This window comes from Hevea brasiliensis, unplaced genomic scaffold, assembly GCF_030052815.1.
Source record: "Hevea brasiliensis isolate MT/VB/25A 57/8 unplaced genomic scaffold, ASM3005281v1 Scaf106, whole genome shotgun sequence".
NCBI lineage: Eukaryota > Viridiplantae > Streptophyta > Magnoliopsida > Malpighiales > Euphorbiaceae > Hevea > Hevea brasiliensis.
In genome coordinates, this window is record NW_026614593.1 from 62,722 (window position 1) to 134,810 (window position 72,089).

Here is a 72,089-nt window from a genome sequence, read left to right on the forward strand (position 1 = left end):
TTAGACTTTAGCATGGTCTTTCACCCTTAGACTGATGGACTGTCAAAAATGATCATATAGACCTTGGAGAATATGCTAAGAATGTGTATACTTGACTTTAGAGGATTGTGAAAAAAGTACCTTCCCGTAGTTGAGTTTACATATAACAACTATCACTCTAGCATTAGAATGGCACCATATAAAGCTCTATATGGGAGAAAATGTAGGTCTTTGGTGTGTTAGGAAGAAGTGGATAAAGAGCCTTAGTAAGAATGGAGTTGGTGGAAGTCAGCAATCAAGCTATGCCCTTAATCATGGCAAGGTTGAAGACAGCAGCCAATAGACGAAAGAGCTATGTAGATCTCCAAAGAAGAAAAGTGGTTTTCCAAGAAGGAAACATGGTGCTTCTGAAGGTATCTCTAATGAAGGGTATCATCCGGTTTGGAAGGAAAGGCAAACTAGCCCCGAGGTACATTAGACCGTATGACGTACTGTAGAGGGTCGAAAACGTATCTTATAAGTTAGCTTTGCTGCTAGAAATAGAGAGAATCTATCCAGTGTTCCATGTTTCTATATTGTGGAAGTTTGTGTCAAATCCGAATGAGGTTATTAGTGAACCAAACATGAAAATTTCAAAAGATCTTTCTTATGCTGAACAACCTATCCAAATTATAGACATTCAAGTAAGGAAGCTGAGGAACAAGGAGATACCAATGGTCAAGTTGCTATGGAATCACTACAACATGGAAGAGTGCACATGGGAAACCCGTGATTCCATGATACAACAGTGTTCCTACCTATTCTAGGCATGTTACATATGTTATTTTTATTGTGTTATATTTTATGTGTTTGTTTTAACATTCGAGGATTAATGTTCTTAAAAGGGGGAGAATGTAATACCCACCATTTTCTAATATCAAAATATCTGTCCTTGATGGAATATTCTAGTGAAAAGTAAAACTTCACTAATAAAGGAGTGACATTAAGATGTAAAAGTATATTTATGTATGTAGGTTTGAGATGTTCAAAATATCTTTAAAAATGAAAAACACTTTAAAGGTTTTAGTTCCTAAAAGTTTTTAAGCAAGTGTTTCTGCCAGAAGGATTTTTGGCAGCTAAAGTGTGAACTTTTAGCAGCTGAAGCCTTTTTCTTACTCAAAAGCTATTTTGGACAAAATAGACTCCAACAGCTGAAAGCTAGATTTTTGACAGCTGAAAGTCCCTCGATAAAGAGGGTACAAAATTGGTCTAAAGCTTATTTTACTGCCAAAACACTTAGGGTTTTCTTCTCTCTCTCTCTCTCTCTCTCTCACACACACACACACACACACACATACACAAAACTTTGGGGCATACAAGGAGCTCTTGGAAGAGATTTCCTTGAGTTTTTTAAGATCTGAATGTGGATTTTTCTATTTAAAAGTGTCAAGAAGTACATTCAAGCTTTGAAGTTTTAGTTCTCTCACCTCTAAGCTTTAAAAAAAGAGGTTACTTTCTTTTCTCCTCGATCTAAGGGGTAGATCTAAGAAAGTTAATGAGGGATGAGGTTTTTATTACTTTAATTTCATGAAAAGCTATGTTAAGTTGAGTTTAGGGGAAATTTATGCATGTTAGGGCTAGGGTTTTGTGATTTATGAGGAAATCTCATGTTTTGTTGTTAGAATAGTTATATTTAAGTGTTATGGGCCTTAAATGGCTAGCTTTCCATGATGGATTTCATGAAATCCATGTGTATGCTATGTTAGGATTGTGGAAAACCTAGGATTTGAGTTTTGATTAATGTTATATAGGCTTCAAGCATAATTCTAAGTCATTTTAGGCCCTAAAGATGTGTATATGTGATAGGATTGTGTTTTGAAACTTTAAAATGAGTTTTAAGGCTTTTGGGAGAAGGAATTTATAGATTTTGGCTTGGGAATTTTATAAATTCCCAAGTTCAACTGTCGAAAGCCAAAGGTTTGGCAGCGAAGCGTGTAGTTTCTCAAAAAATCTAAAAAATTTCCAAGACTTTGGTAGTCGAGGTTTAGGACTTTGGCAGCTAAGGTCCAAGACTTTGGCCGCCGAAATCAGCATTGAATAAAAGTGGTGTCCGAACCCTAAGACTTCTTCAAGACTTCAATAGCTGAAGTGGGTCCTATTTGACTTTTTTCCCCTTCTTTTCTAAGATTTCAAAACATGGTTTCATAGTTTTTAAGGGCCTATAATAAGATATTTATGATATATATAGAGTTTTAGAACATTGTATAACATTCTATGGTCCAATTTATAGGATCAAGCTTGAGTGACTCGGAAGGTTAAGGATCTGAGGATAGCTTCCATTTGAGTAAGGTGGTTGATAGGCTTCTAGAGGTGAGTAACTCTAATCTTAATAATTAATGATCATCCTCATGCATCAAGCTATGTTTATTTAGAATGTATGCATCTAAAGCATGAAGATGTTGAATAACTGCATAATTTGTTGTTGGCACAATAATAGATGTTGGATGACCCACTGACTTCCCTCATGTTTATAACTATGTAACATTATGTATGTTATGGATCCATAAGTAAATTCCCCTAAGGAGATCTTTAAGTTGCCTTTCAAGGAAGATCTGTAAGTTATCCCTGGGCACATGACATAGGTCATGTTTTAAAAGGAAAGTTTAGGGAGTTACTGGTGATAAGTCTATCTTACGTGAAATGTCTGTGATGTAAAAATGCACTGCATATGTGTGAATGAATGGTATAATTAATATTGGTTAGTTTACTCACTAAACTTGTGTAAGCTTACCCTATTCCCCTAACCTCCAAATGTAGGGTTGCAAAACTAAAAGAGTTCTTTGAAGAGAGAGCATCAGGGTTAGCTTTAGCCCTTCTCTCTATGTATGATGTATAGGTAAATGGACATGTAATTTATTAATGGATTGTATTGTACTGGTGATCAAAGAAAATTAGAGTTATGTAATATTTTTTTTATGTATGATAATGTATATGTTATGTTACTTTTTGGGGGTGTACATGTCGAGCCATTACGCTTTAGAGTTTATGTATGTTAAGGTTTAAATTCTGAACCAAATTCATGTTATGAATGTCTAAGTATATATGAAAGGACTAAAGTGTAATGGTTTGGAATATGCTTAAATGTTAAGGTATAGGAATATGGGCATGTTTTATAGGCTTTAGGCTTGCTACTGGTTCCGGCAGCCTTATGCTGACTCAATCCCTAGCGCCGATAATAGTCCCTAGTTGGTCGTTACATAGATGATGTGTCAAAGCCTAAATTAGTTTGGGACTTCTCCAAATATGGTCTACCATCAGTCAAAGTTGTTTACTTTTATATCAAAAAGACTCAATTTCTCATGTAGCACTAAAATTCTCCTTCATCAATAGTTGTTTCCTTAGAATTTTCGAAGAAAATCTGGTCATTAAATGTGCCTCTCAAGCTCAGAAATTTTTTGTGGATAGCTTGTAAGAACTCTTTAGCCGTTAAAGTTAAACTTTTCAAATGAAAATTTTCCCCTTCCCCAATTTGCTCCTTATGTACTGTAAAGAAAGAGACTTTAGCGCAACTTTTTTTTTTTTTCCCTCATGCAAAGGCATCCTCGTTTGCTTCTCTTTTATGCTTCCTTCCAAGAATTAAAGGTTTTAAGTCTCTTATGGTTTGGTTGTATCGGCTAATGGAACTTGAAACTTCAAAAGATAGTTATGTGCTCCGTATGGCTACTTTCATTGCATGGCATATATGGAAAGCAAGAAATGCAACTATTTGCAATGGGATTAATCCAAATCCATTAAGGGTTGTTAGAAAGGCCCAAAATGATTTTGAGGAGGAGCATCTTCTTTCTCCTCCACAATAGCATTCTTCACTTGCTATTGAAGGATCTAACAGGAATCTTTAGGGTTGGTCTACTCCTCCAGATGGTATTCTTAAGCTAAATGTCAATGCTTCTTTTGACTATGAACTATCTATAATAGTGTATGGTGTTATTGTCCATAATTCTCATGGTAATCTAATGAATTGATGCTTTGCTTCTTTTGCGTGCCTTTCTCCCTTAGCTGTAGAAGGGGTGGCTTTAAGAGTTGTTGTGTAGTTTATGTTAGCTAGAGGTTTTCAGCAATGTTGGATTGAATTTGACTCTTTACATATTTGCAGTATTCTTTCTAATCCTCAGGCTCCCATGCCTTTGGAGCTCTAAGCTATCATTCATGATATTAAAATACTCTTATTGTCTAATCATGGCTTTAAAGTATTATACACTTACAGAGAAACCAATACATGTGCAGATTAGATAGTTGGTTGTGCTAGTAAAGGCTCTTTTGCCGATGGGTGGACTTTGAATCCCCTAGAGTAGTTGTTATCCCTGTTAAGGCAAGACTGTTCTCTTTTATTTCATGAATGATAGTTATCTTCCATTGTTTAAAAAAAATTGTGAATATTTTATTTTAAAAGCATATAACATAAAAAAATAATAATTATGAACATGTTAAATACACATATGCCAATCTTCTACTCTTCCTTTTTCTTTTCTGTTCTAGATGTCTTCTTTGAGCAACCCATCGATAGATACCACCAAATGAGTTTTTTTTTTTTTTAATGAACTCTTAATCTGTGTTCATTTTGAACAAATTTAGGATTATCTCCTTAAATCTGAAAAAAAATGGTTCTCTCCTTCAAATTGGGGTCCTACTTCCTTCATTACTAAGGTATTTTCTTCTCTACCTTAGCAAGATTTTGTTTGTTTTTTGCCATATTTAATGGGCTTTTTAGCACTTTGAAATACGACGTATATAATTGACTTATTTTGGCTAAAGACTTTGATTTTTCAAGTTTGGATAAAGATATTTTATCAAGGAGTCTGGTAGTGCAGTTATTTCTTTTATTGATATTTGGTTGCTTAAACACTTTTACAGGTTACATTAATAGCAAGTTTCTAAAAGAACAATATTACAAAAAGTTTTTTTAGTGATCCAAATTGAAAAATTACTTGTTACTACTTAAAAAATTATTTTCCTATGCCTAAATCATTTTTGAACAAAATTTTTTTAATTATCTACGTTGATATTTTATTCTCCTATATATGAAAAGGTTAGGCTATACTTATTTTATAATACTTATTAATAAATTGTGAAATTTTTTACATAAAAAAAAAAAAAAAAAAAAAAAAAAACATACACCACATCCCAAAAAAAGGAGAGCACATCATTAGAATCGATGAAGGTGAACATTCAACAAGATAAGAAATGTCATCTCCACTCATATCAATAATAATCCATAAATGATATATATGTCATTTTTCTTTAGAGCATGGTAATTTGTTCCTAAATTTTATATTGCTTTTATGAATTGCACTACACAAGGGAGCATTGTTTAATTTAGATCGAATTATTGAATTTTTTTTTTTTTATTAAAGATATCATTCCTTAAAAGGCCTTAAATGGCTAAGAGTATAGAATTTTACAGGGCCATGGCCTACAAAAGAAAGAAAGAAGAGAACTAGCTGCCAAAAGCTAGGCGCAATTTACATGAGCAAAGCCCACTGCAAATCCCAACAATTAGGCCTGAAAAAGAACCCTAGGCACCAAAATGGAGGGAACCCGATGGAGGATCCGGCTTCTCAAACTGGCAGCGCCTTCAAGCTGGCCGATGAAAGCAAGAATTAATGAATTTCACTAGGCTCATTTTCATTAGTAATTTCTTTTATTTGATTCGGTTTTACTTTTTATTTTAAAAAAGCAAATTATGTTTTAAATATTATGTATTCATATATTCAGTATATTTTTATTAAATTCAAATTCATAATATCCAATTGCTTTTGACCAAAAAGTTCATGCCCAATAAAATATCCAACATTGAATAAATCAACGAAATTGAACTGTTATCAGATTAGTTAATTCAATTTTAATGATTATTCTATTCAATTTCTCCTTTTTTTTTATTACAGCAGATGTAGTTATTATTGTTAATTTGGTTAGTTTGGCTTTAAAAATGCTTAGAAACAAACTGCAATATTATCTAACCTAATTTGATTTAATAATTAAAAAAATATTACTTAATAAAATTAATTTGAAATCTTCATTCTAATCTTTTATTAAAAAAAATTACACGTTTTTTTCACTTATCTACATAGCAAATTATTCAAATAAAATATCCACAATAATAAATTTTCTAACCTTTTTAAGAAAACATTTTTCAAGGATAAACAATGAGAACATAAGAAATAGTATAGTAAGGTCCACTTAGAAATTAGAACTAAATTAAATTTTCGGTATGATTTCAGTTTGATTTTTTATTATTTCAATTTTAATTCGGTATGGTTCTTAGTTTTTCGATTCTTTTAATTTGATATGATTTTAGTTCATTCTTGGTTTTTAAAATAATTTTATATAATTATTTTTTTAAAAATGTGATATTTAAATTAACATTTAAATTTAAATTAAATTATTAATATATAATATATCATACAATATATCTTCTAATTATTTATAAATTATATAATTCTTGACTATAAAATGGAAATATAATTTAGGATTAAGTATATTATATGATATAATAGTATAATATATAATTTTATTTTTTATTAATTATGTAATATTATTTATAAGATATAAATATAATTATAAATGAACATATATATAATATAAAAGTATATTTATAATTAAAAATTATAAGGTAATTTAATGTATTTATTGCTAAAATTATTAAAAAAATATAAAGAAATAAAATATAATATTAAGTTATATTTAGTTTATATATATATATATATATATATATATATATATATATAAATTTAATTCTCGATTTAAATTTAATTTGATACAATTTCAATTTGATTCTGGTTCAATTCTTAATAAAGAACCAAAACTGAACAAAAATTTAATTCAGTATGATTCTTCGAAACTCTTGAAAGCCATGCACAGCCCTAGTCAATACTACTTGACATCAATATTGTAACACCCAAATATAATTCCCCTAAATAATTTTCAGATTCAAACAAATTTACTCAAAATAATTAAACTATTTTAAATAGATGAGATTGTAATTTAAAAGCATATAAAGCCCCACAATCTCTCCATATCCCACATCAATGGGATATGATACTCTTTTCTATTTATACTCGCGACGCCCACATTACTCATATCACTTATGCTTACGATTATCATTAAGTTCTTTAATTTAGGTTTTATGATTTGTAATATTTCAGACAGCTCATCTCATCTCTAGTCACAGATAATTACTATTTCCTCATAGGCCTACAAGGTTTGTATAATTTTCTAACTCATTTATTTTTAATAATTGGGTAGGAAGTCTACAAACTCTCCTTATTACACATGGTGAGATGTGACAAATATGAAATTTAAATAAAAGTACATCTTATCAACGCCATGAATGTATGCATCCCACCAATCTAATAACCACACTTCTAAAATACTGACTCGAAATAATTTCATCATACATAACTGTTTCAATTTCAATCCATTTTGTCCATATGGTTGCTTCATATTGGTTTGTGTATGAAGTAGGGTCATACACCTTAAGCAAGAACATCTAAAATTAATCTAAAATGTTATACAACAAAAGTAAGCAATAGCTTAAGATTGAAGGGTTTCCGCCCAAAGGTCTACCATGCTTTCTTTCTAAATAGCCTTGGAGCTGGTTTCTTTCTAGGCTTGATCGTACATTTTTCTTGCTTGTCCTTCTCATCAACTGATTTTACCTCATCGGATTTTCCAACAGATTCATCCTTGTTATTGTGCTCTCGAGGAACAAAACCATTTTCCTGGACCGAGTTTAGATCATCTGATCTTCCTCCATTGATTGCTCTGTTTCGTGATTGGGGTTTTTGATCATCTGATAACTTATCATTCTTATCTGGCTTGGCTTTCTTGGACTTGCGTGTCTGTCTGGAATGCGAATCAGTCTTCTTCTGATCTTTTGATCCTTTCTTTGCCGCTGTAGATCCTTGTTTTTCTACAATATCTGAAGAATGTGCTTGACTAGACAACAGAAAGGATGATACTCTAAATGTGTAAATCTGCAGGATAATCAAAATTCATTAATTTGAATGTTTGTACCTGAAACAATATGAACAGGCTGCCATGGATTTTTTCATATCCATATACAAACACAAGAAACATTTTTAATTCATAAGATTTGACTTGATATATATGTTCACATCCATATAAATACTTCAATTAACACCATTTTTCAACTAATGAAAGCTGATATATTGTTGAGAAAACTTGACAGACTCCATTACTTTCATTCTTTGAGCATTCAAAGCTATTTATTGTGAATCAATTGGCAAATCAACTCTCTCTTCTTTATAACCAAAGTTCTCTTGTAATTGAGTGTGTGAGTTTAATTTGTCTATCAACCTACACCTATTTAAAGGTTCCCAAGCTTGTAATTAGATTGGTTTATGAGTGACAGTGAGAGTGAGTGACACTCTTGTAAGAGGTTTCAAGCACCTTGGAAGCTTGGGATTGGAGTAGAGGCTTGTCTCTTGCCCGGTTAAAAGAGCCATTAGTGGAGTGATAATCACAAGGGTAAATTAAGGAATGGATGTAGGCGAGTGAGAGGCAAACCACTATAAAATTGAAGTGTTCGATTTTCTTCTCCCTACACTCTTTACTTACAACACTTCATTACTTATTTTTGAATGAGATTGTGCTTTAAAGTTGCTGAACTTGCATTGATTGAGTTTATTGCTTGCTCTTGAGTTGGTTATCACACCTTTGCATTTTTAATTATAATTCAAAAGCACTTTAGTCACAATTTTCCACTTGGCCAAAAGCAAGGGGCTGAAAAATGGAAAAATGATCCAATTCACCCTCTTCTTGGACCTTAACTGGGGCAATAGCCACATGTGAGGTTACATGGTTAAACTAGCTTCTTTAGGAGTTAAAATGTGGAGGTGATTAACAAATGAAGTTGATTTGTGACAATCAAAAAGTACTACATCGCTTCTAATTCTGTGTTTCATAAGAAGATAAAGCACATAGAGATAGATTGTCACTTTGTTAGACAGAAGATTGAGTCTAAATGTATTGTTACTAACTTTGTCCGTTCAAATGATCAATTAACAAACATTCTTGCTAAATCTCTTAGAGAGTCTAGGATTAATTATATTTGTAACAAGCTAGTAGCACACGATATGTACACTCCAAATTGTCACCTCTTCGATTTTGGGGAATGCTGTACTTACTACCTATTATTTGATTAATTGTATGCACTTTACTGTTTTGCAGCATAAGAGTCCTCATTCAATTCTCCATCCAATTCAAAACCCATTTCCTCTTCCGCTGCATGTATTTGGTTGTTGTACTAGTTTTGTTCACAATCTCACTATTAGAAAAGACAAATTTCAATCAAAATCCACAAAATGTGTTTTCTTAGGATACTCGTCTTAAAAAAGTCTACAAGTGCTATGATACACTCACTAATAGATACTTTATTTCAGCAGATGTAACCTTTTTCGAGGCTTCTTTAAATTTTTTCACAAGTTACAATTAATCAAACTTCCATCTTCATAATTCTTACTATTCCTACTTTTCCTAACCAAAAGACTCCTCCACCAAGGGTTTACTCAAGATAACCTCAATCAAATCCTACTCCTTCTAACCCAATTGATGTTTATTCTCATAATATACAAGTCCACACACTGGTCCTGGTGACTCATTGCCTGCTTCAATATCATCTACTCCATTTGTCGAGCCCATCACAGACAATGCTACCCTTCCCATTGCCCTTTGAAAAGATACTCGATCCTCTTGCAATCCTCATCTTATTTATAATTTATAAAGTTATCACCATCTATCTCCTTCATACCATGCTTTTGGTACTCATTTATCCATTGTCCCAATACCTAAGACTGTGGCAGAGTTATAGCTGAGAAAATGATTGCTCTTTGTCGCAAGGGTTTTGCGGTCGCCGGACGACCCTCACCGAAGTGAAAAAAAGTGAGAAGTCACAACTTTAATTTTAAGGGAAATTAAAGAAAACCTTTTATTAAATTTATGAAAAGCACTTCTAAAACAGAGATCCTAGGTTCGGGTCCGTATGCAGTGGGAAGGTATTAGGCACCCCACCTCATCACTCAACGAGAGCAAGCAGATTTAACGATGTGCTCTTTATAATTTAAAATTGATAATTTTGAGGTTAGAATCATGATGTTAGTCCCTGTCATTGATAAGAAGGACATTCAATGTTTCACTATTTTGGGTTACCCCAAGAACATGAGTTAGTGGGATGACCCTTGTAACACCCCTATATGTATAGTCTGATATATTTCACTGTTCCGGTGATCGGTGTCAATCCGAATAATTAAGAGGATTAGAACCACATTTAAGATGCCTAGAAAAGCCCTGGATGAAAATAAATAGTGATTGCCAGATAGTTAAGTATAAGTAAGAAAAATAAAGCATAAAAAGTTAAATGAGCCAAGGGTTGCAGCGATGAGTGACCTTATCGGGAAGTGACTGCGAGGTCAGTCCTAACCCTACTTTTGAACCAGAAATTGTGACGCCGCAGACCTAAGGACTATTGCAAACCTAATGGAAAAGAGAAAATCACAGAAAAGAGTTGATAAGTAGGTCAAATAATTAGGTCAGGGATTCGAAATAAATATTAAATTACTTGCAAACCGGGTCAAACCGGCGATGGGCAATTTGGTCAAATCACCCCTAGAGGTGACTCCTGACCTAACTACCCAATAAAATCGGGAAAACAAAAATTTTGGAATTGAGAATTAAATTAAAGAAAAAGTAAGGAAAATTGAATTATTACCTCACTTTAGTGACATCATGAATAATGTCAAAATTAAATTTTAATTACCCAATTTTTTTGACCAGGTCAAATACACATAATAACACATAAATAGGAAAAAAAATTAAAAAGGAAATCACTTTCTTCTCTTCCCATCAACTTGGCCGAGACCCTCCTTCACCCCACCTCCATTGATAACCTTCCATTAAAGCTTGATTCAAGCTTTTGATCCCATCAATTAACTCTAAATTTCCCCAAAATTTTCCATAAAACCTTATTATCTCAACTAGAAAAGAAGATTGAAGAAGAAAAAGGAAGGAGAAATTGAAGAATTTGGAGAATTAGAAATCAAAGTTGAGGTTAGTAAGTAAACTTGAATTTTGTTGTTTAATTTCTATGTTTTTAGTTCACTTAACTTAGAATTTAACTTAAAATCAAACAAAAACCATTATGGGGGACTAAAGGAAAATTTTAGCTAGCAATAAAGGGAAAGGGAAATGGAATTGCAAGAATATGATGGAATTAAAGTGTTAATTTAGTTGAATTAAGCATGTAAACAAGATCTATGCACTTTAATTTCATTAGATTACACAATTGAGGAATTACGGTTCTTAAGCCTCTTGAAATTGAGAGAAAAATTTGAGGAAATAGTCAATTGATGCAAATGACCTTAATTGAGGTTAGAAATAGTCAATTGGGACCATTTGAGATGTGTTAGAATTGAAATGCAATTCGGATTGGTTAGGGGTCCCACTCTGGCAGCTTGACCTAGGTCTCTTTCAGGGATCAAAACTGAAATTTTACCAATCCAATTGATATAAGGCTAATTGAGAATGAAAATAAACACATAATGGCACAATTTTCATTTGGAAACTATGCCCAGAAAATGACATTAACATAGTGAACAATTCGGTCAAACTCGATTGTTGTGCACTGCTACTGTACTAAAATGACCAAATAAATAGTGTTTGTTCATTTAGCCATAACTTGATCTATACAAGTTCAAATGACCTGATTTTTATGGCATTTGAAAAGTATGACATAACACTACAACTTTCATGAAGAATACCAACTCAAATTTTGCTCATAATTAAGTGAAATTGTCACCCAAAGTTAGTGGTTCATAACTGCCAGAACCAATTAGGTGCCAAAAAATTCTGGGTAACATCAATCTGGCCAGCCTTATTCAAATGACCATATCTTGGGCTACAAAACTCCAAATTGAGTGATTCAAAAAGGGAATTAAAGATAAGACAATAAGGAACAACTTTAATGAAGGATACTTAGCCAAATTCTCACAGTAGCAAGCCAATGGAATAGTGTAATGCAGGGCACAAAAACTAAAAATTTGAAATTGTAATTAGGAGACCTAATGAATTGAAGGGGCAATCAAAACCAACAAATTAGGCGCCCAAAATGTGGTATGTGGATGTAATTGAAATTTCAATACCTATTAAGTATAAGAAAGTCAACATTTTGACATTGATAGTAACCCCAAAATATAAATTTTAAATAACGTTAATTTAAGCATATTAGGACTAAAAATAAGTAGATGTAAATTTATTATTGAATTAATTATAAGTTGTGATACTGAAACACTACAAATTGTGTATTTCAGTTGAAAAGAATATAGAGAAAAGAAAGAAAACATCGAGTCAAGGCCTAGAGGCGACTTGCACGAGGTTTGTGCACAACATAGAATTTTTCTGTAAATTTTCTTTGGCAAATTATTTGAATGAATAAATTGTAACTTATTTGTATTGGAAATTGTGATTTAATGGAACAATATGCTTTTGACCTAAATTATTGGAAAATTTAGTGGTATGTGATGAATTGCAAATAAATGTTTAGAAAATTGTTAAGATAGTTTTGAAACCACAGTGTCATGACCATACATCTGAATTTCTCACTAGCATAACTAGTGGGAGGAAATAGTTTTGAATTCCCTCTCTGGCTGAAATATTGAGGTGTGTGCCAGTAGAAGAAGAAATTTGAATGGGTACCCATAGTTTGAGCTAGCTAGCCTTGGTGTGTCTCATAAGCCTCTGGCTATTGAGATAAACACTATATTGATGGCATGATATGACTATGTGTTTTTATAAAATTTGTTTTGTGACTTTTGAAATGAAAATGCTTTGATTAAAATTTAAAATCATGTTTTGCATCTATTTATTGACTTCATCATTATAATTGGATATTTGTGATTTAATTATGCATAAAGGAGTATTTTTAGTATGTTGTGCACCACTGAGTCATTGTACTCAGTGATGACTTTTTATTGCTATCGCAGGTGGAGAGACTAGTAAAGTAGCTGAGTGAGCTGCTGAGGATCATAGTACTACCTTTGGATCTTTTGTCGGGTTTTACATTATACCCTTATTGTATATCTTTATTTTGATGTAAATGATTATATGTACATTGTAAATTGATCTTGAGCAATTTATACAGGAACTGTAATAATATTATTTTTGGATTTTCTGCTGTAAATTTATACTGATGGATGTAAATTAATTTTTCTTTAATGGAATATGAATGAAATTATTTAGCATTATTTTTGAAAATATTTGAGTTGAAAATTGACTTAAATTGTGGAGTTTGGGAAAAATTGTGATGAATTGAGCTATGATGGTAGTTGATTTTAGTGAAGTGCATAAATTGGAAGTGTTTTCTACAGGTGAAAATTTTTTGTTTTTCTCAATTACAGCCGGCACTCTGCCGAAATTTTTCCAAAATTTACGGAAAAATTAAAATGGACAAAAATTTTACATAACTTTTAAACTTCAATTAAATGTTTTTAATACCTGCTAGAAATGCTCACCACTTTCAAAAAGTAAGAAAATTATTTTAAAATCCCTTGTAGTGTATTTAATGGGTTATCGGTAGACGGAGTCAGTAATTTATTAGGCATACTACAGGGTCATGTTATGCCTTACAGAGGGGTAAGGTGTGACAACCCCAAAGTGAATTGATATCGTGTTTATTTTATTTGTTATGTATTTTTTAAGTTCCTCCCTCCTCGAATTAGGACTCTAATTCCGAAGAGTTGTTATTCGGTCCCTAAAGATTCATAACAAGTGAGGAGGACTCTTAGCTTACCCATTATGTACCTGATCATTAGCATTCAAATAACCGAGGGTGTAGTGTGTGTGATGGGTGTATAAGAACTGATATGAGTATAGATCCTCATACATCTTAATTAGGACTCTAATTCAAAAGGGATGCGTTAATGGAAACTTAGAGAGTTTCCTTCCTTAATGAGGACTCTCAGCTAATGAAGGGAGATCTCATCATCGGCATAAAATCTCTACTTATATCGTTTCCTATTAAAATTTTTTGATGTTTTATTTAACTAAGCAGAACTGAAGGGAGGATTCCCTTTTAATAATATAAGTATGAGGACCTCAAGAAGGACTCTCCACCGAGGCTTAATATAAGATTCAGGGTTTTTGGAGGGGCTCTCCTGCGAATCATTTATTAACACATGTAAAAATTTATCGGGGCTGACGAGGAAAGGACTCTTTCCTGATCTCCCCAATTTCATACAAAATGATTTTATTAGAATTCTAGATTGCAGGGTTTAAGGAAATGACTCTTCCGATCCCTCCAATTTGACATCAAACACTTTGTAAAATATAAAACTACAGGGGTTTCAGGAAAGGACTCTCTCCTGATCTCCTTATTTTGAAAAGTGAATCTAAAAGTTGTGAATATTGATCCGAACTCTTCGTCGATCTTCCGCATAATTCCTCAATCTCTTTGCTAACTGAACTCCTTTGTTTCCATCCCTATAGCTTATTGTCAGAACTTTTTCATTCCAGGTTTCGTGTCTTATGATCTGGGTTTGTCTTCATTGTCCGATCTTATAGCTTATCGTCCGAGCTTGCCTCTATTTTTGATCTCATAATTTACTTGTCCGAGCTAATCTCGATTTTCGACCTCACAACTCATCCGAACCTTTTACATCGATCTAGAATACATATATTTTCCTAATTATTTTCCTTATTTGGATCGGAATTTTCAAATCGTTACTTTTATCCATGCTCCTTACGGTATTTACAGGGTATTAGTGACTCGAACTTTCACTCTCATATGAAATAAAAAGAATTAAAAGTAATGATAACTATAAGACTTGCGAATGATAGGAGGCCAAAGATAATATTTATGACACAAGTCAAACTTGATACGACCCTATTCTGAAAACTCAGTGTGACAAGGCACCTTAAAAATACTTACGTCATGAACACAAACTAGCGATATTTAGAAAGTAACAAGTTAAACACTTACCTATAGAGAGCTGAAACAATGGATGAATCAATACCAATGCTCTGCGAACTCTGGAGCTCCTAAGGCTGAGATGACAGAGTGACTTTGAGCTGTCGAAGGAGATGACAATGAGGTCTTAGTGACGAACTACGATTGGACTTTCAAGATGGTGCACGATTGCTAAGGGTATGGAATGCAAGACCTGTAGCTTTAGTGACAAGATCCTTTAGAAAACTTATTTCTAAAGTCTCTAGGAATTTCAAGAGCTTCAGAATGAAGGGCAATAAAACTATATTGAAATTCAGAGGTTTCCTGACGATAATCATTATCCCCTCTACAGTATTGTATACAGGTATTTATAGAGAATGGGTACTCAAAATAGAGGGTCAGGATTGTAGCAGAAAGAGATGGAGGGCTCGAATTTAAAAGAACGTGATCCGATGTCTTAGAATTAAAGAGAATCAAGATTGAGGGTCGGGATTTGGTTCAGAATCTCTATCCTTTCATTCTTTAATCCAACGATTAGGGGTCTTGCCTTACAAAATAGATCCAAGGGCTGGAAACAAAAAGTGGCGAATCTATTATTTACTTTTGATCTGAGGGCCTCAAATCCATCCTTACAATTATGATCAACGGTGTAAGTTGAGATGTACTGGGCTACTTTAACCGTTCGAAATCCTTGCAAATGAAATGGGTGGTGAGAGCTAAATCGTACCCAAAATGCTTTAATCGACTTGGATCGACTTAGGGGAATTATTCTTATGAATTAAAAGTGATTTGACTCTCCGAGCTCTCCAATCTCTATAATTCATTCCTCGGTCTAACCGACCATTCATTGTGATTGATTGATCTAAGGCTTGTTATTCTGATCTCTATCCAGTCTTTTCTTGCTTCCCGATCTCTTCCTATTCCTTGATTCTTTCCCTTCTCTCCTCTGTATCCGACCTGTATTAGTCAATATAATAAATTCTTCAATTACCGATGAGCCGTTTCGAGTTCTATAGGCATTATATGTCAAGGCCCTATATATATGCGGGAGGGGAGCCTGTCATTTTTACACTTACACTCTTCTCTCTCTAGCTAATTTCCCCATGCGCTACTTCTCCGATTCTAACTTTTTCGACAAGAATTCTCATCATGACAATTGCTTCAATCTTTTTCTCGATCATTTTCTTTGCCCATCACCTGAAAATGGACGACTCCGGCGATCAGAGAATTATGAGAGTGTCATCCAATGATGGCGAGAAAACCGAAGTAATTTACCGATCAAGGTCCAAAACAACTACCATACCAGCCTCCAATTGATTTATCAGTATGATCTGCAGACCGATCTCGAACAAGAGGACCGCTAATTTTAATCTTAATGTCGATGACCGCCTCTTGAAGTTCATTTGGCTCCTAACCATGTTAGGGGTCCCGATTGAGGCTCGATTCTGGTCGATGACATTAACGATAACATCGAGCTTTCCATAGTCTTTACCATAGTTGACGAGAGCTACCCTCCCGATCTCCACATATCTCTTAAATGGCTTTTTGAGATCAGGGGTGACCGGAACTATGAAAGCAAGATAGGTAAAATGTTGTGTAGGGACATTTGTAATTACTGATCTTGAGAGATCGCCCAAATGATGTAATATGATTCTTTGAAAATGAAATAAAGTCTTATTTATTCAAAATTGATTCAATTTATTCTTCTTTTTATTATTGCATTGATATTTTTTCGATCTCTGATAACTGTGTCTGATCTGATCCCTCATCGAATCCCCATCCTACCGCTCCCTTTGACTCAAAACCTTATTCTATTGGATATATGGTCAATCCCCGTTAGTCGATCTTACTTGCCCGATCTCCTTGCTATGCTTTTGAAATTTTCCTTTGTTGCGTCATTGAAACGATCAGATCCCACTAACCGATGCATCACCTAGGACCTTGTGAGCATTCAATGCTCGGATGAGTATAAATAGGAGAGAGAGAGGTATGGGTGGTTAGCCATTTACATACTTATGTTGTTTTCTGATTCTCTGCTCATCTCAAATTTCCTTGAAGGCTTTTCTCAAGTTCTTGATTTCTTCGATGCCAATTCATTATCATGTAATAGTTTTAATATTCTTTTGATCATTTTGTCTCTGTTATCTAAAAATGAGTGGCACCGACGATCAGAGAGTTATAAGCTCGCTTTCCGTTCCCGTTTCTTAGTCTTTCAATGGAGGTGATGAGGTCGAACCGAGCAGGCGACCTAAAGCCATTAGGGCTATCGTTCTGACCACTAGTCAACCTATAGGGCCAAACCAGCAAGCCTTGATCATAAGGAGAGAGCCTCCCATAGTAAATAAGCTCATCTCAGTTCTGGGGATGTCCGATCTCGAGTTAATAAGCCAGGAGTTCAACCTTCCACCCTACTCCTTCAAACTCATTCGATGTCATGAGGACTTTCGCGCAGATCACTACTTTGACGAGGTCAATATAATTGTGGTATATGAGGAACAATTGAAGGCCGAGCAGTGGTTTTTTCTAGAGTTTTTTTACATGGACGTCTTGAAGTATACCCGGGTTTGCGTCACCCAAGTACATCCGAACTCGTGGCGAACCTTGATGGCTTTTAAAAGATTATGCCAAGCTAAAGGACTCGAACCCATGGCGAAGGTCTTCACCGAACTGCATAAGCTTGTTCAACGAAGGACGACGAGTTCTGATTTTTTCAGGCAAAACCACGCTGTGGATTGTTCATCGATCTCCCCTCTTCGCTTAAAAATTAGAAAGATCGGTTCTTCAAACTTCAAAGCAAAAACCCCTGTGGCTTCGAGGGGATTCCCCGAAGTTGAAATTATTTGGCCGATAAGCCGGAGAGAAGAGTCATGCTGACTGATGTCGAGAGCGCCATGGTGAAGGAGCTCAAAAGCTAGGCAAACTCTTGTAAATATTCATGCTTGGATGTGATCATGGCCGAACTCAAGTGGTGGTTGATGAGTGTGATTGCTCATGAGAACATCCAGCTGCAACTTTCTAATCTGGGTCCCGAGACAGGTAAAACCTGAATTTTTAATCTCTTAGTCCCTAGCGATCTCACTAATCCCGTTTTTCTATGTAGGCATTATTGGAAATGAGGCAGCGAGGGAAGCTCGAAAGCAGAATAAAGAGCTCAGCAGGAAGGTATTAGAAATGAAGAGATCTGAAGCTCAAAAGAGAGCCAAAACTGAAGATACGAGCTCGGAGGTTCTAATCTAAGATCAATCTATCCCAGAGGGGCAAATCCTTACCGTGGAGCCTCCCACCCCATCTGAAACTTCTCCCCAACCTCTGATCACTTCGGCTTCAGAGGGCGAATCCTCAGGACAGGGAGCTTCGTCTGGACGACCTCTTTCACAAGCCGCTAGAATAGTACTCTAATCATTGGAGAAGAACAAATCGATGCGAGGCAATCTTGATTTGGCAAAAATAGTGAGCGCCACTATCTGTTTCTCTGAGGATCAAACCAGAATGGGTCCTGAAAATATTGATGATCTTCTCAGCCTTTCAATGAGCTTGAGTTCGAAAGCAATGGCGACCCAGCACGCGGTCAGAGAGAAGGTTTATCTTATGAAGAGGGAGATGTCGAGGTTGTCTCAAAACATAGCGTCAATGCAGAACCAACTCTCTGCGCAAATGCCGGTCGTCATTTGAAAGAACAAACGAAGAATTACAAGGAAAAGGTAGCATGGCTAGAAATGGAGATTGACGATGTCCGGGTTAAGTTCTTCGAATATATTCAAGGGAAGGATGAGGAGGCTCTAACGAAAGAAGCTGGGGCTCATGTGAAAGCTCATAGTGATCTCCTTACCGAGCTTGTCAAACGTTATCCTGACGAGGACTTCGCCTGGCTCAAGGAACTTGCTCTGGGTGCTGAAGCTGAAAGTGAGGGCGAACAAGAGAGAGAAGAGGGAGTAAATGTTGAAGATGTAACTGAAGAGTAGGCTAGGGAAGATCCTCCTGTCGAATGACTTGTGTTTTTTATTTCCTGGGATGAATTTTATAAGTTCTTTTTTTTTTGTGATTATATATTAGTAAGATCGGAAAATATTAAATTAAGTATGGATGAGTATTGAATCAACTCCCACTTGATCGGATAAGCTCGGACACAGAACTTAAGATTGGTTATTAATCGTGAAACAACTGTTTAAAGGGATCGGATAAATTTAATCGCAAGTGCGAGATCGAAAAGCCTTGTGACCGAGAACTGATTAAAACTTGGATGCATATATAAAAATGATTTGAGAATAGGTCTTAGTCTGAATTTGATGAGTTCAGGACCGCTTATTAAATATCAGTTAAAACATTAACTTGGTTAAACACTTGAACAATTCGAGCGAGGTAACTGATCACAAGACGTCTCGGAATTTGGAATCTTGAACGTGAGGAGATCGAAAAACAAAATACAAAATCAGATGGTCCAAAAATTAATCAAAACGAGTCAGGGAGATCGGAAAACACTTGGTTTGAGCGCACTTTGAAGTTTATCATTTATCTGGGAGGTTACTAGCTCAAAGAAAATGACCTGGGGTTGGATAACTAGTTGAGATAGATCAAACGCCTACTAGGGGGATCAACATAATTGCAATTATTCGAATTATGATTTTAAAGATTGATCAAAATACGGTGTCTACACTTTTCATGATAATAGTACTTGGGAGATAATTCCATTACCACATGGTAAAACAAAAGTTGGATGTCGTTGGGTTTTCACAATTATGGTAGGACCAAGTGGAAAGATTGGTCACCTTAAAGTTCGATTGGTTGCCAAAGGGTACACTCTAGTATTTGGCCTTAATTATGGAGATACCTTTTCTCTTATGGCAAAAATTACATACGTTCGCCTCCTTATTTCTATGGTAGCCATGTTTCATTGGCCTCTTCATCAATTAGATATCAAAAATGCCTAATTACATGAAGAACTTGCTAAAGAAGTTAATATGGAGCAACCACCAAGATTTGTTACTCAAGGGGAGTTTAAATTAGTGTGTCAATTGCATCTATCCTTTATAGTCTTAAGCATTCACCAAGTGCATGGTTTGGTCGCTTCAATATTGTTGTCCAATAATTTTGCATGCTTCGAAGTGAAGCAAATCACTCAATGCTTTACAAACATTCTTTTAGCAAACATATCTTCTTGATAGTTTGTATTAATGACATTGTCACAACAAGTGACGATCATGAGGGTATTGTTCAACTTAAACACATCTCACCAATCATTTCCAAACAAAAGACTTGGTGAAACTAAAAGACTTCCTATGCATTAAAGTGGCACAATCTAGTAATGGTATTATCATTTCACAAAGAAATTATGCATTAGATATATTGGAAGAAATCGGTATGCTAGATTACAAACATTATACTCCAATGAATCCAAATGTTAAGCTTGTGCCTGGACGGGGGAGCTACTAAAAGACCCTAGTTGATGTGAAAGATTTGTTGGCAAGCTTAACTACCTTACAATCACATAACTTGACATCTCTTTAGCAGTAACTGATATTAGCTAATTTCTTCAAGTCCCTTGTAATAGTCATTGGAATGTAGTAATTCACATTCTCAAGTATATCAAGGGTGCCTCAAGACAAGGTTTGTTATATTAGGACAAGGGACATGCCCAGATTGTTGGATATTCTAATGCAAACTGGGCAAGACCTCCTTCAAATAAACGATCTACTTCAAGGTATTGTATTTTAATAAGAAGGAATCTAATATCCCAAAAATGCAAAAAGCAACTTTTATGGTTAAATCAAGTGCGGAAACAAAATATAGGGCTATGGCCTTGTCCACTTGTGAGCTTATATGGTTAAAGCAGCTTTTTTAAGGAGTTAAAATGTGAAAGAGATGAACAAATGAAACTGATTTGTGACAATCAAACAGCACTACATATCAATTCTAATCAAGTGTTGCATTAGAGGATGAAGTACATAGAGATAGATTCTCACTTTATAAGACAAATGATCGAGTCTATATGTATTGCTACTAGTTTTATTAGTTCAAATGACCGATTAGCGAACATTCTTACTAAATCTCTTTGAGGGTCTAGGATTGGTTATATTTATAACAAGCTAATAGCATATGATATGCACAAAGATAAATGCTTGTAATTATGCCTACAGTCATGCATTAGATTAGGAAGATAATTATTGTCTACAAATTATTTCCTACTTTAGATTATATAGTTTAGTATTTATGCCTCCAATGGAATAATTAAGTTAATAATTCCACAAGATCCCTTTTTCTTCTTTATTTCTCTAAATTTTTCATGCCTTTATAATAAACAATATGTAAGTAGTGCATAAATCGATCTTTAGAAACCTAAGCTAAGGTTATAAAATATGAGGAACCAATTCATTAATTTTAATCACACATGTTTTGACCTTAGTAAAAAAAGAAAGTCAAATAATTCAACTCAATGAAGTTTCAATTATAAACTCGTTGAACTCTCAAAATAACCATGCTCAACTTACTAATGACAATAATAAGCACATGATATGGCCTAGATAACATGTATAAGTTGCATCCAACATTGGCAAATTAAACACTCATGCAACAAATACCCTTTATTTGGCTAGTTTATATCTCCAAAGACATTTATCCAGAAAATAACATATTGACATGATTTGATATAATAAAGAATGGAAAGAAAATAAGAAACAAGTTGTAAATGAGAGTTGTGAAAATATTTTATCACATTTCTTAAAGAAGGATTACAACATATTTATACAATTGTGATCCTAACTAAGAAGGAAAGTAATCCTATAATTAAGCAAATATATCTACAATGCTATAAGTTAGGGATACAAATAAATATACAAAGTTGACATTCCATAACACGCCCCTAAAAGTTGGAGCATTGATGTTAATCATGCTCAACTTGCTACAAATGTAGTCAACTCGAGCTTCATTTAGAGTTTTTGTAAAAATATTTCCCAATTGCTCTCCTGTTTTGACATGCCCTATTGAGACAACCTTCGGTCGAATCTTCTCTAGAATAAAGTGACAGTCAATCTCGATATGTTTATTTCACTCATAATACACAAGATTAGAAGCAATATGGAGAGCTACTTAATTATCACACCATAATTTTGCTAGTAATAGAACATTAAGACCAACCTCATCCAGTAACTGAAGCACCTACATTACTTGAGATCTTGACAGTGTCATAGCCCGATATTCTGATTCAGTACTTGAACGAGAAACTACAATCTGTTTCTTATTCCACAACACCAAGTTTCCTCCAACAAAAACATAATACCCTATTGTTGATCTCCTGTCAATCTTTGATTCTGCCCAATCTACATCTGAAAAACACTTAACATTTAAATGACCATTATTACTATATAAAAGACCATGACTCGGAGCACCTTTCAAATAGCACAATATCTCATCCCAAAGCTTCCCACCGAGTAATAGTAGAAAGACATAAAGCGACTCACAACACTATGAGTAAGCAAATATCTGAACGAGTCACTATCAAATAATTTAGCTTTCCAACCAATCTCCTATACCTCTCAGGATCATCAAATAGCTCACTATCTCCTGCTGTAAGCTGAACATTAGGAGTGATTGGTGCACTACATGGTTTAGCACCTAATTTTCCAGTCTCTGCCAATAAATCAAGGACATACTTTCTTTGAGACAAGAAAATGCCTTTCTTACATCTTGAAACTTCAATGCCCAAAAAATATTCAACAAACCCAAATCTTTCGTTTGAAATTGAGTTTGAAGAAATGACTTAAGTGATGAAATGCCAGCAGAGTCATTTCCAATAATGATAATGTCATCAACATATACCACAAGTAAGATTAGACCACTTTCAGAATGCTTAAAAAATACAGAATGATTAGAATTGCTCTTTTGCATACCAAACTATTGTACCACATCAATAAATCTTCCAAACCAAGCTCGAGGATTTTGTTTCAAATCATAAAGAGATTTGCGAAGCCTGCAACTTTGCCCAACTCCACCTGAGCAATAAACCTAGGTGGTTGCTCCATATGTACCTCTTTTTGAAGATTACCATAAAGAAAAGCATTCTTGATATTCAACTAGAATAAGGGCCAATCATATATAGCTGTTAAAGAAATGAACAAGCGAACAGAAGCAAGTTTAGCTACAGGTGAAAAAGTATCAGAGTAATCAACTCCATAGGTCTGAGCATATCCTTTTGCCACAAGACGAGCTTTTAACTAAGCCACATATCCATTGGGATTCACTTTTACTGTGAACACCCATTTACAACCTACAACCTTCTTTCCGATAGGTAGAGATACCAAGTACCATGTACCATTAGTCTCTAGAGCCTCCATCTCCTCTCTCATAGCATCACACCAACCGGGATGGGATAATGCCTCACTAACAGTTTTGGAAATATGGATAGAATCTAAAAAAATAACAAAATACTGAGAATAAGAAGACAACTAATTGTAAAAAAATAAAAGATGAAATAGGATAAGTACATGTGCATTTACCTTTACAAAGAGCAATTGGTAAATCGATATCGGAATCAGGACTAGAAGCAAGAACTAGATCTCCCAACAAAAAAGCTAGTAGAGAGTTTGAGTCTGAGTTTTGGATCTCTTCCATCCTCCTTGTAACGTTCTGAATTTCTGAGCTCTGAACAGTACTATTTTTAGTCCATGAATAGTACTATTCAAAGCCAGTTTGAGGACTAAAAATGAAATGAAAGTAAATTGAAATAAACAGTATAAAAATCAAAGTGACCATCGAGTTATAGATTTAAATGTCATTATCGAAAAAGACAAACTATAACCCGATGAGGGGCATTTTGGTCATTTCACTTTTAGAGTTGGATTTTGACCTAAATATCAATTAAAATGTGTGAAATTAAAATGTTAAAAATGAATTAAAAATATGAAGTGTGTATGTGAAATAAATTGGGACATGGATGGAATTAAGTGAAATGTTATAATAATAATAATAATCATAATTATAATTAAATTTTAATACATAAAGATAATTAATATATAAAAGACAAAATACATTTAATTAGTGTCTATCTTCTTTTTCTTCTATCTAAACTAGCCGAACCACCTAGCTTCTCCTCTTCCTCCATTTTTCTTCCATTTCCAAGCTTCATTTTCTTGATATTCTTCCATAAATCACCTAGCTCCTAAAGTAAAAGCTTGTAATTTGGTCTTGATAAGAAGATTGATAGCAAAAGGAAGTGAGGAAATTGAAGTTTTGGAAATTAGAAAAATCTCTCAAGTGAGGTAAGTGTAATTTAACCTTGAATTAGTTGTTTGATTCTTGAAAATAAGTTGAAATTGTAAAGAAAATTAAAGAAACTATGCATGAATGTTGAGAGTGAAATTCGGCCAACCTTAATGGGGTGATGGTTTGATATGTTTGATGAATTTAAACTTGCCTATGGGTATTGATGAATGTGTATATATGAATTGTGAGTTGAATTGTATGAAATTTGCATGAAATTAAAAAGAAAGGGAAATTAGGGTTTTGGAAATTTTGGGGATTTTGTGCTATGGTATGAAATTGATGTTCTTGTGGTCAAATATTAACCAATAGATGTGTATTGATTATGAAATGAAGTTGGTTGGTGAGATGAGTTAATAATTTGGAAGTGTGCTTGATGTGCAGGAATTCTGGACCCTTGAGTCCAGTAGGTTTGAATGAGTATAAGTTGAGCTACATAGCTCCAATTAGTGTGAGGCCAATTGGAGATGAAACCTAAGACATAATGATTGAAATGTTATGAATGAAGCTTGCCCAGAAACTAACCATAAGTTGCCCTAAATTAGGCTTGAATCTAAAATGACACATTCTAGACCTGTAGAAATGACCATATGAATAGTATTTAGTAATTGAAGCATAATTCACACTAGGGAACTCCAATTGACCTGATTCTTGAATCTATAGAATTCTGAAACATAGAAGAACATTTTTCATGAAGATTAGGAAACCTAGTTTTGACCCAAACTCAACTAAATTGCTAGGCAAATTTAGTCCATCAGACTTGCCCTGGACTAAACATGAACCTGAAAATCTTGAACTTTAGGGTATCTGACCAGTTGTGGCAAAAATGTCATAACTTGAGCTACAAAACTGCAAATACAGCGATTCTAAAGCCAAAATGCTCATAACACATAGAACTACAATTTTTCTGCTTTGACCAGAACCCAAATCCTAAAGCAACTTAGGGAAATTGTTAGGAAAAGTTATAAATTCCCAACCTAGAATCCCTGCACTAGAACCATTTTGCCATTTGACCCCAGAACAGTAATTAGACCATAACTTCCACTAAAAAATTTCAATTGGGATGAATCAAAATGATTTGAAAACCTAAAAATTAGGAATACAACTTTGGTTTTGAAATCTTACTCAAATTTTGAGTGTAAGACCCTTAAATATTTATTGCAAAATTGACCTGAAACCTGAAATCCTAGAGTTATAGGATTCTTGAGTCCAGGTTGGTTATTTAGCCATAACTCACTTTTCACAACTTTAAATTTAGTGATTCTTGAACCTCTGTAACCATGAGACATAGGAGAACAACTCATATAAAGAATACCAAGCCAAATTATGACTGTAACTTGTCCAAGTAGCTTGATAAATTTGAATTTCAGAATCTGCCCTATTCTAGAACAGTATTGGTCACTAGACCAGTACTTGGTAAATTGACCACAATTAGAGCTACATAATTTCAAATTAACTGATTCAAACAGGAAATTAAAGCTAAGACATTAAGGAATAATTTTCATGAAGAAAGTGTAGTCAAATTACTACTGTGCCTTGGTCTAATATAAGGGTAAAGTCAAGATACAAATTCAGGAATTTATTAAGTACCCCTAAAATGATTTGAAATATGATTAGTAATTAATACCAATAACTTAATGAACATGAATGTGATGTGAATATGTATTTGGGATTAATGTTCCCAACATGATTAGAACAAAATTTCTATGGAGCGTGAATACAATATAGGATGAAATTATGTGACTTATGAATATTTAAGAATATTAATGGCCCATGTATGCATAAAAATATGTGTATGGGATGGATAGATTGGCATGCCAAGAAGGGTTATGTTTAGCGATCGCATATGGCCTTGTGCCATTCTGTTATCATGGCTTTTATGCCATTCTATTGATTATGGCTTCTAGCCATTCTGTTGATTATGGCTTCTAGCCATTCTGTTGCATTCTATTGTATGCGGCTTTATGCTCGATTGCTATTATGGCTTTTTAACCATTCTGTTGCATATCTGGTTGACATTATGTGTCCCATGGTATGACGGCCCGAGGCACAGATATGTCCAGTGCTAGTGATACTCGTTTATCTAGTCCAATCAGTCTATTATAGATTACTTGGGCATTGAAATGAGTTGAAGAAAATTTGATGACAAATAAATGAACCAATTATTTCTAAAGATCAACAAAATGAGCATGATTTAAATATTTATTAAAAATATATCCTTTATGATGATACAAACATGAATTAATTATTTTTATTTGTTTAGTTTACTGTTACTTTATTATTACACTACTAAGTAATATGCTTAGCGCGTTGGTTTATCCACGCGTAGGTATTGAAAATAAAGCTCAGTAGATAGTGGACTGGGATTTTAGACTACAGATCTGCAGAAGTATAAGTTGTGTCACCTCCTCACAGCAGTGCATTTTGGTAGGACTCACATAAGCCATATTAGTTTATTTTTGTACATTATAATTAAGCATTAATTTTGCACTGTAAATTATGAATTTATGTAATTAATTTGTACATAACGTATATTAATGAATTTGATAAATTCCATGGTTGAATGAGTTTGAATTTGATATGGATCAAACGAGAAACTGTTTAGAAAATTTTGATACGAATGAGATTATGATTTTGAAATATTGGGATGATGATGGGAAAATGAGATTGATATGAAAATTATTTTAAACAGGTGATTATATTAAGTCAAATATTAATAAAGCAGGGAAATTCCCCACTCCAAAATATTGAGTTTTAAAATACAATGACATTGAAATTAATAATGAATAAAGTAAGATAAGATAAGGTGCTCTGGCACAGAATGTAACATTCCTTGCTCGACTACACTGTAGATCGGGTAAGGGGTGTTACACTCCTGGGAAAGGTCCTAGAATAAACATGATGAATTGGTGGTTTAGGCTAAACTAATACGAAATTTGAAGGATCAGATGATGGGAGAGGACTAGACATAGTATATATTAAGAGATTATCCTCCTCCTCCTGACTCTCATACACAAATGATTGAGGAAAAAATGAGGTAAACTCAAAAAATGTAACATTAGCTAATACAAGATATTTATTGAGAGTAGGAGAAAAACACCAATACCCTTTTTGACGACAAGAGTATTTAAGAAAGACATACTTGAGAGACTTGAGATCCAATTTAGTAACATGCGGACGAACTTCACGAATAAAATAAGTGCACCCAAAGATACAAGATTCAATGGGAAACAGAGACTTAGATGGAAATAACACATTATAAGGAATGTCACCGTGAAAGACAGATGATGACATACTGTTAATCAAAAAACAAGTCGTGGAAACTGCATCAACCCAAAAATATTTAGGTACCTTCATTTGGAAAAAAAAGTGTTCTGGCTACCTCTAGAAGGTGACGATTCTTTCTTTCGGCAACTCTATTTTGAGGAGTATCAACACAAGAGGTCTGATGGAGAATACCATTCTGTGACATATAATTCTGAAAACTGTTGGAAAGGTATTCTTTTGCATTATCACTTCTCAAGGTATGAACAAATGCATTAAAATGTGTTTTGATTTCAGCACAGAAGGCACAAAAGATAGAAAATAACTCTGAACAATTTTTCATTAAAAATAACCAAGTAACACGAGAATAGTTATCAACAAAGGTAACAAAATACTTAAATCCAATTTTAGAAATGACAGAACATTGACCCCATACATCAGAATGAACTAACTCAAAAGGAAACGAAGCCTGTTTATTAACTTGAGACACTGTAGGTAAACGACAGTGTTTGGCAAATTGACATGACTCACAATTTAAAAATAACAAAGACTGAAACTATGGACATAGCTTCTTCATGATAGATAGGGAATGATGGCCCAGCCGACAATGAACTTTGAGAGAACTTAAGGCACTGGAGCATGTAAGAGATCTCGGCACTTGCTTGTCAACGATGTATAAGCCCCCAGACTCATACCCTTTATCAATAATCTGCTTCGTCGTAAGATTCTAAAAGAGACAATGATCGGGAAAAAATGAGACACAACAATTAAGGGTACGAGTAAGTTGACTAATAGAGAGTAAGTTAAAAGCAAATTTAGGTAAGCATAAAATTGAAGACACATAGATTGAGGGTGATATATTGGCTACATCAGTATCCATGACACAAAATTTGGACCCATTAGCTAAAGTGACAGAAGAAGAGGAGTAATGAGGTTGAAATTAAGACAAAAGACTAGAGTTGTCTGTCATGTGGTCTGTAGCCCTAGAATCATTGACCCACTTTAAAGAAGATAACACAAGGCATGTAATGGAATTACCTAACTCATAAATAGCAGCAGGTGGTGAATTAGTGGGCTTTAGTGATGCCTGATATTGAGAGAATTGTGCATATTCTTCAGCAGAAACTAAAATAGTTTTTTTAGAAGGAGGAACTATGGTAGACTCCTCGGTTGCTATATTCGCCATTTAAATCCGCTTCTTCTTATTCTGAAGCTGTGGGCATATTCTTTTTGTATGCCCTGGCTAATGGCAATAATAGCACACAATGCCCCCTGAGTCACGATTATGGGCAACTCCCCCACTTCGCTGATTACCCCTATTGCTATTGAACCCTCCTCTGTTTCCTCCTCTATTGCCCTGCCACTCACTATCACTGCGACCAACCAAGGCACTATTAACAGACTAGGGAGGTTGGGAAGATTTTGTACGAAGTACTCTAGTGAAAGTGTCATGCAGAGAAGAAATTTAAGAACCAGAAAGAATTTGAGATTTGGCAGTCTCAAACTCTAGAGGAAGACTTGCAAGAAAACTCATCATAGTCATTTGCTCCCTTTGAGCCTACTAGACTTTCACATCAGAATTAAATAGCATTAATACATTCAGTTCCTCATAAACTCGCTTAAAATTCATAAAATAAGCCGTAAGAGACCTATCTTGCTTTTCTGCTCTATAGAATGCCTTGCACACTTCATAAGTATGAGAAATATTTCATTTGCTTGAGTACAAAAATTCTAAATATCCATCATGTCTTTAACAAAATCATAGTGATTAATTAAACTAATTACCTCCCTGCTAGTGGAATTTTGAATCTGTAGGAACAACTGAACATCTTCCCTCATCCAAGTCTGCTTTATATTGTCATTAGGAGGATCTTTGGTAAGGTGATCATCCTTATCAATAATTCACAAATAAATACGAACGGTCTTACTCCCCTCCAAATAATTGGAACCATTAGGTTTTTGCTCCGTGATTTTGGTCATCATAGGAATTATATCAGCAATCACATTTTGAGCATCTGCCATTCTAAGAAACTTAACACAACCAATTTTTCAAGGAGCAAATTACCCAAAATTTTTTCAAAACTACCAAGATGCACACCAAATCACAGAAAGCAATATCAAAACAAATGTGAGATGACTCAGAAACAAGACAACATGCTAGGGTTGTCAAAAAATAGTGGAAATAGTACCGTTTTGAACCTCCAAACCACAAAAGGCATAAGAATCAAGGAGCTACACACCAAGTAACTTATCCTAATCCAAGAAGAGGCTGTCAAGAGTGCTCAAAAAAGAAACGAACAGTGACCGAATGGCACATGTGTTCTAACACGCCGACATGTGAAATTACGTTAATCCTTCTGTCTGTGCATGCGGCTCAGGCACGGCTCCACTAGTGACCAGACCTCCGAGAAGCTGGTCTCCGACGACCCAGCTAGTGTTTAGGGTGGGAGGTGAGACAAGATGGTCACACCCTTGATGGTGACCCAATTCTCCAACAGCCAAAAACATAGAGAAAAATAAAAAAGAGAAAAATAAAAAAAGAAACAGAAATTTCCTTCACAATAGCACAGCGGAAGCGTGGTGGTCCCATAACCCACAGGTCCCTAGATCGAACCAAGCTCTGATACCATGTTATGAAAATATTTTCTCATATTTCTCAAAGAAGGATTACAACATATTTATACAATTATGATCCTAACTAAGAAGCAAAGTAATCCCTAAAACAAGAAGCACAAAGTAGTCCAGAGACTTACACGGCCTAACCCATGTAGTGCCACACGGGCCGTGTAAAATGCACCAGACAAGACTTCCAATTCGACCTGGATTCTGCCGCACTTGTTCCGAATAAAATTCTAAGGCTTTTGGGACTTTGAAACAAGACCTTTAAGTACCTTATATAAATATTAAAAGACAAAAACAAGCAAAACAACAATTCACTTTACTTTCAACCCTAGTTTTCCAAGCAACTTGGAGAGAGTCTGCATCAAAGTTTAAGGAGAAGGATTCTCAGCTAAAATTTCAAAAGTTCAAGGCTGCAAATCTTCGTTCTAGATTCTTTTGTTCTATTTCCTCATATTATTTTATGTTTTTTTATTTTAATTTTATTATATTTGTTAAACTCACCATGAGTGAGTAGTTTATTTAATCATAGGGTTAAGGAAGTAACACTCTCAAATTTTGTTATGGATCTATACTAAAGTTATTTAATAAATCTGAGTTTTGTTTTTTGATTCAATCTTTTGTATTCTTAATGCATGCTATATATGGATACCCACTTAGTTATGATATAAGATACTAATTAAAGAACTAAAAGGTGAAGATTGGCATTGAAAATCAGGATTTTGAACTTAAAAAATTTAATCTGGAGATAGACAGAAATCCTTTATGGAGTTTCATAATTAATCAAAGGGTTTAAAGGGTTTTAATTAAGATTGATCATTGTGCAAGTAGGGTTTAGGTTAATTAAAATATATCTTAGGTGCCTTGAGAGAGGACTTAATATATTTTAGTATTAATTTCCATAAAAGTAACAATTCTCAATTTGTTGAATAGGTAAGGTTAAACCCATAATAAGGTTGAAGTGTAAAATCCTAATTCTGAAATTGTTTTCATAAATTGCTTTCTAAGTTTAAGTTTATTATTTTGCCTTCTTTTATTCTCAACAGCTAGTTTAATTTAAATCTCTTTCATCGTATTCGGTAGTCTAAACAATCAAAATTATTGTCTAGTTTGGTATTCACCAATTTCTCGTGAGAACGATAATCTATTCACTACTATATTATTTATTCACGATCCGTGCACTTGCGGAGTTGTAAACTAATAAATAAGTTTTTGACACTGTTGTCAAGAATTTAGTGATTTGAGCAATAAAAAATTTAGCTAATTTAGACATTTATATTTTTGTTTATTTAATTTACTTATTTTGCTTTTGTTTTTTTTTTCTTTTTTCAGGCTCTCTGTTTAGTTTATGATCAAAACCAAACTTGAAGATGGGTTGCTTGAATTGAATCCTAAGATAGACAAGACTCTTAGAGCCATCAAGAGTGAGAGGAGACAACAATAAACAAAACCAGAAGTTATTGAAACTCCAGCTATGGCCGCCAACAACAGGCCAAAGCCCTTGAAGGATTATGGAGCCACAACTATCCAAGAATTCCAATCTAATGTCACACAGGCCGTGTAAAATGCATCAGACAAGACTTCCAATTTGACCTGGATTCTGCTGTACTCGTTCCGAACAAACTTTTAAGGCTTTTGGGGCTATGAAATAAGACTTTTAAGTACCTAATATAAATACTAGAAAACAGAAACAAGCAAAACAATAATTTGCTTTACTTTCAACCCTAATTTTCTAAGCAACTTCGAGAGAGTCTGCATCAAAGCTCAAGGAGAAGATTCTCAGCTTAAGTTCCAAAAGTCCAAGGCTGCAGATCTTCGTTCTAGGTTCTTTTGTTCTATTTCCTCGTATTTTATGTTCTTTTATTTTAATTTTATTATGTTTGTTAAACTCACCATAAGTGAGTAGTTTATTTAATTCTAGGATTAGAAAAGTAGTACACTCAAATTCTGTTATAGATCTATACTAAAGTTATTTAATAAATCTGAGTTTTGCTCTTTGATTCAATCTTCTGTGTTCTTAATGCATGCTATGTATTGGTACCCACTTATTTATGATATATGATACTAACTAAAGAACTGAAAGGTGAAGATTAATATTGAAAATTAGGATTTTGAACCTAGAAAATCTAACCTAGAAATAGGCTGAAATCCTTTGTGGAGTTTCACAATTAATCAAAGATTTTAAAGGATTTTAATTAAGATTGATCGCTACGAAAATAGAGTTTACGTTAATTAAAATACATCTTAAGTGCCTTGAGAGAGGACTTAAGATATCATAGGATTAATTTCCATCAAGGTAACAATTCTCAATTTATTGAATAGGTAATGTTAAATTCATAATAAGATTGAAGTGTAAAATCTCAATTCTTGAATTATTTTGGTAAATTGCTTTGTAAGTTTAAGCTTACTGTTTTGCCTTTTTTTTATTCTCAACAGCTTTAGTTAGTTTAAATTAGTTTAATTTAAACCTCTTTCATCATATTCAGTAGTCTAAACAGTCAAAGTTGCTGTCTAACTTGGTATTCACCAATTCCTCAGGAGAATGATACTTTATTCACTTCTACATTATTTGTTCATTACGGAATTCTAAATCAGTAAACAATAGAGAGAGAATACATCATAAGAGTATGTATATGTTAGTAGATTATGTTTCAGAATATTAGCTAGTGACATAAAGAGAATGTTGATAAGTTACATAATCACAGGGCATATTAGTAGGAAACTATAAAGAGATGGGAATCCCTGAAAAATGTGCCCAAAAGTCTTAGCGATTGATGTGAGGAAAATAAGTCTACTTCCATTTCTATTAGCAGACAGAGAGAGAATACGTCATAAGAGTATGTAAATGTTAGTAGATTAGGTTTCAGAATGTTAGCTAGTGACATAAAAAGAATGTTGATAAGTGACATAATCACAGGGCACATTAGTAGGAAATTATAAAGAGATGGGAATCCTTGAAAAATATGCCCAAAAGATCAATTGTAAAGGGAATGAGAAGTATTTTAATTTTATAATAAAAGTGATAACTTAACTGCCAATCTGTTGTCATGTGGCTAACTCATACGCCTATAAGTTTTTTTGGTAGTATTAAAAAGGTAAGATCAAGGCTTAACATGTATCCAAAGACATACTCGGGTTACAATCAATCCCATTAGGAGAAGTCAAAATATGAATTCTCCATTTACATGCCTCCCCCACAACCTACCTACCAATTCTCCATTATCATCCATCAATTGTTGATTAACTTATAAATTCCAGTACCAGTTTAGGATTATACAATTTAATGAAACTGTGATATATGGATTTCTTAATACAAGGAAAACTTCTGCTTCTTGTGGAAGAACTGGTTTCATAACTTTCATCTGTCTTAAACTAATTTCAGCTTATTGGGTAAAAAAAGAAAATGAAAAATTAAAAGAAAAAAAAAAGTTAAGAATATTTAAAACTTACCTTAAATCTGTCCGACTCTACCAATTCAAACACCACTGCATCACCATCATCTAGTTTATGATCCAATGCAAATCCCCTCCACCCGCCGCTAAGCCCATTCCTTTTGCCAAGGTATTTAGCGTCATATGCTGAGCCATTTTCATCTTCTAGTATCATATCCAAGTCCTCTTTTGGTAGGTGATTCTTGCAAAATTGAGTAGGAAGGCCCTAAAATTTAAAGCAAAATGAGTAATTTGACATGTCAAGCCCAAAATAATACATTTCCTTTTATCTAAATTCTGAAACAGGTGGTTTCAGTGAACAAAAGTGGGCTAATTTATGAGCACTATCCTTGAAACAAAAATTTCCTTGTTTTAACTTACCAACCAGAAACAGCTATAAACATGAGACCGAACCATTGATTTGACAAAAGACGGGTTTCCAGATTGTAGGCTACTTTGGAATTCTTCTGCAACTCTAAGTGCTCGAGCCCGATCTTCATAAGAAGCAAGTTTGACTTCTTCCAATGGCCTTGCAACATAGCTGAAGAATCTTGGGCGTTAATAGTTTACTGTAGAGAAAAGAACAATGTTATGTATAATTGGCAAGAAAAACCTTCTTCACCTTCCCCATGATGAGCTAAATCTTGACCTCTTCCGCAAGGGTGGAAGGTCGATGTCCATCTGGAAGAAGCAAGAGAAATTACTTACAATAAGAAACAGAATATACTCAACTCAACCAAACCTTAAATCCCAAATCAATCAGAGTCATCGATACCTACATCATCACTATAAGAGGTAACCGCATTTCGTGCTCGAGAAGAGCGTCTTGGCTCAAATGACGCAGAATTCTCTGGTTTTGGTTTTGGAAGGCGTTGCTGAACAGTTTAAAAACAGGGTAAAAAAGAAATCACATATGAAATCAAGAAATTAATGGGGTTTTTTTTTCCTTGTATTTCCAATAATTCAGATGATAGACCAGGAGTCAATGAAGTTCACCTTGGACTTCTTCTCAGGGCTAGTGAGCTTGGAGAGACTCTTGGAAATGTTCAAAATTCCCAAGTCCTTCCGAATACAAGAAAAGCATATCACAGGAAAAAAAATATTTCAAAAATTCTTGCTTACCCATAAAACCCAAAAGAAAAAGAATGGTAAAACAAGCTAGAAATGAAAAAGAAATGGGTTCAGGTGGGCACCTCGAAGCGCTTTTTATTTTCTTCAAGGCGCTGCTTGCGAGCTTCTTCATAAGTGCTGGGGCTAGCATCGTCCGCCGCCATCTTAGAACAGTACTAAATGGCAAAATTTACAATCATTTTTAGGTATTTTCTTAGATATTCACTCATCATTGTAACTTCAAACGGGATTTAAATAACAGATTCCAGAGATTACAGGTGTAAAAACAGTACTCACAACTCAGTAGTGCGAAATAAATCGCAAATTTCAACCCAAAATACCAACAAATTTAAAGAAGAAGAAGAATGAGAAACCATTTTTATAGAGAAAGAAGCTAAACGAATAGATCAGAAACGCTAAAAAATTTAGTATAAGAGACTTACCGATAGAGAAGATAGAATTCCTGGGAGTGAAAGAAGCTGCGCTTCTACTACCACCACTACCAAGCTACTGCTAAAATATTTCGTTTTTCTTTTTTCCTTTCGTGCAATTCGCGCTTAGTTGAATTTCGAAATGTTTTTTTTTTTGGAAGAATTATTATATAAATTCTCTATTTTTATTGTCCGAGATAAATAAGCACAAGACTAAAGAACACACTCCTTACTAAAAAAAATTGTAAAATCTATTTTTAAAAAATTAATTTCTATACTTCTATTTCGTTTATTTTTAGTCTCTAATAATTTTAAATACTAATTTAAATTTCATTTAAAACTATAATTTAAAAAACATAATTATATAATTCTTTTATTTTTTACACTTTATATTTATAGAAATAATTTCTCCCTCCTTTAAATATATTAATTAAGAAAATATTTAAATTAGATGAAAAAAATTAAAGAGTCGATAAAAAAATATATGACTAATTAATATATTTTTTAATATAAAATAATCAAAAATATTAAAATAAAATTACTTAATAATTTTTTTTTAATTTTATCTTTATTTTCAAGATCAAGCTTCCATATGTGAATATAGATAGTAACGGATTAAATATTTATAGGTATCCAATCCAATCGAAACTTAATATAATAATTTTGAATAATATATAATAGAATTTGAGACGAGTTTGAGTTTGAAAAATAATATCTATTATATAATAGTTCAGATACTTATTGCTCGAATCCATTTTATATAAATAATTAATTAAATATAAAATATATATTTTTTATAATATATATTATATTTTAAATAAATAGAATTTAAATATTTTATAAAATTATTTATTTTTTAAAATATAAATATTATTAAAAATATTTTTTTATGTAAATTATTAATTAAATATATAAAATTAAATAGATTCAAGTATTATTCAAATAATAATAATTAGACTTGGGACGATTTTAAGATAATTAATAATTAATTTTAATTAGATTTGAAACAGATTTAAATAGTATGAATAGTAATTAAATTTGAATTTAAAAATAATTTTTTTTGTTGAAGATAAATACGTAGATACATAGCGTTTAGAGATAAAACTCGACATCTTATTAAAACTATTGGCAGATATGGCTCATTGACACTTAATCCATCCCTATCCCTATCACTGAAATTAGATTACAATAGAGTTGAGCTTGTTACTCACATAGGTTTTGAGTTATTAAGATTATTTTAATATAGAAAATTTTTTAAATTAGAGTTAGATTATTTTATGAGTTGAGTCATTAATTAAAATATTATATTTTAGAAATTAATTTTATTAATTAAAATTTTAAATTAAAATTTGAATTGATTGTCAATTTTCAAATAGATTGATGAATATGATTAGTAATATGATTGTCAATTCAAGCTTACTGTTAGCTTTGAAAACCTTATATTGATTCAAATTCTACTCTAGCATAGCATCCGTCATAATCCTAAATTTTTAGTGTCCTATTTAATTATTTTTCTTTAAATTTTATTTATTTCAAAAATATAATTTATATATAAAAATTATTTTTCATAAAAAATTATTTGTTAATAAATATTTTCTATAAAAATATTTTTTATTATTTAATTATATATTAAATTACTAATATATATTTATATACTGTACAAATAAGTATTTTCATATTTTGATGAAATTATTTGAAAAATAATTTTTTCTTTCAAAAATTAAAAGTTATTTGTCTTAAATATGATTTAAATTTTAGAAAATATTTTTCACACGAGCCTAAAGGGTCTATTTGTATAAGAGTGAGGGAGAGGTAAATAAAGATAAGAAATGATAAATAACTATTTTACCTCTGTTTGGAAAGATGTGAATTAATGGATAGTAAAGATAAGTAAGAGTAAGCTTTACCTAGGAATGAAAATTATTCGGTTCAAACCGAATAAACTGAACCGAGCCACCTTAATTCGGTAATTCAATTCAGTTTCTAAAATAATTTCATTCGGTTCGATTTTATATATAAAAATTTTAGTTATTTCAGTTTGGTTCAGTTTTGAAGATAAAAAATCTAATTAAATCGAACCGAACCGCCTTAATTCGGTAATTCGATTCGATTTTTAAGATAATTCTGTTCGGTTCGATTTTATATTATAAAAATTTTACTTATTTAAGTTCGGTTCGGTTTTGAAGATAAAAAATCCAATTAAACTAAACCGAACCAAATAGTTTTATTGATTTTTTAATTGATTTATTTTTATGAAAAATTTATTAATTATATATAATTTTATATATATATATATATATATATATATATATATATATATATATATATATATATATATAAATTGTTTAACTTCATTGATTAATAGTAATTAGGTTCAAATCAATGTCAAAATCAGATTAAATAACTTGAAAATTAAGTATAAATTAAAAAATAATTAAAAATCAAAACTGATTGGTTTAAACCGAACCGAACCGAAATAGAGTAGTACGATTCAATTTGATTTTTTATCTATTTCGGTTTGGTTCGGTTTCTAAAATATGTAATTTGATTTTTATGATTTGATTCAGTTTAGTTCAGTTCGATTTGAACCGAATGCTCACCCCTAGCTTTACCCTCCCTTGCCTTTCAATTTTTAATTTTTCTTACATCCCAATTTGGAATGTAAAGAGAGTTAAGGAGGGAGAGATGAAAATTATGAATATTTCTATTTATGCACCCTCTTAAATTTATCCCTCCTTTATTTCTTTCCAAATATAAGAAATATACATTACTTTTCTTTATCTTTTTATTAATTCTCTCTTTCATAAATATGAGATTTTTTTTAATTATAATCCTTCTTACCATTTCTGTTCTTTACCCTTACTTACTCTTTCACTACTTATACATCCCTCACCCTATCTAAACAGACTCTAAGTGACAGTAAATAGAGTTATTGCCTCGAGCTGTTGATTTTGTATTGCTTGCTACCTTGTTCCTCCGCAGTGGAATTTATGTATGAATCTATGGACAATTGTAATAGCTAAGGATGAATGAAGAATTACTATAATTTAGATTCGACAGTTAAATTAGAATTGTAACATTCTTTGAATAGGTAGAACTTGCGAGTTGCGATGTTGAGAATGAACTAAACTCCTTTTATTTATTTATTTATTTATTTATTAAATCCAATTTCGCCCAAAAGTAAGACTCGATTTTGATCAATACAGTTTTGACCGATTATTGCCTGGTTTCAATTCTGATTTGAACCGATCCAATTTCAATTCCAAACCGGGCCTTGACCATTTCTACTCTAATAGGAAGTTCAACCCTATGGCTAATGATAGGCACATCAGTTTACATTGCAAATTATTATTGGATTAATAAAAGAAGCATCAATTTAAGTAAAGAAAATGTAGAGAGTGAGAGAGAGAAACCACACATTTTTATACTATGAATCAATCAAAAAGAATCACTGAACCAATAAAAACATGGTATAACAAGCATGCAGATATCATAGCAATGCAAATGATTTGTACCATCATTAACATCTTTAAAACAAAGATTTGCATGGCTTTGTTGCCTTGTTGTTTGCACAACGTCTAGTATTCATACCAATTTAATGCGCACATGATAGAGCAACAAACTTAAACCCTAACATCCTACCATGTCAAATTATCCCTAATAAAAAAAATGATTTTGGCAGTTTGACAGCCAAAATGAAACAACAATCACACATTATGTCATGGTACTGCTGGGGCTCAAAAAATAGAAAAAAAAAAAAAAAAGGCCTAATACTGGTCATAAAATCACTTGATCAAACCAATACTGGCTTTGAGGTCACTTGGACTAATAAGTATATGAAAGATGTCTCCCTCTTAACCCATGTAAGATAAGAAACGTGGGATTATAAATAAAGTTGCACAAATCCATTGAAAATCAGATTAACGAATTCTTCCTAATTCTATAATTGAGCCATAATGGAATGACAGGCATTAAATCATGGGCAAGAGTTTAACAACAAAATTTGTTCAACATTTACCAATTCTGACATGTCGAGAAAAATTGAATGATTCAAAAACAAAAGCTTGCTAAGTTTTGATAACTGCAACTGCAGCTAACAGCCAAACATTCAGCTTATTTTCTAGTAAAACAAGAAAAATATCAAGTCTTCTGCAAAAAGGTAAGCTGTCTTTTGACCATATGCATGGCATCAGTACCTGTGCTCCAACTTCTCCTTTTCCTTATAGCGTTGCACATAACTGCATGGATTACAAGAAATGAAAGCGAAGAGAATCAGTTAGCTAGAACTTAAAAATTAACAAAAAAAGAAACTAAAGGCAACATGGATCGAACTGCACAAAGTTAAAGATTTCAAAGATAGGCAAACACAAAGATCAATAATATATTGGTAGTAATTTTTATAATTTAGGCACTGTTTGTTTCAGGGCAACAATTATTTTCTGTGAAAAACATTTTCCTGATTAATTATGGCACTGGATTTTTCTATTGTTTTAAGTACATTACTAGCTGCCCCCCCCCCCCCCCCTAAAAAAAATTAAAATTAAAAATTCACCCATAAATTTAATTTTTCAAAAGAAATTAATTTTGCCCCCTCAAATTTTTTAAACTAAAATTTTACCAAAAAATTTTAGTGTATTTTTTAAAAAAGTTATTATACGGCCCTCCAATGTATTTATTTTTGTTTTGATCTCTATATATATATATATATATATATATATATATATATATATATATATATATATATATATATATATATATATATATATATATATATATAAGACCATAAGAATGTCAGAAGTCCTTTTTTTTTTTTCCTCATTGTACTCGAACAAGACACAGATTACATAGTAAGGAAGAAAGCAAACAAATATGATGCATCTAAAATCGGAGCATAAAACCTGGATTACACTTCCCATAGAAAGCAAACAAATATGATGATCAAATATTGCAAGTTCCTCATAGATGATATGATAATTAGCGTTTCAAGAGTCACATTATGAGCAAGTACAGATAAACCTTGGGTCACAAAGAATTACCAAATATTCCAGCATACCATAATCCCAAATATTATGGATTGTGTTGAGTTTTGCGATTTGTGTGGGGAAATAAATGGAAGATAATACGGGTAATTGGTTGAATTATACACCCTGGGCAGAGCAGAAAAAACTGACTATAGCTATAGCCATAAACACTAGTTCAAGCAATCAAAAACCCATAATTAGATTTTGATAATCAAACCTAATTATCCCAAAACTTATAATCACTAACATCAAAGTAAAATGACACACAAGTTTGATACATCAATTTTATTGGGTTTTCTTCAATTTTCCACAAAACCCAAAATATAAAGCTTTTTACGAATAGAAATCTGATCTGATAAACATTAGGGTTTTCATATAAGAACCATGGTATTAAAATTAGAATAAAAAATAGCTACACAGATGTAACAAATAGAAGGAAAAAGAAGTACGTGTAGGTGCCGACAAGAGGGCTGAGAAGGAGGGTGGCGCTGATCCAGTTCTCGGAGACCTTGTGGTGAATCTTGGTGGGCAGATCCTTCCAAAGACCTGTCATTGTCTTCTGCTGGAATGGTGAAAGAGCGTATACCACCGCCTTCATTCTCACTGGTTGCTTCCCCATCTCTCTCTTCCTCTTCTTCTTCTTCTCCTTTCGATGGTTTCTTATCCCTGTGATTATCAATGGACGATTAAGCCATAACCCAGTTCCTTTTTTTCATATAAACAACTTGTTTATGAAGCAGCCATAGCAATCTGACCATTTCTGGATCCTAGTTTATCATGAAGCCCATTGGGCCACTGGACCTTCAAAAACTCTTGTTCTAATCTTTTTAAAAGATTTTCTATTACATTATTTTAATTTTTAAATTAAATATTTATATTAAATTTTATGTGAGATTAATTAAGGTATGTAAATAATTAAAATAATAAATATGCAAATCTCGATAGGTTGGAGCTATTACAAGTTAAACTTTATATGAAAATAAACTTTAACAAATATCAGATTAAATATTTATATTTAGATTCATTGTATACATTTTAATTGATTATATGTAAATTTTGATATGAAAAATTAATCTAAAATTATTAAATTTATTTTCATGCTCGTATTAAATGTATTTTTTTTTATTAAAATTGAAATAAACTTTACTTAGATGACATATATTAATAAGAGAATAAATAAAGTAAAAAAAGACACATGTGATAAGGCGACTTTTAAAGTATTATTATTAAAACTCTTATATTTTAATTGTATAAATATTTTTTAAAATAAATGTTTAAATTTTGTAAATAATTTTTAGTGAATAATTACTTAAAATGAACGAATGAGGGGGTAAATTTTTTAGCAGATTAAAATACCCTTAATCTTTTATATAATAATAATAATAATAATAATAATAATAATATACGTGGCGATGATGCTTTATAATCTTAATTGAATTTGAACTTCTATTTTAAAAAAAAAAATTATACTTCTTATGTTTATTTAAATTTAATTATTTATTATAATACTAGTTTAATTGGAATTCAATGAATGTGCTTATAAAAAGAAATTCTTGTCATTATTTTTATTTTGATTTCTCAAATAAACATAATATAAAAATTAAGATTCAAAGCAATCAAAATGAAAATTTCCCAAAGTTCATCAAAGTTCTACTACATTAGAAGGTAATTATATTTTCTCTACAAGTTTTTTTTTTTCCTCATGATTAATAATTTTCAAAGTTTATAATATTTAGCTAAAACATCAATTTTTATATATTATATTATTATATTAAATATTTTGATGTTAATTTTTATAATAATTAAATTCTAATATTAACATTTTTTTTCATTTTAAATATTTTGGGTGCAATTATCTACGTAAAATCAGCATACACAATAAAATCACAAAAAAGAAAAAGAGATCATAATTACATATACAAAGTAAGTACAATACCATAATTTTTCGTCAAACATAATATTAAATATTTATACATGCTATTTTTCAATTTTGTTAATATTTTGCCTTTTCAAATATAGATTAAAAAAAGATATTATTACTGTTATGGGAAGATTTAGTTGATAATTATAGTGAAGTTTTTAAGGTTCTATTTAATAAAGAGATTGATGAAAAACCAACAATAACACTCTCAAATGTTATGGCTTCATTTTACAATGGTATATAATACACACACACATGTATATTATCAATATTAAAACACCAATTTTACAACCGATCACTACATTATCTTATGTTTCAAAAATTACAGGTGATATTTAATTGAGTACAACTACAGCTACTACAATAGAAATTAATCCAAGTTTATATGAAGTTGAAATACTACAACAATTGTAAGTCATTATTACTGTTGTGCATAATTTTAGATAATAATAACATATATCATTTAATTAATTATTATTAATTGTTCAAATTATTTTGCTTATTGAATATTATCATGCATAAGTATAATGTGATAAGAATTATTATTTTAATTTTTAAATTTTTTTATAGTGTTAATTGCAAGACACGAGAGAAAGAAGAAATCAATTTTCTATCATGTCCAAACAAGTTTCTTCGAGCACCAAAAGTTGGTTTAAAACCAATATTAGAAAGTAATTATCATGTAAGTAAATTTTATTATCTTTATTTATTTTATTATCTTTATTTATATTTAAATAAAATAAAATATTATTAATATTGTAATAATATGTTATCTATATGCAGGAAGTTGAATCCTATTTTGAAGCCAAAATATTGTCAATGCAAAATGAGAATGATCCTTTGTATAATTGTTGTAGAAAATGCAACAAAAAAATCAATCAAAATAAAAATAAACCAATGTGCTTCATTTGTAATGGATCTAAATATTAATTTTACTTTTTTTAACACAAAAATTTCTCAAAATTTTATTATTTAATTACAAAAAATTCTAATAGTTATTTTAATTAATATATAAGTGCTTGGTCAAATGAATAAGCAATTATAACTTTATTTGATATATGTAAAAATTTGACCAGATATTTAGTCAACAAATACATTGCATCTGTAATTGAGGTCTGTTATTATATTAATGTTGTTTTTTTATTAATTTTCAAACCAAAATTATTATTATTATTATTATTATTATATAAAATACTTATTTAAGTGAATTATTCACTAATTGATTTTATAGGAAACAAAAGAAAAAAGCAAGTTTCATAAGAGATTGACGTTATGTAAAGGAAAGAAATTTCGTTTTCTCATGAAGACAAAAAAGGGAAACAAATATGATCTACAACAAAAAAGGCTTACTTTTTTAGATGTTGAAGTAATTGAAGAAGAATAACATAATTCAAATTGAAGATGAAGGCAAAGGAAATAATGAATATGAAGATTTCAGATTGAATAAAAAAATTAAAATTGAGAAAGATTGAATTTTTAAAATTATATTTTAGATTGAATTATATTTTAAATTTTAATTATATATTAAAAAGACCAAATTCGAGTATGATTTTATACTTGTGGAGTCGCATAATATTTTTGTTACAACGATTTTACGTATTGTCATTATCAGTGGCTTATTAGTTACTATGCATATCTATCTAGCTTTGTACTCTGATTCTAGCTACAAATATTTATTATTTTTGTCAAAAACAATTACAACAACTGAGTATGTTGGAAGTGCTCTAACTACTTTTTTTTTTTTCCCATTTACTACTATTATTATAAAAGAATTCCTATTTAAAAATACCTTCCGTTTTGCATTTAAAATAAAAAAATATTATAATTATATTGTAATTATACAATAACACTAATATTTTAGAAAAATAAAAAATATATTCATTTTTAAAATTCCATTATAAAAATACATATAAATTTTAATTAGAATTAAATCACTTATGATAAAATTTAATCATCTTTAACTGGTAATATTAACAGACTTCTTTTTAACTTAATAGTTCTAAATTTTATAAGAAGTTTTCATTTTATTAAAAGAATTTTATTCTTGCAATAGAATTTTTTTTTTCTTTGCATAACAAAATCAAACGTGCTCAACTATCAAAATTTTTTTCTATTATTATTATTATTATTATTATTATTATTATTATTATTATTATTATTATTATTTTAAATTGTTCTAACATATATTTTCATTTAAAAGATTAACTAGCGCAAAAGTTGTTGATTGTATAGTTGTAATCCTAGATTGGGTTAATTACTCAAAATTAATGGGTTCTTATTTTATTTTCTTTTAACCAATCAAATTAGAGGATGCTCTAAGAAAAATTAAAAATGATTGGGACAATTCAATTGTTCCTTTGCTTTATATTTTTATATTTATTAAAAGACTATATATTGATTTCAACAAGATATTATAGATAGATAGACAGATAATTTTTATATAGATCATGAAGATACTACATATTAACTTGTGTGAGGTGCCTATATGTCTTAGATTTGTCAAGGTGCCTATATGCCTTAGATTTATGAATATATTAGCTTCTTTCATGAATTTACTTTTTATTTATAATTTATTATCTTTTTTTTAAATATATAATTTATCTAAAATAATTTTATAATAAATTAATTTAAATATTATTAATAATTTTTTGCTTAAATAAGAATTTTAGTTATTTATAAAAATAAAATTATTATTTATTAAGTTGAAAAAGGATTCGAAACTTAAAAAACAATGATTGAGTTGTGCCACACATATGAAAGAGTATAGAACAATAATATATTATTATTTGGTGAATACCATGATCTAATACTAAAATTTTGATTAGTTATTTACATAAATTAATTTAAATTAATATAAAATATTGTTAATAATTTTTTCTTAAATAAGAATTTTAATTATTTATAAAATAAAATTGTTATTTTTTAAAAAATTATTCATATTTAATAAGTTAAAAAATTACCAATTATATATATATAATGATGTATTTGGCGAATTAAATACTAAAATTTTGATTAGTTGATAATATTGATTTCATAACTTTATGAAAGATTCTTATTAAAAGTTTCATTAACTCCTAATTTATATCGACTAGATCTTATTATTGTAAGAATTCTTAATTCTTGAATTACAGGAAAATACTTATATCAGCATAAACAGAAATATATAAGAAGGTTACAAAATTTGCCTCTTATAAAGGTTTATGAATGTTTATAATTCTTCTTAAACAAAATTAATTTTATTATTATTTTATTTTCTTTTAATTTTATAATATTTTTATTTTATTTAAAAAAATGCTTTCAAAATATATTACACTTATAAATTTAAAATAGAATTTTAGTATGACCTTTCTTTTATTTCAACGATTTTATTTTTAGTTAAAAATTTTTTTTTTTCCTTGTTCCAATGATTTTATAATTTAATTAATTTTTTTATTTTTTAATATCATAAATAATATAAAAAGAATCCTACTCATTTCAAAATTATTTTTAGTTTTCAATAGTCAATTAAATTTAATTATTTATTATTATAATTAATTTTAAATTACATAGCAATTAAATTTGTTATTATATAATTTTAAATTACATAACCAATTAAATTTAATCCTTTATCGTTTTAACACTAAATTACTAAGGGTATTTTTGAAATCTCAATATTATCCTTCTTTATATATTTATATATACTAATTTTTAAAGCATGTGTATTGCAAGTGCATCAAATTAAAAAAAGAATTATCTATAAATAATATTATATATATAGATAATTACCAACGAAAGGTTTTTCGCAGGTAATATTAAAGAGAAAATAGAGAAAAAAATTCTAAAAAGTTTAAAAAATTTTAGCTACAAAAACATTTCATCCGTAATTACCAACGAAAAGTTTTTTGTAGATAATATTAAGGAGAAAATAAAGAAAAAAAATCTAAAAAGCTCAAAAAATTTAGCTACGAAGTTTTTTCATTGGTAATTACCAACGAAACGCTTTTTGTAGGTAATATTAAGGAGAAAATAGAGAAGAAAAAATCTAAAAAGCTTAAAAAATTTAGCTACGAATTTTTTTCGTTGGTAATTACCAACAAAACGCTTTCCGTAGGTAATATTAAGGAGAAAAGAGAAATTAAAAATTATAAAAAGGTTAAAAAATTTTACCTACGAATTGTTTTCGTTGGTAATTACCAACGAACGCTTTTAATAGGTAATATTAAAGAGAAAATAGAAAATAAAATAAAAAAAAATACTTACAAAAATTTTTTCATCGGTAGTTACCAACGAAATATATTCAATTGGTAATTCGTCGGTAAATTACAAAAAATATTAAATTCCCACATCATTTATGAATAGATTAGAGGGTAGTAAGTTTGTTTATAAAAGGAAAATTACTCCCTAACATAGAGCAATTGTAGCATAGTCACATATGTGGACCCTACTTTTGGCCCAACTAGTAATTTTTTTTAAGTCAATTAAATCTTAAAAATGTAACACCTATTTGTATAGCACAGTATATTTCTTTGTCATTGATCGGTGTCGGTCCGGACAATTAAGGGGATTAGAACTACATCTAAGACAACTAAAGAAGCCATAAATACAAATAATTAGTAATTGCCAAATAGTTAAGTATAAATAAGAAAAACAGAACATAAGAGGTTAAACGAGCCAAGAGTCACAATGATGGGTGGCCAGTCTGAGAACAGCTAAGTCGATTTAAACTCAAATTTGAACGTAAAATGTGACGCCGCGGTCCTTAGGACCATTACGAACACTGATGGAAAAAGAAAATCACGAAAAAGAATTAAGCGGTCAAATAATTAGGTCGAGGAGCGGAAGAAATATCAATTATTTGCAAACCGGAGATGAGCCGAGGGGCAATTTGGTCAATTGACCCGAGAGTGACTCGACCTAATCACAAAATAAAATTGGAGAAAAGAAAATTTCGGAGTCGAGAATTAAATTAAAGAACTAATAGAAAAATAAAAATAAAAAAAAAAGAAAAATGAAAAAGTTAAAAAGGTAATGACATCATGTGATGACACATGCATGATGCCATAAGTATTTTAATTAAAAATTTATTTAATTAGAATTATGGTCTTTCTAAGATATAAAATAACAAAAAGAAAAGAACAAAAAAATTGGTTTCTTCTCCCATTCCCGTCACCTCTCATCTCTCTCTCAAAATCCACCATTGAAGCTTGATTTCAAGCTCCATAAACCCTAAAAATCTCCCATAAATTCCCTAATTTTGTTGATTAAACCTTGTTTGGGCAACTAGAAAAGAAGATTGATCAAGAAATTTTGAAAGAAAAGTGAAGGTTTTGGGTGGTTGAAATTCAAAGAGAAAGGTTAGTCAAGAATCCTCTCAATTCTCCTTATATTCATGAATTTGCACTTGAAGTGAACTAGTATTGATGAAAATAAAATAAAAACAACATATTTAGGAATATAATGAAATTCAGCCAGCTTAGAGGTAACTTGAAATTGATGGATTTTGACACAATTAAAAGGGTAGGCAAGCTTGATTGAAGGTGAAGTTGAGGTTTATATAGTTTAATTGCATGAAATGAGCTAAACATGGAAATTAGGGTTTTGGACATTAGGGTTTAGAGACCAAAAATGTGAGAAACTTGTAAATGGTGTCTTTGACCTAATGTGAAGTGAGAAATGGTCATTTGTGACCTAATTAAGTGTGTTAGAAGTGTTTGAATCAAAGCCAAATTCGGATTGGGTATGCAGCATGACCAAAAGTCAACTTTGAGGGACCAAAAATAAAATTTTACAAGTCCAATTGGTATGGGACCAATTGGGAATGAAAATAGGCACTAAATGACACAATTTTCTTTTCGGAAGCATGCCCAAAAAGTGACCAAAACCTAGTGAACAAATTGACCAAAGTTGAAAAATTGTAGGCTGCCTTGTATAAACTGACCAAATGAACAATGTTTGTTCATTTGGTCATAACTCGAGCTAGGAAGGTCAAAATGACCCGAAATTTTACCAGTGGTTAGATGAGATATAGACCTAAAACTTTTATGAAAAACATAAACCCAAATTATGCCATTAACCCAATCAAATTATTAAGCAAAGTTGAGTCACTCAATCTGCAGAACTGCAGATTTGCCATATGAACAGTAAAGTTTCAATGGCTATAACTCTCTCTAGAAAACTCCGATTTAGGTGATTCTTGAACCGATGGAAACCTAATACATAGTAGAACATTTCATATGAAGAAAATTAGAGCAAATTATGGACTTAACTTGATCAAATTGCTGAACGAAATTAGAGCAATAAATCTACAGAACTAAATTCTGCAGCATGAACAGTAACTGTATTTTGGCTATAACTTGAACTACAAAACTCCAATTGGAGTGATTCAAAAAGGAGAATAAACTTAAGACAATAGGGAACATTTTCTATGAAGAAAGTTTTGCCAAATTCCAACAGTAAAATGACCAATGAAATAGTGCAACTTAGAACTCCAAAACTGAAAATTGGCAATTTTGCCTAAAAGACTTAAGTTTTAAGAAAATGACCAAAACCAACAAATTTAGTGACCAAAATGTGGTATGTGGGTGAAGTTAGAGTTCTCATACCTATTAAGCCTTAGAAAGTCAACAATTTAACTTGAATAGTGTAGTGAATAGTAACCCGAAACACAAAAATTTTAAGAACATCGAGTTTAGCACGTTAGAGCTAGGTAAAAGTGAAGCTAAATTTATTTTGGGTTTATGTTAAGTTTTAGTACTGAAACATTGTAAAATTATGTGTTTCAGTTGGAAAGAATACCGGGAAAGAACCCGAGGACCCGAGTCGAGGCCAAGAGGCGACTCGCTTGAGGTTTGTGCACAATATCACTATGCTTTGAAATTTATTGATAAAGTGAATGAAATATGCATTTTACTTTTGCTTTGAATTGTTGAAAGTTTATTGTGACTTTAATTATGATGTTTTGATGTAAATTGTGAAAGTTATTGTGTATATTTGAAATGACAATGTTTAGAAAATTGTTAAGATAAGTTTTGAAACCACAATGTCATGACCATATATTTGAACACTTCACTAGCATGACTAGTGGAGGTAATTAGTTTCGAATTTTGATTCCTTCTCTGGAGAAGTGTTGAGGTGTGCCAGTAGAAGAGGATGTGAATGGATATCCATATATTTGAGCTAGCTAGCCTTGTGATGTGATTTCTCTTTAGCTTCTGGCTATTGAGATTCTATTTGTTTCGAATGGCATGATCGAACTGTGGGTTTTATGAAATGTGATTTGATACTTCAAAATGAAATTGTTTGGGATTAAAATCTCATAAATTATGTTTTGTGTTTAACTCGCATGCTCAGTGCAAATTTTGAATAAATGTGATTTTATTTCTGCATAAAGATTATTTTAGTATGTTGTGCACCACTGAGTCCTAGTATTCAGCGATAGCTTTTATTGCTGTCGCAGATATAGAGACTAGAGGAGCAGCAGACTGAGCTACTAAGGATCGAGGAGCTATCAGTTTGAAGTTATCGGGTATAATTGATACCCTGATTGTAAATTTTTATTTTGATGAATGTATTGCACATAAATGTATGGACATGAAAATTTAGTCTTGAGCAGTTTGTACAAAGCTTGTACAAAGTTTGTATGAAGTTTGTAATAAAAATTTAGTTTGAATTTTCTTTGATGTAAATTTTGTAATGATGTATATATATTAATTGTTTTGTCTCTAATGAAATATGAGTGAAACTATTTTATTTAATTTGAATGAGATGAATTGCTAGTATTTTGAGGATTATTGAATTTTGGAAATTGAGAAATGTTGATTGTGGAATCTTGAGATTTGAGATTGATTGAGAATTTGAAGTAGTGGTTGAGAAAAATTTTTAGAAGTGCTTTTTACAGGTATTTGAAGAACTGTTTTCTTAAAATATAAACGGAACTCTGTCAAAATTTTTATAAAACTTGCGAAAAAATAAAATGGGCCAAAAGTTTTAACTAAGTTTTAATTTCAATTAAATGTTTTAAATACCTATTAGAAAATGCTCACCACTTGTCAAAAGTAAGAAAATTGTTTAAAATCCCTTGTAGGGTACTTAATGAGTTATCGGTAGGTGAAGTTCGGTAGTTCATTAGGTATTCTACGGGATTATGTTATGCCTTACAGAGGGGTAAGGTGTGACATGTTTTAGTGGTATCAGAGCAAGTTTTTGAAGTATGTTTTAACTTATGAATTTGTGTCTTTTCTTTGTTAAGTACAACTGCTCAATGTCCATATTTGTTACATACAGTGCATTACATCATAAATATGAACTAATGGAGGGAAATCTCCTTGTGTTACTTGTTCAGGAGATACCCTAACTTCAGATTAAAATGGAAGAAGGATCGCTCGGTTGAGCGATCTGTTGAAGCCGAGGCACAAGGGAAGCTCGGCTTTACCGAATGTTAGTGGGTCGGCACCGACCACAAATGCCGCGATTTCTGCACAATTCACACAGATGGTGCGATGTTTCAATAAATGGTGAGGTATGCTGCTCAAGCTCCATCCCATACACTGCACAACCATCGCCTCGGCGATAAAGATGATAAATTACTAAAGTATGGGGTGCGAATTTAAGGGTACACTGGACCCTTTAGAGGCAAAGCAATGGCTTGAAAGAATGGGCCAGTATTTAAGAAGGCTGCGCCAAGATGAAGAAGTTTGAATATTACGTGTCGCTCTGCAAGGGGATGCGTATGATTGGTGGAAGACCATCCCCACACTTTTGAACCACGATCTTGACACAGGACGACTTCATCAGAGAGTTCAGACAGAAATACATCCCAGATGCATATGTTGATCAGAAATTGCAAGAATTTTTAAGTTTGAAACAAGGGAACCGATCAGTGGTAGAGTATGAGAGGGAGTTCTCCCGCTTAAGTCATAATGCAGGGAGTCTCCTTCCTACCAGCAAGGCAAGGTGCAAGAGATTTGAGACGGGTTTGAAGCCTAGCATAAGGATGCAAGTTATGAGATTCTGACCCAGCAACTTCTCAGAGCTCATGTCTCAAGCACTTGAGTTGGAAAGAATAGAATCAGAAGCAAACCCAGTGAAAGAAAAATCAGAGAAAGCGGAGAAATTAGAAAAAGACAAGGGGGAAAGTCAGTAGAACAGAGTTCTGGTGGGACTTCTGGGAAGAAGAAGAAAGTTAGTGGACCCAGTGGGTCGAGGTGGAATTTTGAGACCCCTAGGTGCAGTTAGCGATCAGCGAGGGTTCACATTCCCGCCCTGTGAGACTTGTGGCAAGATTCATGGGCGGGAATGCTATTGGGCCACTGGAGCCTGCTTTAATTATGGAGGCAAGGGCCATATTGCTAAAGACTGCACTAGTACTCCGAGATATATTACAATTTCTACCTATATTACAATTTCATTCTAATATAATTTCGAAATTCACATTTTATTATAAAAATTTTTATAATTAAATTTTCATTTTTATAATTTTAAGCAAGATTCTAATCTGAACATAAATAAAAATTTAGAAGTTGAACTAAATAACAAATATAAATAGTCAGATTTGTCACATTTTTATAATAAAAATTTTAAAATATAAATAATTAAAAAATAATTAAATAGTGGTAATGATGCTTTATAATCTTAATTGAATTTGAACTTCTATTCAAAATCTTTTATAATAATAATAATAATAATAATAATAATAATAATAATAATAATAATAATAATAATAATAATAATAATAATAATATATAAGTGGTGATGATGCTTTATAATCCTAATTGAATTTGAACTTCTATTTAAAAAGGGTATACTTCTTATTTTAATTTAAATTTAATTATCTATTGCAATACTAATTTAATCGGGATTCAATGAATGTGCTTATAAAAAGAAATTCTTTGCATTATTTTTATTGTGATTATTCTCAAATAAACATAGCATAAAAATTAAGATTCAAAGCAATTACAGAAGAAGATTTCTCAAAGTTCTTCAAAGATCTATTACACTAGTGTAACGTCCTGAATTTTTAAATAATTATTTTATGTAGAAATTAATTGGTTTGCCAAGCCTAAGAGGGGTACTGTGTAGTTGTTGTGTTGTGGGCCTGAGGCCTTTTGGATTGAGAAGTGTTAATTGAGTTATTTTGTAGGTTGGGTAAGTCCTAGGTACAGGGAAAATTCTGCTAGATTTTCACCATAAACCTAGGGTGTCTTAGGCTCTTTAATTCTTTATTTTGAGTTAATATTGACAAATTTCTTTAATATGATTGTTTACGTGATCTGAGTCAACCTTCCTCATCTTCTCAGCTACTCCAGTGACATTTGGATAATTTGTTAGTAGATATTGATTTTATTTATAATTACAATAATATTATATATATAAGGCATGCTCATGCATTCACTTATAATTATATGTATATAGCTATTATAGGCACGCTTTGTATTACATTATTATTTGATGAAATTGATGTGGGTGTCGCCTTAGGGTAATTTGGAGCTGTGTGCATGTGTCGGCATACATGAGGTGTGGTACTGGATATGGGTAGGACGAGTAGATTGGCTTGAGCTAGTCTCGTTTGGGGCCCAGTCTTTTTTGTGATAAGTCGGGGTGAGTACAACTTTGAGTTGATATCGCTGACCCCCGCATTTGGATTATTAAGAGAAAGTCCTGCTTGAGTTGATCTCGCTGGTAGAGGTTAGAATTAAGAGAGCAATGTAGGAGATCAGCTCCCATATATATATATATATATTTGATTGACACACGGGTGTGTGAGTGCTCTAAATTATTCTTTGTGCGAATATTATTTGAACTTAGTTGAATGTATTGATATGTGTTGCATTTCATCTTTAGGGATGTATTAGCTCTAAATAGTTATAGAAATTGTATTTAAAATCAATATCTTACTCTATGAGTCGAACGTATAACACCCCGAACCTCCGAGCTCTGAATAATACCATTTTTTTGTTTGTGAATAGTACTATTCAAAGCCACCTTGGGGATCAAAACTAAAGGTAAAATTAATTGAGATGGACACAATAAAAATTCAAGTGAACCAAAAGTCTAAGGACTCATAAGGTATTATGAAGAAGATGGATTATAACCTGATGAGGGGCATTTTGGTCAATTCACTTCAAGAGTTGATTTTTGACCAAAATGTCAATTAAATTAAATAAAAATAAGATATTAAATTATGAAGAAAATTTGAGGAAGAATTTGAGTAAAAATGTGTGAAGGAAATAAAAGAAATGAAAACTTAAAATTTAATTCCATTATAACATAATTAAAAACTAATGACCTATGGGCTTTGGACAACTCAATTTAATTATCTAATTTTTGGGATAAATATATATAGAGACAATAAGGCATTAAAAACAAAAGACCACTCTTCTTCTTCCCCACTCAATGCCGCCCCCATTCTCTCCCCTTGCTCTCCATGGAAGCTCCATATCAAGCTTTTAAACCTTTGATTTTCTCTCATAAATTTCACACAAAAACCATAGAAAATCTTACATTAACCCTAAATTAGAAGATTTCAAGTAAGAGAGACAGTTAATCTTAAAGAAATTAGGAGATTTGAAACTCTCCATAAGAGGTAAGCTTCTTTAATGCTTAATTAGTTATACAAGCTTTGAATTAAGTTAAATTGTGATAAAATTTCATGAGAATTTGAAAGAAATCATGCATGTATGAAGAGGTGTGATTTTTGGCTAACTTGGGGAAAATTAGGGTTTTGATGTGTTTTAGCTAAATTGATGATGAATTCAAGTTAAATTGAAATGGGTTACATGATTGAAGTAGGGAAATTGCATGGGAATTGCATAAATTGAAAAATGAAAGATTAGGGTTCATGGGAAATTAGGGCTTTTATTGTATGAAGTGTAATTACTGTTTATAATGACAAATTGTGGTCATTTGAGGTGCCTTGAGTGTGAATTGATATTAATTGGATGAAAGGAATTGATGGAGTTGTATGGATTGGGGAAATTGCAAACTAGGATTTTGGAAAATTAAGTGTTTTATGCTAGGAAGTGCCATTGATATGTTTAATGTTAAATTATGGTCATTTGGAATGAATTAAATATGAATTGAGGCTGGCTAGTGGAAGTAATTTAAGGAAATGATAATTGAACATTAGAACAGAATTTTTGGACACTGAGTCTAGTGTGCTTGGCAGCTCATAAGTTGAGCTACACAACTCCAATTGGTGTGAAACTAATTGAAAATGAAACTTAAGACATAGGGCTAGAATTTTTGTGAAGATACCCTGCTCAGAAAATGACCATAAGCTACCAAAAATGAGCCTTGAACTTGGAGGTGGAATTCTAGACACTGACAATGTGATCACGTGAATAGTAAATTTTACATTGTCATAACTCTCTCTAAAAAACTCCAATTTAGGTGATTCTTAAATCGATGGAAACCTTAAACATAGAAGAACATTTTGTATGGAGAACTCAAGGCTAAATTATGAACTTAACTCAATCAAATTGCTAAGCAAAGTTAAGTCAATGAATCTGTCAGAACCTAAATCTGTAGAATTTGGACCACGTGAACAATAAACTTTGCATTATCATAAGTCTCTCTAGAAAACTCTAATTTAGGTGATTCTTCAACCGATGGAAACCTAAACATAGTAGAATATTTCATATGAAGACTTAAGGCCAAATTATGGACTTAACTCAATCAAATTGCTGTGCAAATTTAAGTCACCAAATCTGCCAGAATCCGCCCATTTGAACAGTAATTACTCTTTTGGTCATAACTTGAGTTACACAACTCTAAATTAGGTGATTCAAAAAAATAAATTTAAGACCTAGAGGAACAATTTTCATAAAGAACACTTCATCAAATTATGATTGGAACTAGGTAAAAATTGGGTTCAAAATTTTGGACACTAAGTGTGACACCCCTTACTCGTCTACAGTGTAGCTGAGCAAGATATGCCACACAGTGTGCTGGAGTACCAAATCATATTTCAATTCAATTTACCCTTTTGACTTATTTATTTACAATTTTTTATTAATCTAAATTTTTCGTAAATTTTATAGAAAATCCTGCAGAGTGCCGGCTATAGATTGGAAAAACAGTTCTTCTGAATCTGTTAAAAGCACTTCCAATAAAATCATCACATCATTCTCAGTCAACCACCAATATATTCTCAATAATTTCTCAAATGACTTCAGTATCTCAAAATTCAATTCATTTCATATCACACTCAATTCAATGAGAAATGCTCACATTTATTACTAAACATAATTCATAGATAATTATATCAAAAACATAATTACATGTGTTTATAATATACATTACAGAAGTTTACAAAATATGAAATATCAAAAATACCAAAATACCAAAAGTGGCCTAATGTCCTACCAAATACATTGCAAATGTGAGGTGACTCTGGACTCCGTGTGCAGATCTGAAAGCTCACCCTGTATGAGGTCTGCTGGACTCCCTAACTATGTTTCCAGTACTTGCGCGTGGCAAAAGCGACGCGCTAAGCAATGCTGCTTAGTGGTGACAATATAAAATAAAAAAACTAAAATAAAGTAAATATGCAGAATGTGTGTTTACTTTTTTTTTTTTGTAGACTTAATTCCTGATATTTATTGCAGTATTATTCGATTAAAATTTGGTAAGATTTATTATTACTTTGAGTAACCCATACTAGTCATTTGGATGGATAAGCGGATAAGCGCCTTTGGGTATTAAGTACCTCGGACCATCATACCATCAGTCACATTGTGTCTCCCGGTGTGCAACAGAACAGCTAATAAGCTGTAATAATCATCAGGGATAAAATTCAAGTATAATAACTCAATCAACATAGCCAAAGGCTATTTTATCACAGAATGGCACGTGAGGCCATTAAATACAGAATGGCATGAAGCTATATGCAGTACTGCTAACAGAACCCTATTGGTATGCCAACCTATCCAAACCAATCTTGCTAGGTATACTAGGGCATATTACACTTTTAAGTTTCACAATTCTTAAAATTCAATTTTTTTGGGTTACTATTCGATTCATTAGTCAACAAAATGTTGACTTTTACATGGAGAATAGGTACATTGATTTTAAAACTCCCAACATATCACATTTTGCATTCTAAAATTATTGGTATTGGTTGCCAATACCATTTCTAAGCTTAATGTTAATTGTTCAAAATTTTCAGATTTCAAGCTTTATGTTTACTGTTCTATTAGTCATTTTTGCAGTGGAAATTTGACAAAATGGTCAACATGAAAGTTGTTCCTTATTTTGTCTAGTTACATTTCCTTTTTTGAATCACTCCATTTGGAGTTTTTTAGCTTAATTTATGGCCCAAAAACCACAACTGGTCGGATTATAATTTTTTCAGAATTTCTGGACTAACCAAATCTACAGTATTTTGAGCAGTCACTGCAAGTCACTTTTTGAATATGTTATGATCATAATTTGGGTTAGGTTTCTTCATGAAAGTTGTAGGTCTATATCTCAGCTTATTTTTGGTAAAAGTTTAGGTCAATTGGACCTTTCTACACTGAGTTATGACCAAATGACTAAACACTATTCATTTGGTCATTTTGCCCAGGTAGATTGCAGGTCACCCAGATTAGGGCAATCTTTAGGTCAACTTAGTTTGATTTTCTAGGCATGGTTTCTTCACCAAAGTTGTGCCATTATGTGTCTAGTTTCATGTCCAATTGGCTTTGCACCAATTGAACCTCTACAATTCTAGTTATTGCTGCCCAAACCTGTTGGACTCATGCCTAGTCCTGCAGGTCACCAAGGGCAGCCACACCAACTTCAATTCCCACTAAACCAACCGCTTCATTTCTTATTCAAACAAAACCAAATGGTCACTAATTGACCATTAAAACCTACTTTTACCATTACATGATCAAAGTCTCATTTTCATCCTAAACCCTAACTCAACTATCTCAAACCATGCATTATAACTTGCATTTTATTACTCCACTTAAGTGATTAATACTAAGGGCAGCCATACTACCATTTTAGCCCCATGAAAATCATCAAAATTTTACCCCAACCAAGGCTGCCAAAAATATGGGATGGGCATACACATGGTATTTATTAAATTTCTTTGTAATTTTGCACTCAATCATACTCCTTCAACATGAATTTAAAGAGAAAATCAAGTTTAAGTCACTAACCTCTAATGGAGTGAAATTGCAACTTGCTAGGGTTCTTCTTTTTCACTTCTTTTTGCTCCCAAAAGACTCACCAAGATGAAAGAACAAGTTTTTGTGTTGGGAAACTTAAGTTTTAATGGGTGAGAACCAAGCAAATCAAGCTTTGGTTAGCTTGAAAATGGTGGACATGGAAGAGGAGTGGGACGGCAATGAAGAAGGGATAAGGCTTTCTAATTTTTTTCTTTCGTTTTCTACCCCTTTAAGTCTTTTTAAACATATTAGTGACATTTGTCAACATGTGATTGGGTGGGAGAATACTAATGACATCATAATGATGTCATAATCCTCATTTCTCTCATTTTCTATCCTTTTCTTGTCTATTTAATTTCAATTAAATTTTTAACAATATTTATTCACATTTTATGTCATATAAATTATTTATTTAACTGGACAAGTTAGCCAAAAATCATCTCTGAAGACGAAATGACCAAAATGCCCTCTGTTTAGCTTAACGAGCCAAAATTATGTGTACCAATAGAAAAATTTTTCTAAGCATTTTTGGCTCGTTTAACATTAGTTTATTTCGTTTCTAAAAATTTTTTCTTGATTTTTATGAGCATTATTTAGTTTCTTTATAACTTCCCACTTTAGTCTAATTATAATTTCAAATATTCTAGCTGCCCGGACCTACATTGGTCACCAGAACAGTAGACTATACGGACTAGCTAAAGTGAGGATGTTACACCAAGCTGTCCAAAGTTCCAAACTCTTTGAAATTTGCCAATCTAACTTAGAGAGGCATTAGAAATTTATGAAATGAGTTTTTGGCAATAGTTAAGAGGAATATTGAAACATTCTACTTGTGTATTTTCAGTAGAAAAAGAGGTTGGGATGGACAAGGAGAAGTAAGTAAAGAGAAAGGAATTCATTGAAGGTTTGTGCACAACTAACATTTTTCCTTGTTTTTAAACTTATAAATTGATTAGAATGAGTTTATTTGAATGGATTTGCTTTGAATGAGTTTATTTTGATTGAGATATGGTTTTTCTCTTGCATTTGAGAAATTTGGACATTGCCACCTCTATATGGGTTTTATGATGATTTGAATGAGTTTATTGGTTTGCAAATGTGATTGTTGATTGGAAAACTATTAAAATTTTTTTTGAAATCACAGTTAGCATGAAAGTCCTTTTCGGAACTCTCCAGTAGTAACGACTACTTGGGGTTTGATATTTGGTTATGATTATGTCCCCCATCAATAACGGTTAGTGGGGTGAGACTATATGAGTACTCATTAGCTAGCTAGCCATTCCCTCATTAATAATGGTTAGTGAGGTTGAGATTGTTTTGTTGTGGTGTACAATACAGCATTGATCATGAAATTTTGTGTCATGGTCTAAACTGTGTGTTGATATTGGCGACACTTATGCTTTGTGAATTGTGATTTGTGAAGTATGATTTCTCATTTGAAAGGTGATTTCCATAAATGATTCTTATGGACTTAGAACTTTTGTGTGATGTTTTCATGCTTATGGAAAATATGATTTATTATGTTTTGACAAGTTGTGCTTCATTTTAAGTTTTAAAGTTATTAGTTGTGCACTACTGAGTGATATACTCAACGATAGCTTATTTATGCTGTCGCAGGTAAGGGAAAGGAAAAGGCTGCCGAGTGAGAGACTTGGGAGCAGTATTTTGTTTTGACTGTGGGTGTATATATATATATATATAGTAAGTATACCCCTATAATTTCCTTTTGATTTATTTTGTAACTATATATATGATGTACGGACATTGAGCAGTTTATATTAAAAAGTATTACATTGCTATAACATTTTGAGTTTGTAAATATTTGTATTTTATTTTGAGACTTATGTAATTGTAGATTTTGATAATGTTAAGTTCATTACCTCTAATGAATAAAACTTTTGAAAATCAAATGTTCACTTGAAATGTAAATGTAAAAATTTTATGTTGTGAAATTGATTGAAGAAAATCTTTAATTTGACTTATATTATGCTTTCAACTGGTTATATATTTGGGTTTTGCTAAAGTTTTAACTATAACCACGCAGTTTTTCGCAAAATAAAGATAAGATAAAAAGCTATGATTTGTTCAAAATCCTTTATAGTATATTTAATAGGTTATCAGTAGGTGTGGTTCGGTAATTCATTAGGTATGCTACAGGAATATGTCATGCCTTACAAAGGATAAGGTGTGACAAAACGCTCACCCCTGTTCACTCTATTTTTTTTCCAGGTTACAGGAGGTTGTTTTTCTTTGTGATTAACCTACTTCCTTCCTCGCAGGTTTACTAGCAACAAATATTAGTATTTCATAGTATTGATTAAAAATCTAGAACTCAACATGTATTAGCAGTATTTTAATTAGTTTGGGACTATAATAGTTTATTTATTTTTGAAATTGTAAACCTATATTTATACATGTGTGGTTAAATAGGATGAATATATACCATAGATGAGGGAGCTGAGCTCCCATTTGATATAATTGTTATGTTGAAGATTGTGAGGGTGAGCAGAGCACCCCAAATTTATATATATTGGGATCATAGGTTGGGTGAGCTAAAATTCCCCATTGAGTAGTCTAGTTTATGGCTAGACTCTGTTTCTATTGATTTCTTAAAAATGGGCTCTAGATATGGGTTTTATGGTTAGGCTAAAATCAATTAGGCTTACTACAGGCTTTCGGGGCCTTATATTGACCCAAGTCCTAGTGCCGGTCCAACCTATAATTTAGGTCATGATAAAGTTAGTATTAGAGCTTAGGCTCTAGATTCATAGGAAAGTGTATACCTAAAGTTGTCACATGCGAAGTATAGGATCCTGTTTCATTTTCTTCTGTAATTTCTTGTTTTTAAATTCTATGTTATTCCTTGGGTAGTGTAAGAGTGCTTCAGTTTAGTATCTCAATTTTTGTGGAGTACATGGTGATGTGAACTAGGGCTAGCAGATGTGTTCTGGTCTGCCATGGGAATATGTACTCTAAGAAGTTTTGTATTTTTGTCAGTATGGGACTAGGTGGCATGCCTATCTAGCATAAGGCATGAGTATATAAAGGTTAGTTGCCCTAGATGGGGGTGAGGGTAACGTTGCTGGCAATCATCAGTGGATAGCCCACTCAAAGTAAGTTTATGATGTTAGTGGATTTAAGAGAGATAAGAGATTAGAAAACTTAGTATGTTGGGATGTACCGTAGTAACTATGCAATGTTCTCAATGTTCGTGCTATAAGCTACAAATTACAGTATCGGCATGGGATTATTGTATAGAGCTACGTGCTTCCTCGTGATGTTCCATAATGAGGGTGTTTGTAAATAGCCTCTATTTTGGCACAGTTATGTTAGAACGGAGTTCTATTTCTGTAGGAGAGTTTGGAAATCCTAGTTAGGGATTTAAAACTCTTGAGCTAGAATATCAAAGGTCACAGTAGGGTGGTAACTAGAGTCAGTGACTCAGTTACCCTAGCATGAGCTAGAGTTATATTAGGAGTTACCATAAGACTAGAGGTTTCAATTTAGTTGTAAAGCAAAGGTAACACCTATGAGTGAGACCATCTAATCTTCGATATGGGATCTTGGACAGTTTTTCATTATGATGGATGTTTTGCCTAAAGTTTTAGTAAGAATAGTATATCCTTTGTTTCAACGAGGTGTAAAGTACAACTTTGCTGCCTAAAGGAGATTGAAGGCTAGGAATAATGTTCATAGCCTGCGAGATGATGTTTTAGGAATTTAGAGGATGATAAGAGAGCAGATAGCTGACATGGTTATGGCAAGGTGGTAGATACAGTACCTCTATTACAGTCAATTATGATATGGGATATGATCTTATCCTTTCAAGAGAGACAGAAGGTTATTACTAAAGGAGCGGAAGCATATTGATTAGTTCATTAGAGCATTGAATTTCAAAAAATTTTCTTCTAGGGTTACATGCATCATACCACATCTCTTATGCGCCTAATTAATTTTAATGCTCCATTGCATATTAAAACACTTTTAATATGTATTAGGATCTATGTTTGCTATTCAAGATTGTGAATTAACAAATTAATTCATTTAAACCCTAGTTTAAAAGAGGAGTTAGAGCACTAACCTCTTTGATGCACTATAGATGTAATTGGCACCTTTAGGAAGCACCTAGGACACCAAGTGTTGTCCCTCTAGCTTGTCCACACCAAGATCACCAATGGGTAGCCCCTAATTTGCTTCTCAAGCCTTTTCCAACCAATTATAAATTGAGTTCTTACCTTTAGAGAGGTTGTATGTGTGTATAGGACACTAGAAATAATTTCTAGCAATTTTAATTCAAAGGATTTTAGGCAATTCTCTTTGAATTGATGAGACAAGATGAAGAGGAGAGGGTGAGAGGTGTGCCTCCACCTTGAGGAAGAGAATAAGAGTGTTATGTTTCTTCTTTTCTTTTCCCTTTTATATAATTAGGTTATTAAGTCACTTAAATCCTATGTCAAATGTCACCACCTCATTGCATCTTATTTTTAATTGACTCAATCACATTAAGCCAAGTGTCAAAGCTAGACTTAATCTTGACTTTGATCATCTTACATGATAGGAAGATAAATGGCAAGCTAATATGATGCCATGTGTCACCATCTCATGGTGCCACATGTCACCATGTGAAATGACCAAATTACCCTTATGTTGTAATTTTGAGTTCTCAACCCAAAATCATTATTTCTCCTCTTCAAATCAATTTATATCAAATATAAATTAATTAATTAATTTCTATTAATTAATTTCTCACAATTAAATTCATATTTAAATACTTTAAATATAAATTTAAGTTATGCAATACATCCAATAACTCAGATTTGGTTTCAAGTCATGCTAGGGACTTTGCAATCTTATTGCAAACCAAACTTATTTAATTAATCAATTAAACTCTTTAATTAATCGATTAAATCACGTTTTACTTGGTGATTATCTTGTGTATGTGTGTGACTTACTAGGCTCATCACTAATTGGCAATGAGATATGATATTAACTCTTAATATCATCAGAACTCTTTCTTATAATAATTGATTTCTCTAAATCATTTTAGGCATCTCATAGACCATGGTTGACACCTAGCATAGTGTGCCATGGCCACCTAATCAGTAACAAGGAATACCTTAAATGAAACTTTAATCATATGTTACCATGCACTAGAATCTCTCTGTTATAAAATCCCAATTCGAGCTGGAGTCATGGTTTATGTCAAACCCCATTTGCTATGAATATTATGTTCTCTTTCAATTTCAGTTCTTGTAATGGCCTGGCCCACGAGTGATATTGTCCGCTCTGGGCCGAAACCCTCACGGTTTTAAAACGCGTCACTAGGAGTTACGAACCGCCAACTTATAAGCCCAGCATCTCTCCCATGTTTTGCCGATGTAGGATTTGCCTAGGGTGTTACAATCCACCCCCCTAATGGGACTTAGCGTCCTCGCTGAGGTTTGCCCCACCATCGCTCAAAGTTGCACGTGGAGCAGCTCTGATACCACAAATGTAACGGCCCGGCCCACTAGTGATATTGTCCGCTCTGGGCTGAAACCCTCACGGTTTTAAAATGCGTCACTAGGGGTTAGGAACCACCAACTTATAAACTCAGATCTCTCCGTGTTTTGCCGATGTAGGATTTGCCTAGGTGTTACAATCCACCCCTTATGGGACTCGGTGTCCTCGCCGAGGTTTGCCCCACCATTGCTCAAGGTTGCACGCGAGCGCTGATACCACAAATGTAATGGCCCACCCACTAGTGATATTGTCCGCTCTGGGTGAAGCCCTCACGGTTTTAAAGCGCGTCAATAGGGGTTATGAACCATCAACTTATAAACCAGCATCTCTCCCATGTTTTGCATGTAGGATTTCCTAGGGTGTTACAATCCACCCCCTTATGGGACTCGGCGTCCTCGAGGTTTGCCCCACCATCGCTCAAGGTTGCACGGAGCGCTCTGATACCACAAATGTAATGGCCCGGCCTTTGGTGAAATTGTCGCTCTGGTGAAGCCCTCACGGTTTTAAACGTGTCACTAGGAGTTCTGAACCATCAACTTATAAACCCGATCTCTCTCGTGTTTTGTCGATGTGGGATTTGCCTAGGGTGTTATAATCCACCCCCCTTATGGGACTCAGCGTCCTCGCTGAGGTTTGCCCCACCATCGTTCAAGGTTGCACGCGGAGCAGCTCTGATACCACAAATGTAATGGCCCGGTCCACTAGTGATATTTTCCGCTTTGAGCCGAAGCCCTCACAGTTTTAAAACGCGTCAATAGGGGTTATGAACCATCAACTTATAAACCCAGCATCTCTCCCGTGTTTTGCCGATGTAGGATTTGCCTAGGGTGTTACAATCCACCCCCCTTATGGGACTCAGCGTCCTCGCTGAGGTTTTCCCCACCATCGCTCAAGGTTGCATGCGGAGCGGCTCTGATACCACAAATGTAATGGCCCGGCCCACTAGTGATATTGTCCGCTCTGAGCCGAAGCCCTCACGGTTTTAAAACGCGTCAATAGGGGTTAGGAACCACCAACTTATAAACTCAGCATCTCTCCCGTGTTTTGCCTATGTGGGATTTGCCTAGGGTGTTACAATCCACCCCCCTTATGGGACTCAGCGTCCTCGCTGAGGTTTGCCCCACCATCACTCAAGGTTGCACGCAGAGCGGCTCTGATACCACAAATGTAATGGCCCGGCCCACTAGTGATATTGTCCGCTCTGGGCCGAAGCCCTCACGGTTTTAAAACGCGTCAATAGGGGTTATGAACCATCAACTTATAAACCCAGCATCTCTCCCGTGTTTTGCCGATGTGGGATTTGCCTAGGGTGTTACAGTTCTTGATTAATTAGATTTTCTTGTCAAAAACTATTTTCTGACTAAATCTGTCTGTCCTAGCCAGGAACTTGAAATATCAAGAACAATCAAATGAATATAGGATTTTATCCCTATTTACTTAGGGTAACAGATTCCATCTTGTTCAACACCTATCTCTATATATAACTAGTAGGAGCTAACATATGTCCATATACCCATACATAGTACAAGTATGAAAGCAGTAGCAAACTCAAACTACCTATATACAAGATAACTGTGTTATCTCAGGTCTAAAGATTACATGCACTGATAACTCCATGTGCTTGTCATATGCATCACTGGTTCGGCCTACTTATCATGTATAAGTGCCTATCATGTTTGTTATATGGAATGAGACGCACCATTCTATCTTATTTGTATCTCATATAAATACCTTGGGAACAAACATGATTACAATCTTTCTAGTAAGTCATGTCCTGTGTGAAGTATCATCGATTGTGAACCAATTTATGATACTTTGTGTTAGAAATACTATCACTCATATTCTTAAAAACTTAAGAATAGAATTTCTAACAAAATATCAAATGGACCTTTTCTATTATACATAAATACATTATGTAAACGGAAAAGTGAAATTGCCTTTTATTAATAAAACATGTACAAGATACATACTAAACGATATGCTATAGGGCATACTACTAACAATCTCCCACTAGCACTAAAGCCATTTATTACAATATCTTAAACTCATCTTCTCAAGATGTCGGTCTAGCTGAGCTTGTGACATAGGCTTCATGAATGGATCAGCTAGATTTTCAGCTGATGCTATTTTCTGTATGGCTACATCCCTTCGCCCAACTATTTCTCTGATAATGTGATAGCGCCTTTCTATGTGTTTAGATTTCTGGTGAGACCAGGGTTCCTTAGCCTGTATGACCGCTCCATTGTTATCACAGTAGAGAGGAATTGCTGACTCAATGGAAGGAACTCGTAAGTTCTCACGAACTTTTTATCCAAATGACTTCTTTGCAGATTCGATGTAGCAATATACTCACTCAGAGTGGAATCAGCAGTTGTACTCTATTTGGAACTCTTCCAACTGACTGCACCTCCATTATAAATGAACATAAACCCAGAGGTAGACTTTCTATCATCGATATCTGATTGTAAATCAAAATTAGTATAACTATCCAATTACAAGTCACCACCTCTATAAATCAAGAATAAATCCTTAGTTCTTCTCAAGTACTTAAGGATATTCTTGATAGCTATCCAGTGTTCCAAACCTGGATTGGATTGAAACCTGCTAGTTAAACTAACAGCATGTGCGATATCCAGCCTGGTACACATCATTGCATACATCAAACTTTCAATAGCCGAAGCATATGGAATCCTGGCCATTTTATCTCTTTCTTCAGGTGCATTTGGAGACATCTTTTTAGAAAGGTGGATACCATGTCTCACTGGTAATAATCCTCTCTTGGAATCAAGCATGTTAAACCTCTTTAACACCTTTTCCAAGTATAGACTTTGGGATAAACCAATTATTCTTTTTGCTCTATCTCTATAGATATGAATTTCAAGAATATAGGTTGCCTCCCCTAAGTCTTTCATGGAGAATGTGTTTGACAACCATACCTTTACAGCTGTCAACATACCTATGTCATTACCTATCAATAGAATATCATTCACATATAAGACAAGGAAAGTGATAGCACTATCACTAACCTTCTTATATGCACATGGTTCATCCACATTTTTGATAAAACCAAATGACTTAATGGCTTCATCAAAACGGATGTTCCAACTCCTCGAAGCTTGTTTTAACCCATAAATGGATCGCTTTAGCTTGCATACCTTGGAACCATCTTGGGATTCAAAACCCCTAGGTTGTTCCATGAAAATGTTTTCTTCAATGTATCTATTGGGAAAAGCAGTTTTGACATCCATTTGCCAAATCTCATAATTATAGTATGCAGCTATTGCTAATAGAATCCTAATTGATTTAAGCATGGCAATAGGCGAGAAAGTCTCCTCATAGTCAATTCCTTGCCTTTAGCGAAACCCTTTCGCTATTAGCCTTGCTTTATAGGTCTCTACCTTTCCATCAGAACCAATTTTCTTCTTGAAAACCCATTTATTCCCTATAGGTACAATACCTTCAGGTGGGTCAACAAGATCCCAAACTTGATTCTTATACATGGAATCAATTTCAAATTTCATAGCTTCAATCCATTTTGAAGAGTCTATATCTGATATGGCTTCTTCATAGGTAAATGGATCATCTCCATGATCTACTTCTTCATGAGTAAACAACTCTTGCTCATTTTCATGAAGAAAACCATATATCACTGATGGGTGAGATATCCTGATTGATCTGCAAGGAATTACTCTAGATTTTTCATCAATAGGTGTAGGTTGATTAGATGGATCTATATCCATTTGATCTGTTGGTTAGTCAGAATTCTCTAATTCTAACTCTATTTGCCTTCCTTTGCCTCCTTCTTGAATAAACTGTTGTTCAAGAAATATGGCATCTCTGCTTACCATAACCTTTTATGATGTAGGCAAATAAAAATAATATGTAAAACTTTCTTTTGGATATCCAACAAATTGACCTTTTTCTGATCTAGTTTCTAATTTATCAGTATTTAGCTTTTTGATTTAAGCTGTACAACCCCAAATCTTAACATGCTTAAGACTCGGTTTTCTTCCATTCCATATCTCATAAGGTGTGGAAGAAACTAATTTTAATGGAATCCTATTCAGAATATGCAAAGCTGATTCTAATGCAAATCCCCAAAAGGAGATTGGCATATCAGTATAGCTCATCATATTGCGTATCATATCTAATAGGGTATGATTTCTCCTTTTAGATACACCATTTAATTGTGGCGTTCCTGGAGGAGTCAGTTGGGAAACAATGTCATGCTCTTTCAAGTATTCATCAAATTGAGTACTTAAGTATTCACCTCCACGATTTGATCGAAGATTTTTAATACTTTTTCCTGTTTAATTTTCTACTTCAGATTTAAATTGTTTGAACTTTTCAAAGGATTCATGTTTGTATTTCATCAAATACAAATACCCAAACTTTGATTTATCATCAGTAAAGGTAATAAAGTAATGAAAATCGCTTCTAGCCATTTCCTTAAATGGACCACATACATCACTATGTATTAGCTCCAAAATATTTTCAGCTCTTTGTCCTTGTCCAACAAAGGTTGATCTAGTGATTTTGCCTTGAAGGCAGGATTCATAAGTTGGAGTAGGTTCAGAACCCAATGAGGATAAAATCCTCATTTTCTCTAATTTTGAAATCTTATCTTCTGCAACATGACCTAATCTTAAGTGCCAAAGATATTTTGAACTTGAGTTGATTTTCATCATGGAATTGCATTCTCTTAGATTGCTTGCATTCAATTTGTGTTTATCATTATTATCCAAATAATAAAGACCATCATGCATATAACCCGAGCCAACATATTTATTTCTAAAATAAATATTGCAAACATCATCTGTGAACTGAAATTTATAACCATTTCTAGTCAAACTAGATATAGAAATGATGTTCTTAAAAGCATCAGGTACATACAAAATATTATTTAAATACAAAACATGTCCACACGTGTAAAAAGATTTAGATCCTATGGCTAAAACTTCAACAATTGAGCCATCGCCAATCCGGAGTCTAACATCTCAAGCATGCAAGCTGCTACTATTTGCTAGTTCCTGCATATCATAAGGAATGTGAGAACTGGCACCAGTATCTAAAACCCAAGCTGTAAATGAACTATGAGCATCGTCAGCATCTAAATAACAAGATATAGACATACCTTTTGAAGGTGTATCTTTCTTGTCCTTCAGAGAAACAAGATACTCTGGGCAGTTCCTTTTCTAGTGCCCATCCTTCTAGCAGTGGAAACACTTTCCTTTGGCTCCATCAGCTTTGGTCTTCCCTTTCTGTTTGGCTATCTTCTTGGAAGGTCCTAAAACTTGAGGTTTCTTTTTCTTATTGCCCTTGTTCTTGTTGGACTTTCCAGCAGAAGAAGATGCAATCAGAGCTACCTCTTTTCCTTTATTACCCGTCATATTTTTTTGGGCAATAACAAGCATGTTAAGTAAACCAACCAAGGTGTATTCTTGCTTAGTCATATGGAAATTTGTCACAAATTCCTAAATGAGTCAGGTAGGGATTGAAGGATCAAATCTGTCTACAGATGGAAATCCATGTTAAAGTCAAGATGTTCTAACTGCTCTATAAGCCAAATCATCTTATGGACATGATCCCCAACATTCTGTTCCTCAGACATCCTCATTCGAAATAGCTGCCTAGATATCTCATACCTAGTATTCCTACTATGCTCACTATACAACTCTTATAGGTGAAGGAGGATCTCACTAGCACTTTGCATATTTTCATACTGCTTCTGTTACTCATTACTCATAGAAGCAAACATGTAATACTTGGCTCTCATATCATGCTCCTTTCACTTGTCCAAAGTGTCATGTTCCTCTTGAGTGGCCTCTGGAGGTAAGGGACCAGGAACATTTGAGTCTAGAACATATCCAATACATTCTAGGTTCAGGACAAGTTTTAAATTTCTTAGCCAATCAGAAAGATTAGGTCCTATCAACCTATTGTGATCAAGTATGCTCGCAAGGATATTGGATGGTGGTGGTTGTTGTGTGCTCATTATTATAAGAAGAATAACTGCAGAAAATAACTAAATTAATTAGTAAATATATCAAGTAATTAACCAAAATAATTATGGTCTTTTAATCAAATTGGTCCTCCCACTAACTTGACAAATCCTACACTTCCAAAGTAGGAAACAGAAATCCTAGTTGAATGGATTTCTGGTGGGTGATTGAATTCTTATAGTCTTATTGATCATCCTCAGACACATCCATTATTGGAATTACAATAAACTATAAGTGAGCAACTCCTTGCCCATCAAATCTTATGTGAGGTTCAATCCTTTATTTAGCCCATAATGCTCAAAATCTCAGGCACATCCATTATTGATTTATCTCGCATTAGTTAAGTTGATCCCATTAAGCCAGTAAACATGCAAATAATTTTAATGTCCTCAGGCACATCTATTATTGGGCATCAACTTATTTACATATTTACAACATCTCATGCTTAACAATTATTCTTAAGAAAATCTCTTAAATTAAATGCATCAAATGCAACTATTTAAAATTTCTTAAAATAATTGCCTCAATGGAAGGCCCATGATATAATTACTTTAATTATATCATTTCTAACTTAGTCATTTGTTTGGAAGATTTAGTGGTCGGCTTAATTACTATTATGGTCTCACTTTTCACATTATGCAATTAGCATGCATATATCATATACTTGCATACATTCCCATACATCTCATGCATACATGGATAAACAGTAAATATGGTATAATCATGGACTTTCTAAGGGATTCAATCCTGAGTCACCAAGAATTGAATCAGGGTATTCCTAGGTGTATTTCATTCATTTATTTTATAAGAGTTGCTGAAGGAGTACATAATCAACACTTGATCTTGATTTCCTCTCACTGGTCCCACCAATGCTCTTGACCTCCTTAATCTTATTGTAATCGAATTACATTGTAATCCTTGATATACCAAGGTGAATTTACAAGAATATGGACTTTAAAGTCCTAAAATAAATGAAATTACAACCCAAATTATTACAACACTTATAATACATGCCACCAAAAATAAAATTAATTATTTTACAACCTAAAGAAAAATAAAAGAAATAAATCCAATCACATTGGTCTTTAATTGTCCATGATCATCCATCATGCTTATTACCATTTAACAATTAAATAAAATATACATACTAAAATTAAATTGAATATCTCATATTCAACTAAAAAATTCAGATTTGAATCTCATTCAAAGAAATTTAAAAATTCAGATTTGAATCTCATTCAAACAAATTTAAAAATTCAAATTTGAATCTCATTCAAACAATTGAATCAAAATTTAATTGTATGATTAAAATTCTTAATTAAACAATTTAATTAAGCATGGGCCTAATTATGGGCCTTAAAAACCAAGCCCATACATCAAACCCAAAACCATGCGCATGGTTGGTGTACACAACCATGCAAGTCGCCACACATGAGGACCTCAACATGCATGCTGCCACCATTGGTTAATCCAAATAGCTTTAGATCAATTCAATCACACAATTAAATCTCAATAATCAATCTAAATGGCAAATATAGTGGCTCTGATATCAATTGAAGGAGCGGAAGCATGTTGATTAGTTCATTAGAGCATTGAATTTCAAAAAATTTTCTTCTAGGGTCACATGCATCATACCATATCTCTTATGCTCCTAGTTAATTTCAATACTCAATTACATATTAAAACACGTTTAATATGTATTACGATCTATGTTTGCCATTCAAGATTGTGAATTAACAAATTAATTCATTTAAACCCTAGTTTAAAAGAGGAGTTAGAGCACTAACCTCTTTGATGCACTATGGATGTAATTAGCACCTTTAGGAAGCACCTAGGACCCCAAGTGTTGTCCCTCTAGCTTGTCCACACCAAGATCACCAATGGGCAGCCCCCAATTTACTTCTCAAGCCTTTGCCAACCAATTATAAATTGGATTCTTACCTTTAGAGAGGTTGTATGTGTGTATAGGACACTAGAAACAATTTCTAGCAATTTTAATTCAAAGGATTTTGGGCAATTCTCTTTGAATTAATGAGACAAGATGAAGAGGAGAGGGAGAGAGATGTGCCACCACCTTGAGGAAGAGAACAAGAGTGTTATGTTTCTTCTTTTCTTTTCCCTTTTATATAATTAGGTCATTAAGTCACTTAAACCCTATACTACATGTCACCACCACATTGCATCTTATTATTAATTGACTTAATCAAATTAAGCCAAGTGTCAAAGCTAGACTTAATCTTGACTTTGATCATCTTATATAATACAAAGACAAATGGCAAGCTTATATGGTGCCATGTGTTACCATACACATGCACCATATGTCACCATGTGAAATGACCAAATTACCCTTATGTTGTAATTTTGAGTTCTCAACCCAAAATCATTATTTCTCCTCTTCTAATCAATTTATATCAAATATAAATCAATTAATTAATCTCTATTAATTAATTTCTCATAATTAAATTCATATTTAAACACTTTAAATATAAATTTAAGTTATGCTATACATCCAATAACTCAGATTTGGTTTCAAGTCATGTTAGGGACTTTGTAATCTTATTGCAAATCAAACCTATTTAATTAATCAATTAAACTCTTTAATTAATCAATTAAATCATATTTTACTTGGTGATTATCTTATGTATGTGTGTGACTCACTAGGCCCATCACTAATTGGCAATAAGATATGATATTAACTCTTAATATTATCAGAACTCTTTCTTACAATAAATGATTTCTCTAAATCATTTTAGGCATCTCATAGACCATGGTTGACACCTAGCATAGCGTGCCATGGCCACCTAATAAGTAACAAGGAATACCTTAAATGAACCTTTAATCATATGTTACCATGCACTAGAATCTCTCTGTTACAAAATCCCAATTCGAGCTGAAGTCATAGTTTATGTCAAACCCCATTTGCCATGAATATTATGTTCTCTTTTAATTCCAGTTCTTGATTAATTAGATTTTCTTATCAGAAACTCTTTTCTGACTAAATCTGTCTGTCATGGTATTGATTACAGTGAAGGGATATAAGTGACTTGTCAGATTGTATGGGATATAAGTGACTAAATCTGTCTGTCTTGGATCTGTCTGTCCTGGTATTGATTACTTGATAGAAACAGTGAAGGGATATAAGTTTCTGAAATGATAGTTAGGTTAAGAAAGAGAATAAAGGTAAAGAATAAAATAGTCAAAGCTAGGCTTTAGGTAAGATAAAGGAGTTGGCTAAAGAACAAATTGAAAGACCCAAATTAGGATAAGATTAGGAATAGTAGAGTCAAGATACAAAAGAGGCGAATGCGATTTTAGGGTAGGAAAATGAGGTAAATAGAAAAGTAAGGATATAAAGCTTAGAAAAGGGCAATAATAGGTAGATGTTTATCAAGGCATGGAACTTAGAAGTGTAGAACTTAGAGTAGGTC

General features: G+C 32.5%; 2 protein-coding genes across 2 annotated transcripts; both read right to left on the minus strand.

Moving 5' to 3' along the window:
- Positions 1 to 7,385: 7,385 nt before the first annotated feature.
- LOC110632431 (putative B3 domain-containing protein At5g58280) lies at positions 7,386 to 35,241 on the minus strand. The gene is made up of 8 exons (XM_058141489.1): positions 35,094 to 35,241; positions 34,734 to 34,826; positions 34,537 to 34,602; positions 34,320 to 34,415; positions 34,163 to 34,221; positions 33,922 to 34,081; positions 33,560 to 33,766; positions 7,386 to 7,991 (listed from the first exon to the last, which is right to left on the minus strand). Exons 2-8 carry the CDS (start codon positions 34,812 to 34,814, stop codon positions 7,578 to 7,580), a joined length of 1,083 nt encoding a protein of 360 aa, XP_057997472.1. The 5' UTR covers positions 34,815 to 34,826; positions 35,094 to 35,241; the 3' UTR covers positions 7,386 to 7,577.
- Positions 35,242 to 39,001: 3,760 nt separating this feature from the next.
- Positions 39,002 to 40,822, minus strand: LOC131169237 (cytochrome b-c1 complex subunit 8-like). The gene is made up of 2 exons (XM_058141487.1): positions 40,552 to 40,822; positions 39,002 to 39,319 (listed from the first exon to the last, which is right to left on the minus strand). Exons 1-2 carry the CDS (start codon positions 40,719 to 40,721, stop codon positions 39,271 to 39,273), a joined length of 219 nt encoding a protein of 72 aa, XP_057997470.1. The 5' UTR covers positions 40,722 to 40,822; the 3' UTR covers positions 39,002 to 39,270.
- Positions 40,823 to 72,089: the final 31,267 nt, after the last annotated feature.

Excerpts from the sequence above, each read along its gene's own strand:
- LOC110632431 (XM_058141489.1), bottom strand. The coding sequence starts at position 34,814 with ATGGCGGCGGACGATGCTAGCCCCAGCACTTATGAAGAAGCTCGCAAG. Across the intron at positions 34,222-34,319 it reads TTACCTCTTATAGTGATGAT|ATGGACATCGACCTTCCACC; the intron begins GTAGGTATCGAT and ends TGCTTCTTCCAG. Across the intron at positions 7,992-33,559 it reads TAGAGTCGGACAGATTTAAG|ATTTACACATTTAGAGTATC; the intron begins GTAAGTTTTAAA and ends ATTATCCTGCAG.
- LOC131169237 (XM_058141487.1), bottom strand. The coding sequence starts at position 40,721 with ATGGGGAAGCAACCAGTGAGAATGAAGGCGGTGGTATACGCTCTTTCA. Across the intron at positions 39,320-40,551 it reads CCTCTTGTCGGCACCTACAC|TTATGTGCAACGCTATAAGG; the intron begins GTACTTCTTTTT and ends TAATCCATGCAG.